This window comes from Cuculus canorus, chromosome 6 (assembly GCF_017976375.1).
Source record: "Cuculus canorus isolate bCucCan1 chromosome 6, bCucCan1.pri, whole genome shotgun sequence".
Classification (NCBI taxonomy): domain Eukaryota; kingdom Metazoa; phylum Chordata; class Aves; order Cuculiformes; family Cuculidae; genus Cuculus; species Cuculus canorus.
Window position 1 is genome coordinate 19,681,239 of NC_071406.1, and position 72,089 is coordinate 19,753,327.

The window sequence follows — 72,089 nt, forward strand, 5'->3', positions numbered from 1 at the left end:
ATAGTCATTTGCTTATGGAATTCAGTTACTATTTATAACATGACACCAGCTGAAATGTAAAATCATGATCAAAGTACAATAAAGCCCATTGAAATCACAGTTCGTGTACAGCTATATAGTCTTCAGCTGAAGAATTTTCTCTTTCTCTCTCTCATACACATACATTTTGCCTTCAACTGCATCTAGAATAAGTACATTTTCCAGGGCTATTTCACTCACAACTTAGCCAGACTACACTAACTGATAGCACTTATTTTCTTGGAAAGCATGTTTTCTGGGCACAGAAGAGCACAATTTTGCTGAGTGCAGTGCCCAGTATCGGTGAAAAAAAAATCAAAATTTGCCACTTATTAAACTAAATGTCCTTGATGCTTTGTGCAGGCAAAAATACTCTCCCCTTGACCCCCCAAGTCCATTAACTTTAGGAGAGCAGTTTTGCAGTTGCTGGTCTCCTATGGTGCCCTTTTCACAGCAACATGATAAGCTCTCAATATACAGTAAGTTGTTCTTTGTAGCATAATGTAGGATATATAGTAGCTTCTTACCTTCCTCCCCCTCTGGGATTCCTGGGATTTGTATGCTGTGTGTCCTCCTTATCTGTTTTTCTAAGAGTTCTACCTAGAATTCAAGAATTTATGAATTTATTATCTTTCCCAGGCTTAGTCAATAGATAAGAATTGCACTTTAACTTCCCTTCACAGTTGTTTTCTTTAATTGTCAAGACAGTTTGAGTTACTTGTTGCTCCAGGCTGCCTGTTAATTTGTTCATTCTTCCAGTGTTGGCATGCTTTACTTATCGATGGGCATAAAGCATACAGTGTTCCTGGTAACAGGAAGCTTTTTAATTTAATCTGTAGAAGTCTGAATTAAGGCAGACAATAGAGCTATGGCTTTACAGAATACATAACCATACTGCCTGCATGGCTCAACAACTTTAAAGGCGACTTTCAAATTGTCCCCAGTCTGTTCTAGTATTAAGGCAAACATTCTTATTGATTTTTGAAAGATACTCTTTTTATTCTTTCCTAATCAGGAACAGAAAGTGGATCCTCCTTAAAGTTTTATAAAGAGGTATTGCTATGGTTTTCACTAGCAACAATCTAGAAATATCAGATACGATAGTGAGGTAAAAGAGTCACTTCACATCATTTTCTCCTGAATGATTCCTCTATAGAGCTGGGATGCCCATCTTTGCAAACCTCTCAATTATTTGTTTACCTTCACCTTTGAAATTCTTTCCTTTCTTCTGCTGAATATTTCTGTGAAATCTTGTCAATTATGTTGTGCCACATACACAAATGACCTGGATTGCACCATTATATATCTTGCTATTTTTTCCATAAGTATAAACACTACAAGTATAAAAGTATATGAGAGACTAGTTAGGTACCATGTCATGGTGTCATGTTCCCCTTTCTGGTCAAGATCCAGAATATATTATTGTATTCTGCTATTTGACATCAATTTGTATGAAATTGCTTGCCGGCAGTTTCAACACTTCTCAAGTTAGGACACATCTAACCATAATTTAACCAGCTTACTCTAGGAAAGCCACATTAAAATGCTGCTTCAATTACTCTGTACAGACTATTTTCCATATGTTCCTTAAATATGACAGTAGGATTGAATTTAAAATGTCAACACATTTCACGTTAATGAAGTTTAAAAAAAGCTTATTCTAGTATGTTTGGATTTGGCTGAACTGAAACTGATTGAGAAATTGAAAAATTGTTGGTGAGAAAAGGGGCTTCAGAATGGATGCCTCTTGGGAAAGTCTGCATCGGAGTGCTTACAGCACTGCCCAGCAGTGAAGGGCTCTCAGCGGTGAGAATGGATGGATGGATGAATGAATGAATGAATGAAACCCTCCTATGCCCCATCAGCAACACCAGCTTTTATTGGTCACTGCTCCCCTTCTCTTCCTGTCCTCCCTCTTCCCTTGGCTAAATCCCAAGGGCAGGGCAGTTGTGGTACTTTTTGAGCTCCTGCCTAGAGCTGCTGCTACAGGAGCCTTCATACTGCTGTGGAAGCCAGGACAGGCCTGGGTGTAAGCCTGGTTCTTTGTTGATATCTTCTTATTCTTGCAAATACATTTCCCAGTTTACTTGGAAATTTACATAACTGTGAAGAGCATGAATGTCTCGCATATATGAGAAGGAAATAGGATACCCTTGAGTAAATATGGCAAAGAAATACATTAATATTTGTAAAAAAATAACAGTTGTGCAGTACCTGATTATATGACAGAGTTGTTTCCTGCTAACAAGAAAGTAACCATGGGCTAAAACAGCTACAAGGAGATGAAGTACCAGAGTTCCACATTAAAAAGGCAGCCTATGTTCCTTTTAGACATCAAGACTCTGTCCTGATAAACATATGGCTGTACATTGCAGAAAAACATACAGTGGCTCACCCTTAACTGGTGCCAGATGACCTAAAATAAGATCTGCCCTACAGACAATTCTTTTTTCAGAATGAGCGGCTTCAGGGTACAGTTACAATTAGTGCCCTCTACTGCCCAAAAAGTCCAGCCTATGACAATAGCTGGGCTTTCATGGCTTCGGGTAGGCAAACAAGGAACTGGCTCAGAAGAGGAGGGCAAAGCCTTCTTTAGGTTAACTGTTAGAGCAAGGAGGTCCCAGCCTTTCCCCCTGCGAGCAACCAGGACAGCCTCATGACTGATTACTGACTTTGGATTTCTCACAAAGCCGAAAATGATCTCAGAAAGCTTTTATAAAAAAGAAAACAGGAAAAGACCCAAAATGCAGGTCCACCGGGCTACACTGTACCCAACAATTTTGAGGACACCAACACAGCGTGCCCTTGTGCGTCATAGTCTAATATGGACACCTGCATGAGCTAAAAGCAACAGCAATGAAACAGTGCGTGTGGTAACCGTGAAATTTCCTCTCTGATACTTTCCAGTACTCCATGTATGAGTGGATCTAGCTTTTAACGTAGTTGTGATGCCACAGCCCCCACCTTGTCCTTTTGGTGGCTCATCCTTAATGAGTTCTCATTATATCTCAGTGTACAGAAGTATCCTGCCCAGACATTGTGTTGCTAAATTCTCTGGGCTTTCAGACAACCTGCGATGAAAGATAATTCAAGGAAGGAGAGTTATTTTAATGTTTGGTATCCCATATATTTAACAGCATTTCACTACACGTTATCACTCAGTTCTAACACTGATTTCTCTGTGAACTCAACAAAAGAGGAAAATAGGCAGAAGAGAAAAAAGAGAGAAGCAGGTTTCTCCTGCTCGTGCGCATAGTAGCAGGAGGCTTCAGTCAGGCTGAAAAGACAATGGCCTAAAGGAGAAGACATGGCTGACTACCAAAGACTGTTGTATACACAGCACAGGCTTTGTACCCTTATTTCAGCTGACAAGTAGAGTGGATGTTCACAAAGACTAGTAGTTCAGGAGAGGCAAAAAAAGTGTATATTAGAAGATCAAACATTTGACAGCCACTCATATTGCTGGGTCACACAGTCCAGCACATACAACCTAGTTGATGACTGGTGACTACAAACATAGTTGGTCTGAGGCTCCTCAAAACACAGTTGAGTAAATACAAACAAATGAAAGGCATATTTGATTCGAGTACCTAAAGTAACAAGCTCCTTCTCCACATAAAAGCACAGTAGATTTGATAAGCAGGGAATGAATCGTGGCAGCTCTGACTCTTGGGTGGTGCCCCTCCAAGTGACGTCACCCACTCAGACATCCCAGCTCTCCACAGTGTATATTAGTTTTCTTCCTTGTCCCAAACTGTCACTTCAGGTTCATTTCACTGCAGATGCCAAGCTATTGCAACAGGGAAAAAGGAAAGAGAAACTATCACAGTGAAGTCTGCATGACAGTCTAAGTCCACTAATCAAATAAATTAGAAATTTTATTTTTAAATCACTTCCTTCACTTTCTTTTCAAGAAAACAAAAAAGAGTTGTAACTTTTAAGCTATTTGAAACAGACTGTCTTACACACATAAGAATTAGCATTTTGAGCAATGCTAATCTCAGCAGTAATTAAATTAGTATCATCTGTAACTGTACAATTCACCCCAGCTTGTTCTACACTGTAATAAGTTACTCAGCTTTCTAAAAGAGAGGGAGAGTGCACCAATGCTCTGGCCATGCCACAGACTCTCACATGGTGTGGTGTAGAGACAGAAGTGGGAATGCGTAAACTGAGCCACAAGTAAGGATTTCTTAACTTCCAGGTACAGCTTCATGGGTGCCAACCAAACTATGAAGAAGGTTGCACAAGGCAGAAAAGGCAGTCAAATGTCTTTGAAAATGGTGACATTTCGCAATTTATACAAGAGGAAGAAAAGATTGGCGTCAGCAATATACATGAGTACTCACAAAGACTTACACGAATCTTATGCAACAGTGTCTGTATTAGTGCAGAATCAAGCTAAAAGAAACATCTTATCGATAACTCCTGATTTGTACATACACATTTCTACTATTTATTTTTTGTATTATCTTCAAGACCTGATACAATTCACTATTTTTCAGTGAACCTCATACAATGTCCTGATATCTTAGTAATAAACAGCTATTCAGTTGATAGTACTGAACTGTCTATTCCCAGCGTCCTGCCCTGCATGTACTCATCTATGTATACACATCTTTATAGGGTACATTTCTGAGGAATAAGTACAGCTCTCCTGCTGAACCTGAGGCTTCTTGTAATCAAAACAGATAATAAATATGCCTGGATTATCGGTCTTTTATGCATAACGTAAGACCATGTATCTGAAACAGCATAAAACAAGTAAACATATGCCTGTTGCATCAACAACTAGGAAGCTGGGCACTTTTGAAGGAAATGGGTGACAAACTGGAAAAATAATACTTGTATACTCCTATGAATATTAGATGTGTCTTTTTCCTGTTCAGTTTTCTATTGCTGCTAACCTGAACGAAATTAATTCAATAAAAGGAAGCTGCAAAGGATTTATTAAAGAACTGGGCAGGAAAGATGAAAGAATAGCCCAGATAAGAAACATTTCTCAGAACACGGGCACGAGGTTTAGAGTGAGAAAGAGGGACTCCTTTTGCCTAAGCCTGCAAAGAGGAAGATCAGAAAACACTGATCTGTTAAAAGATCCTGTCCTACAGACAGGAAAGGGTTTGAAGGTGAAGTAAAAAAGGCTGTCCAGAGCGAGAAAAATCTGTCAGCCTGGAAAATTCTGCATCAGTCAGAACAGGCAGTAAAGCAAAGCAAGTTGTTCCTCCTGGCTCAGATATAAAGAACAAGGTGGTATTGAATAAACTGTGAATAAACAGTGAAAGTTTAGCATGTGGATGTAGACCTTATGCTTTTTACTTTCATATGCTGAAAAGTTGCTTAGAGGTCTTTTTAATGAGGGCTACTGTTCAAGGCTTGGAAAGATAAAGGAGGGCCCATGCCTGGACCTGCAAGAGTAGTCACCAGTTGATACTCATGGGATTGAGTATAGGGCCTGACCGGAGAGCTGGTGGATTAAGGGATTCCACTCCCAGAGAAGTAATGACCCAAGACTGACCAAGGGGGAAGAGAAGAAAGACATACTGTATTTGGTAGATCTCAAGATCTTAAAGAATACAGAAAGGCATGGACTGGAAATGACATTCAAAACCATGTTTCTGGAAAAACTACTACTCTTCTCCATTTCCTGTGAGAAAAAAATAAAAAAGGAATATTATTTACTAGCCTTTCTGAGCAGTGAGGATGGATGTACTGTCTGTATCTCAACTATTGATATTGTATTGACTTTTTCACTTATGTCTTCAGTGGTATATTCCCACACTCTTTACACAGTCACAAGTAATTATTGTTTCGGAGAAGAGAAAATAACATGATAGGGAAATATGGACAATATAATTACAAGAATAAATCTAAAAATCTTTTTTCCTATACTGCAGCTCGTAGGCTGCTGAATTAGAAACTGTGTTAGATTGCTTAGCATTGATTGCAAATAGCTTGCCAATTTTACTGATATGACACTCTAAAGCAAATGCCATTCACCAGTGGTGCAAGAGGCAAACAGCCCTCATGGCAGCCACATGAACATACAGTTGTGCTTACACAGAGTAGAAATCTGCTCAAACCCAAGGAAACTCTGTTCATCAAAGTACATGCAAATTCTCAGACACCTGATTTAATCTTTGTGCCTCCTTTTATTTATGGTATATGCACAGGTGCTCAAGGCCACATCCTTGTTTAAGCAAATGTAAGACCAGTGTAAAAGGATCTTAAAATAAGTGTAAATGTAAAGTCTGCTAATAGCTGAATAGTTAAAGGACATTTATTGGGCCAGCACCTGTATGCATAAGGATCTGGACACAGACGGATTCATTCTCACATTTTGAGAAAAATAAAGGAAAACTCATGATATGAGTAAAGTAACCTATCATGTTGTACTAACAGATTTAGAGACAGTTTATCGTCACAGAGACTAGTTTACAGCTGAACCAAAGGTTTTATGGCAAACCAATGCAAAATATATATGCTCATTAAAAAATCCTTCCAATTTACAAATAAAAATCAAACAAGTGATTTCAGAAACACTTAATGAACAGGAAGTAATGAACACATACCTGAATAATTTGATCAACTCTGTATACACCAGGTGAAAAATGTTGCTACCCCTTTGATGAGACCTTGAATGAGCTGGAATTTTGAGGTGGACTTGCCTCAGCTGATTATTGAAGTCAGCACCCAAAAAAGCACCAGATGTGTGATAAGAGCCCTGGGAGGGGCAGGTTCCCAAGCCTAGGACATGAGATGGCCAGGAATCAATCCTACTGGCTAAGAGAGCCTAAAAGCAACCTCCTCCCCATAGAGAGAATACCTTTGTGTGTATGCCATACTCTTGTGACATGTGGCTTCTCCTCCAGGCTTGGGTCAGGCCAGGAACTTTTCAGCCACAAACTCTACCGAGTCCCCTTTGGGCAGGAAGTCTTCTTTTTGTCAGGCTCTGAGGACTGCCCAGATGTTCACTCTGCAATTCTCAGCAGTTTCCTCTGTTGATCAAGTCCTACTTGCTGGGTTTACCTCTTAGCCTATCCCATCATTACAAAAGTCTCTTTCCCCAGGAAACGCCAGCTGCCCTCTGTGGAGGCACATCTGGTCTCCTGCCAGGAAATACCCTGCCCCCTGAAGCACCCAGGACAGGACAAAGGTAGTGACTTCCTTGCTGCTTCATTGTCATCCCCTTCCAAAAGGATAAAAATGTAGTGACATACAATGGAAAAAGAGGACATCAACTGCATCGTATTTCTAAAATATTTCATCATTAATGGTTATAAGACTAATGAGTATTGCCTTGAAACCAAGAAAGGAGAAATCTAAGGCCAAATAGGAATCAGAAGCAATTACATTTAAGTCAGTGGAGTTATTCTTGACCAGAAGAGTAATCTGCTTTCCTGCCATAGGACTATGAAGGATTTCAGAAAAAAAATAATTTAAGAAGAGGAGATTCTTGTGCTGCCTTTTCTTTGCATATCTTGGGTCTGCTGTATAAAATGGTACCATCTTCTCATACTTGTGCTCTTAAGATCTACATGGTCATGTATTCATTCTTTTTCCTGTACCTAATCAAGTATATTTAGCTTTTCAATTACAATCAGGCATTGTACCCACTTCTAAGTCAACATCCCCATTTTTTTATATTAACGAATTTGTCCAGGTTTATTTGGAAAAATTACCTGAACTGCTATACTTGGCATTTTAAAGATTAAATAGGGAGATGTTTAGATGTTTAGTTTCTCTGAAACTTTACTGGTGAAGCATTTATTGCCATATATTCTTAGGAAAGGTATATCTCCTGGGAAGCAGAGCATTTGTTGCACTGAAAAAATCCATAGTTGTGGGAATTGTATAAAATCCCATGGAAGGGAAAGAGTGCAAGATAAAGCCCCCCTCTATGTCTAGCTCTCATACAAGCATTATTAAAAAATGCTTTCCATTATTTATTTCACACTAATAGAATCAAACACACTGATCCACTTGCAGAAGCAGGCACAAATCCGCTGAAGTATATGACTATGGATCCACATATAACAATGGTGAATTTGGCCCTTACATATACAGTTTTATTTCTCCTCTAAGCTAAAAATACCTCTACATTTTAAGACTACCCTTTATTTGAGTTTACATCCCTTAGGACCAACATACAGCAAAGCAGCGAATAGGCTGGAGGGGCTTTAGTGAACAGAGAACTCACAAAATGTGATCACATCGTGCTTTACAGCATGGGTAAATCCCAAGGGATCTCCCACATACAATTCCTAAACACTGAGAAGAGTTAAAGCTGTCCGACTAATCTATGGAAATGTGAGTTTCAAGCACTGATAAATTGGGACTGCCAAGAATAAACTCACTTTAAAATGCCAGCAATTTTTTTCAGAGAAACAAAAAAATGATGAGAATATCTTTTTCTAAATTTCATACACAGCAATTACTATGTATCCGTTCTTGCTCCCCACACACCCAAATTGCTTGGAATAAGTTGTCAAAGTAAATTAGCTATTCTTTCAACATTGGTAAATTATTCTTCTATTGTGTAGTCCTAGCTTGATAATTTAGGATACAATAATTTTCATTTACTTAGTGTCTTTGACAATTTTGGAACAAACTACTAAGCCATTTCTTTTAGAAACCTATTAGGTAATTATTATTATAAGGAGAATTAGCCTAGTTCGATTTAAGAGGAGAGAATTGATGGTCATAAGATAGAGGTCACAAGGAAAGGAACTATGAAGTAAGATTACTGGGATATGAAAAATATCCAAGTCATAATACACATTACCCATATACTAACTTGATTGTATTCTAACTTCTCTGTAAATCAGTAGCATTTTGTCCAAAACCAGTGTCATTATGCTGGCAGAAAGAAACCAGAATTATACTAACAGGATGGAGCTACTGAGAGGAAAAGGTCTCTTTTGGCCTGTCACGAGCTGATTATTCATCTTGGCTCCCAGTGTTTCTGGACTTGCCAAGGCTCTCAGAGGCCACCCACCCTCACAACACAAGCCCCAGTGCATGGGAACCCTCTGTAATCACCATCATCCTCTGATCTACGCCTTATCCACCAAACTCATGCAAGCACTGAATGCCCATGTCCTTCCAGTGGAGCTCATTCACAGTTTGCTATACTGATATATAATTCCTGAATCTTTAGGAATTACCTTCACAGAAAAGGTAATGTGGCCCTAAATATGTAGTAAAGACTGGATGAATCTCTGTTATTAACAGCTTTCCTGCACCATACTCACTGCTTTCTCCAGCCTGACCAATCTTTCCACCTTTCTGCAGAGGAGGTCTTGGGGCCTGTGGAGCATCCTCTGTAGTATCTAAAAATAGTAGCAAAGAGAAAGCAGTTATCAAAACTGTAAAGCGGACTCTTGGACACAAAAGGGGTAAAAGAAGGACCAGAATTCAAAAAAAAAAGGTGATAATGGGGAAGAAAAGATAGCTCAGTGTAAGGAAAAACTAAGTTGGCAATATAAATATTAAAAAAGCCTCTTCGCACCCTTGAAGAGAATATAATTATTTTCAAAAACAGAAAATCTCTTGACAGTGCAGCTGCTCCCCATATTCATCTTGTGTGTAGTGAGTCCTTCCTCTGTGAAACAGCTCAGCTTCAGGCCCTAAGTATGTTGGAAGCAATTCAGTTGGGTTCTTGTGCAACCTAAAAGAGAGATCACCTCTCTGTATGGGGTAAGAATTTAGATTAAACAGACAGAATGACTTTAAGCAAAGATTATTTCATATCTTCAGAGTATCAAGAAAAGGATTTGCTATTTCAGGTAGAGGTGCCACTATTATGGAGATGGTTGTGCCTCTCCAGGTCAGATTTCTGCAAAAATGATCCAATCACGGCTCTGGTCAAAAGAGCACTTCAGTTTGTTCCAGCACACCATGGCACCCCAGGGAGTCTCAGGTAGTCACCCAGCAGTATATGTATCCCGGCTCACACGTACGTACTAACTGAGAACATTTCTTATACTGCATTAGAACTGCAGCCGCACACAATCAGGTAGGAAATGCATCTATTTTTTGCGCTGGGGACTGACTTATCAGACATGCTTTCTTCTGCCAGCACCTCTAGGTGGACTATTTATTAAAATACACCAACATAATACTCGAATGAGTTTGGTGGTAAAGATTACTGGGTTAACTGCAGGAGTTCAGCAATCACAAAATAAACATTTTCTGAAATTAAAAAAGAAAACAACAGAGGAAGGAGGTCTGGTATCAGGAGAGGTGGCTAGAAATGCTGAGAATTTACAAACATGGTACTTTGCTGAAGAAGGAGAAAACAAGTAACTGCTTCACTACTCATGGTCTTACAGGAAGAGGCAGAAATTCGTGGCCTTGAAATACATACAAATTAATATTTTGGCAAAATAACTTTGGCTTTAAGACTAAAACATAACTGCTAAATGCATGCCTAGGACAGCATACACAGTATGGATAGCCACATCGGTCTTTTTGTGTCCTTTGTTAGATTTCTGATAATGCGACTGAGGCCTGATCTTTGAGGATAAAATTGGCTTAAACCACCTGACATACAACAGAAATAAACCGTCTATTTTAGATCATTCAATGAGATTAAGATTAAAAAGGAATAAAAAAAATTTTCTCTATAAAACCCAACTAATAATGAAGAAACAATCAATTACTATAAACCTTGAAAAAAAGAGAATAATCATTTTAATACACGCCTTTTCTATTTATTTTCTTTATCAAGAAATCCTAAATCTGAAAGTAAATACAGACATTTTCTGAGTTTTGAAGGAAGTGAGGACTGATGTAAATCTCTTGCTGTATTCCTTGGAGCAAGGCCATTGCAATGTTCTTCTTAACATATGAAACAGAGCAGGTTTAACTTGTGTTTAAAATCGTAAGTCCACATAACTTTGCCGAAATTAAGCACAAATGGCACAATTTTGAAAGGGAATGGAGTTCACGAAACATTTTTCAGCTAAAGCCAATAAGAAAGCTCACTTTTATTGTACGCAAGCTGGACCTCATTGAAACGCTTACTTGAGAAGCTGATCTATGAGTTATTTCATTCAGCCAAGAAAGAAATAGCAGCGCAAGCATTTCCTTCACTCCCCTCACCACCCGTAGGCTTTACGCAGGCACCGCGTTGCAGGATGAGGAGGCTTCGTGCCCACTCCTCAGCGCCCGCAGCAGGGAACATCCCTGAGGGGGCAGGAAGCCCACCTGGCAACTGAAGGCAGCAACCCTGCGTGCTTAGTGATGCGAAGGTCAAAACCGTGCTTAGTGATGCGAAGGTCAAAACCACGGAGGGCTGCGTAGCCTGCCCAGCCCCGTGCTTAGGCTCCTCTGCCACGAGGTGACCGAGAAGCTCTGAAAGAGGCTCGGGCTGCGCTTGCCCTGGCACGAGCTGGAAGGCGCAGGCCTGGCCTCCCCTGCAAACCACATGGCAAACACAATTAAATGCCTTGTCAGGTCCCTCTGCCTTGCAGGGAATAACGATACTGATTACAAAGAAACATTTCAGTGTTTCCTTTTATTCCATCATTTGATCTTAGCAGGAATGACTGATAAAACTGATACACAGTATCATTTTTGATAAAATACCTATTGCCTGTGGAATAATGCTGTCCTGGCTGAGGCTCACTCTTGAAAGCCCTTATCCTTTTGTATTTTCCAGCTTTTCAAAACTTTTTTTTTTTCTATTTGTCAGTTCAATTGTGTTAGAAGCTTATCCAGACGCCTCTATACTTGGAATAGAAAAAAAAAAAAAATTACTTTGTTAAGATGTTAGGCAGCACTGAATGTAGTTATCATTATTGTGGCCTTTATATCTACATTACAATTTTGTCACAAGCTAAATGTAATATCTAGAAATTCCCTTAAAATAAAAACTAGCGAGTGTGTTATGAAATTACAGCCAGGACAGATGGCCAGATCCTGTCATTGGAAATAAAAGTAATGTTATAAGTGTATAACTCCATTGGGGAAATTGAGTACCATAATAAAGTAGACTTCCACTTTCTGCAATGAAATTCAATGACTGTTGAGGAGTTTAGGGTTTAGAAAATTGAAAAATGAAACCTTTGGTTTTCCGCTGCTGTTTGATGATGTGTAGCAAGTCCCTTTATGGACTGAGGCTAACATCCAAATAGTAACAAGCTTGCAGTGAATAGAGCCCACAGAGGATCAGCTACTAAATCTTGCAATAAAAGCTGTGTGATTTACAGTAAATTCCAGAGGGCTGACAGCACCACAGCTGAGGGCATAAACACTTCTTTCATGGCTGAAGCTTCAGTCAGCTCTGTCTGCTGTGAAGTACAATCGAGCAGTGAGGCATGCTGCTTACCAGCAATGACTTTGATAAATAACTAGGAAGTCCCACTGTTGGCTTAAAACTAGAAGTTGTTCAGTTGCAATTCTGCATTTGTCCTGCTTTAATGGGTATGGAAGTGGCTTTAGCTGTAATCTGTCAGTGATTGATTAGGCCTTCCTGGATCCTTTCCCCGCTCTGCTCCCAGCTCCCTGCTCTCCACAGTTAAAACTAAATTGGTACATATCTTACTGCCCTCTTATGAGGAAAGTAAACACTCTTAATTCTGCTCAAGTGAGTATAAGTTAAATGCCTACAACTGATAAATTGTGGACAGACAACATGTCTTAACAATGGAGTACCTAAACGAGCAGGTGTTCGTGCAACTTCTTCTCATCATTTAGTTATGCTGGGGTTTAAATGCCTAATCAGCATAATTAATGTCTTTCATGCATAGGTACGAGAGTCGTGGCTGGAGCGAAGCCTTGGTTTCGTAGCCGCAGAAGTATGGATATCCCAAGCCTAACACGGGATCATTCATTAACATGCTGTGTAAATTGGATGTAATGTTAAACACGTGCATGAATGCCACAAAGCTAGTCAGAAAAAGAGCGTAGAAGAAGCTCCAATAATGGTTGAAATAGTTGATAATTCATATTAGATTCAGATGCATCTGTGTAAAATGCAATATATAAATGATCTGCTTTGATTTGGCAAGGTAGGGGAGTATTTTTCTTACAGTAAAGATTCAGATCAGTTCTTTTATTTTCAGTTAGAAAGGGCAAAAAAAACCCCAAACCAAAGTAATACTACATCCAGAAACAAATATCCGTAATAAAAAGGCCACATGAGAAAGTCTTTTTACCTGGCACCAATATAAAATATGAAAATTCAAATTGTACCTTCTGACTTGCATAAAATCTTCACTGGACGATGGACATGATTCTCAATGAATGTAGATAAAACATTACTGCAAGACAGTGTAAGCATAGATCTAGCAAAGAGCAGAGTAGTTCTACATACTGTTTTCCTACAATTTTGTAACTGAGTTACTACAAACAAACCAGAATATATAATATTATGCAGAACTGCTCTATGATCCTTAAGAACAATAAGGGTAAATATTAGGTGGGCATAGCCTTCAATTAGAGCAAACTAGATTCTGCATTCTTGATTCTGCCCCAACTGCCTCTACAACTACTGGGAATGAGGGAAAAGGGTTATATGGACTCACCATTCCTCTGCAGCAAAGTATTCTGCTTTTAATAAAAGATATTGAATCTGGACTCTTGTGTTACTTCAGATTTCCATACCATCTGGATTATTGAGAATTTTATTTATTTATTTTTTAAAAAAAATCCATTTGGTTACTTGTATATGCCACTGTATTTATTTTCCAAAGGTCTGTCTAGGGGATGGCCTTCTGTTTTTGACACAGAGGCATTAGTGATCATGGAAAGCAAACAGAGACATTTTTCTGTTTTATACTTTACTTAACATGGAAAGGAACAGTGACTAGAGAGAGGGTGATCTCACGCTGTAATTTTTGGGGAGTATCTCATAATGCATGCTGAGTATATTTCTTATGTTTTCGTCAAATGAACCACAAGACTATCAAATAAAGCAATGTCACCGAAAGAAAACATCTTCTTGTAGCATTGTACGACTTGATTTTAACGAAGTCATTTTCAATCCTTTTTTAAAAAGCGATTAAGTATGATTTTTCATTTCTGAAACTATCCACTTCCCATTGACTGACCTACATGCACTGAATTATTCCAAAAATATTATAAGGGCAATTATTGTTACCTTGAACTTCTCTTGCCTTGTCAGAGTAACAAGAAATAAGACATGGGAGAAGGTACTGTTTGATTAGCTTGAACGTTTGTGAAAAAGGAATTTTACTCCCCTAAGGATTTAGGAAGTAGCCTACCCATAAGTATACAATCAAGGAGAGATTTGCATACCTGAGAAACAGCAGTTCAAGGAGGAGAATGTGAGGTCAATCATGAGTAACTAGTCAAGAAATTCAATTGGTGGCTATTTTCCCTATGCTTTTTTATACTTGTGATTTAATACTAGTTGATCTGAACTGCCATTAGTAGCTGCTGAGAGAATCAAAAGCTTAGGTCAAATTCACATATTAGACTGTGAAGCCCAGTTACACTCCTTTAAGGTAAGCATTCTACATTTCTTTAAAAGGGACAGAGGTCTTTTTTCCCATTTAGAATGTCAGTCCCACAATAATTGGTTATTATATCTATCAAAGTTCTAGTAACTCTTATAACGTGTTTTTTAGCTATATCACAAGTGCTTTAAAAGCTAATAAAGTTGCAGCAAAGGTGTGAGGATTTTGAATTGTAATGAATTCTAGAAAATCATTTTAGGATTCTGTCCAGAGGAAGAGACACTGCAGAGAGGATATGGATCTCTGAAGTTCTGCCCACTGATTCAGCAAGAGATCAGTGGTTTGCACTATCCAATTTTTCACCAGTTGCAGATTCTAGGTTGGACACAGAAAGCTTATTTACATGAAACTGCTCACTCCTTATTTTTTGTTCACAGTCACCTCTGTGTCTCTTATCCCAGTTCAGCAAAGCCAGTTTTACAAACATGCTCTGCCAATAATTATGCATCTTCAGTTGTTGCTGATTAATGCTAAACTTGAATTTTATTGTAAACCAGCTGATGTGCACAGTTTGTTAGTGTCTTTTGTAAGAATGAAAGCTATCCATGTGAAGCAGTTTTTACTGTTTAGTAACTGAGTTCTATTTTAAATTCCAACATTCAGAAGAGTAAAGTATAGCAAACACCATTTAATAGTGACACGTTTCATTTGGACAGCCACTTAATTGAGATATCTTCCAGGGAAACTGTTTAGTCTACCAACTGTAAATGGCAATGACTACTGCTTATTCAGAACCATTTTAGCATAAATTTTGCTTAATAGGGAAACATTTGCCTGGTGACAAATACTTAAATAGTGTTTAACCAAGTGTTAAATAGTTATAAAATTCTAGACTCTCCTTTTTAATTTTAATAATGAAGTGCCAGATAAAGATTAGAGGGAAAAATACAAGATGAAATGCTGTAAATATCCTGGCTTTTTATTTAGTTTTGGGGTTTTTTGTTCTTGTTGAGCAGAGTATTTTGTCATTGTAAAGCTTTTTCAACTATTTTTAAGACCTCATCTCTTAATAGGGACAAATACTCAGAAAGACAGAACATTCACATATAATCTAATTAACAGATTTGTGCTGTCAACATCAATAATAATAGCGTGATAACATGTATGCGCCCTGCCAAAAGGAGTCTCGAGTCCCTATTACAATCACTCCCAGCAAAAATAGCGCAAAATTCAGTCGTAGTGTCAATAGCTGGAGACCACCTGCTCATCTCCAAGAGCGAGCTACGCACGTGAAAGGACCACTGAGAACAACTTACCTGAATATATTCAATAAACTTACCTAAAATAGCTATGTCTGTATGCAAAAAAAAATTGGGAAAAATGAAAACAATCATTTCAAGGTCCCGTCAGATGAGCCTACACATTGACTCAAGAAAATATAACGGGTAGAAGTCTTTCATATTAACACCCCCTCAATGAAGAGACCTTACTTCCACCAGCCAGTCTGGCATCTCTTAGACAGTATATAAAGATGGTAAGAAGTGTCTTCTACTATCATTTACTGTTTCAGGAGATATGTCATCAGGCAGTCCCTCGGGAGTATTGCTACTATTAATAATTATAGCTTAAGTATCCAATCCTATAAAGGACTAAGCACCTCAGTGAGAAGTCAAGAGGCACAAAGAACTATTGAAAGGCTGAGCACCATCCTGGATCAGGCCCTCCAGTACTTGTAGTAAGCACTTGAGTCACTCTCATGGTACAATGAGCAGCCAGTGCAATGCAGTAAATCATAGGACATGTAAAAGATTTTCTTGAATAAATGGTTGCACTAATAATATCCTATTTAATTAGCCAAAAAACTTATTGAAACATGTCACAGAAAACATGGCAGGGTAATCTCCACAATATACAGCAGCTGACTGGTTAACTGGGTATTATGAAGATGGGTGACTATAACCCAAATATAGAGGTATCCATTCCAATAGGCTGTATGACAAGTAGTCCATTGTTCCATTAATTTCTACTTTTAAAAGTTAATTTCTTCACTTTTTAGTATTAGTCATGTATTATAAGAATTAACATAAAGGTGATGATAATGCATGATCTTTATATGCCATCTTATTAAAATGAAGCTATTTTTAATACTTTTAAGAGGCCTATCAGAAAACACAATTTATATCCTCAAAGTATATTTTGTCAGTTTCAAGTATAATTTTTGCATTCATATTCTTTTATGAATTTTAATGGGACACTTAAATTGTAATTATTCCTCTCAGCTCAAATGCAGGTAACAAATGGAATTCAATCAGTGTTTGCGCATAATGACCATCATTAAGAGAGAAATAATAATGACATTCTCTCTGCATTAAACTTGCAGACTCTTTACACAATGATCTGAATCCCATTATTGATCTCCATGGAGATATGCAATTGTCACCTATTCTGCATAATATCTGAATGTTAAATACATTTGTTTGGAACAAATATTTTAATGAATACAGTCAGTTCCACTTAATTAACTATCTGATAACTGAATATTTTTGCTTAATAATTGAACATGGAACATCAAAATTGTCCTATTTTTTAATCAAATGCACTTGAGATTAGACACAGATATTCATGTAAATGTTTGTAAAATGTACATATAATTTAAAATTCCCATTATATTTCTTTAAAGAATACATATTAAAATACTGGTAAAGTTTTTTAGAAATAACTTTTTTTCCCCTTTATTTTTAATAAGCCTTGCAAAAGCTTTACATTGAAAACTGTTTCCTTCTGAAAATACCCCTTTACTTTTGTCCTAAGACCTCTCATAAATGTGTTTGCTACCAAAAGGTTGCTCATGAAGGTCTGAATACTGGCACTGAGCTTTTCTAATGTCTTATGAGAAACAAGCAGTGAATAATTTGTTTCAAGAACCAGACAGCTACAAGTATCTCGATTTTGTATACATACATAAGAAATGATGAGCTAAGAAGGTAAGTTTTCACATCTTTCAGACCTGCCCACCTTGAAAAAGATGACCACCACTGTTTTTGTTCAGATCAGCATTTTGAAATAAAACAAGAAAATAAACCCAACCTTAAATGTCAAACAAAGAACTGAAGTTCTCATGCAGTTTTTTTACACTGATAAAAATATCTCACTCATTCTTTTTCATTATTTTATGCTGATAAAAATATCTCACTCATTATAAATAAAAAAGTCCAGGGTGGTGAAGGGGGTCTGTGATAAAGATTACTGCATCCAACCCTGCCTGTAAAAATAAAGCACCTGAAATGAAAAAAAAAAAAGCAATCCCAACTGGTATTCAGCGAATCTACCTCTGGATGCAGCCATCTTGTTAAAAAGAGCACTTTTGGTGGCACTGGCAATGGGAGAGGCCAGTAATAGATGCCTTAGAGGAAAGTATGAGAAATCCCAGAGTGGATAATTAAAAAATAACTTGGCCATAGGGGAAGTTTCCTCCCATTCTCAGTAGTTGGCTAGTGCTGCAAAACATGAAGAGCTGTATACTTTATTTAAAGAAACACTGAAACTATAATTTTTTTTAGTTATCCATGTAAATGCCTATTTCTTTCTTAAGATCCTGTAGAGCTCCTGGACTCAATGTCTTACGGCAAAGCATTCTGCCATATCTCTGCATTTTGTAAAAGTGCTCATTTACTTGGAGAAAGGACAAAAAGATAGACTGATTTACATTCTCTGTAACATTCATTATTTTGTTTATCATAATCCTTTGTATGTCTCTCCTCTTCAGAGCTCAGAGTCTCAGAATCCTCAGTCTTTCCGTATATCTACTTCTGTTTTGAGGTCAATAAGAGGGACTGGAACAACTTCCTTTCAAATCCAAGTCCCAAATTAAACTCAGTAGTATGCATGGTAGTCCATGGATGGTGCACAAAGTGGTCACTATACTGCAACTTGGTTGATTAGATTAGATTAGCAGCCACCACGTGCCTGTTCTTCCTCAGCCAGAAACTTCACTGGCAAAAATATTGGAACATTATATTTTCAACCTACTAACCTAAATCAACTCATCCTGATTTCGGTTTCCACTAATATCAGGCAGAATGGAGCTAAATTAATATTGAGAACTTTTACAACTCAGATGCATTGCATTCACTGCGGCCATGGCACGAGACAGAAAGAACAAATAAGAGGACTAGAAGAGTTTAATGGAAGCCTTTTTTTTTTTTTCAAGGCTGAGAGGATTCCTGTTTAGCGATGATAGATTTCTGGAAACGGGCTTCCTCAAACCTTGACAGGTCAACTTTCTGCAAGACCAGTGTAACTGCCTCCAACACAGGTTAAGCTCAGGAACACACTGTCTTTTTATTTAAAGCTCAAATCGGATTCCTATCAAAATCAGTCAATACATTTGTACCAGTTTTGTGAAGTTAGAATAAGCACTAAATCAACGATGTTTCTAATTTATGTTTTAATGTCCCACCCATTCAGCGTGTCTTTTAGAGAGTAAATGGAATTTACCTATCCATTTCTCTTTACCTCTCCCAAAAAGAAATAGTAGATACATACAAAATTAGTGAAAAATAAAGCCTTTAAAATGAGAATATTTTTGCCTAGGAAAAGACATTTTGAGAAACTGTGTGGTTTATGCTTCCCCCCTGTTTGGCAAGCACTATATAGAGGATACCGGAAGATGAGATATAGAATGAAAGACTGGGAAACATTAGGAGAAGTATGGGGGGAAATTTTAAAGCAGGCAAAGTTAGAAAGCTAATTTGCAAATCACCACCAGAAAAAAAAGACATTTAGCAGAATATTCTAGATTAATCCTATACAGAACAGAATAGTATTTGATCCACATTACTGAAAACGTTGCATCAGCAGCTGCACCGTATTCCAGTGTACTTGCAAAAGGGCTACTTAATCAGGATCTGTACATGCCATCTCCAGTCTGGGTGGTACTGGGACTATTTGTATATCTCTATATTTGATCATTCCCTTTATATTACACAGAATGCATGACATCCCATGGATGGATGCAGTATATGTTTACTGTACCACAACTTGATCATTATCTTGGGTGAATGGCCAGAATATGTCAAGTACTTGGTCATTATTATGGGGGCTGCATACCAGTAATTGATCACTCTTCCAATACCGTACAAGAGCTCTTAGGGTGTGTGGAGGTGAAATACATTCTCTATGTAGATTCTACATTTATTTTGGTTTGGACAGTGAAGTATACCAAGAGTGAATTATAAAATGTGTGTGTATTCACTGTTGTTTGTTGGAGGAAAGAACTTTTCTTTTGAGAGACAAAAATAAAGTAAAGCATTCCAGAATACTGAGCTAGGACATGGCAAAAGAGCAAATGCTTGGGAAAACAAAATTAATATTGCTGAAGGAGTACCAGTAATGTATTCTAAAGAGGTAAAACATATCAATACACAGGTTTTTAAAAAATACATAAATAGAAAGGAAAAGAGTGTTACTGCTATGGCTAGAAGCATACAGATGAGATGTATAAAACAAAACAAGAAGATTAGGGTGGATGCCAAAGTGGTGGGATAGTAACATCTTTGCTACACATTTTACATTACAGTCAAAAAGCAAGTCTATTAGATATCACAGATATGCTTGTTGCTCCTTGTTCTGTTGCTGGGTGCCACTGAAAAGAGTCTGGCTCCATCTTCTTGACACCTACCCTGCAGATATTTACAAGCATTGATAAGATCCCCTCTCAGTCTTCTCCTCTCCAGGTCTCTCAGCCTTTACTTATAAGACAGATGCTCCAGTCCCCTAATTATCTTTGTAGCCCTCCACTGGACTCTCTCCAGTAGTTCTTTGTCTTTCTTAAAAAGAGGAGACCACAACTGGGCACAGTACTCCCAATGGGGCCTCACTAGGTCAGAATAGAGGGGGAAGGTATCCTCCCTAAATCTGCTACCCACACTGCTCTTAAAGCAGCCCACAATACCATTCTTGGCCATGAGGACACATTGCTGGCTCATGGTTAACTTATTGTCCACCAGGACTCCCAAGTCCTTCCCCACAGAGCTGCTTTCCAGTGGGTCAACTCCTAACCTGTTTGTTTGACTCCTGACCTCCACGACTCCACCATGTTGCACTGCTGGCTTGTCTTTCCTAAAAAGTACACAGCCATCCACGACAGCATTCCAGTCATGTGAGCTATCCCACATTGTCTCTGTAATTGCAATGAGATCATGGCCCTGCAACCGCACACAGATCTCTAGTTCTTCCTGTTTGCCCCCCCTGCTCTTTGCATTGGCATTTCAAGGAGGTAATTGAGCATGCAGGTATCCCAGGAGGGGTGCAAGAGGGTCCACCATAGCTGTACAAACCCTTGATGTGTTTGACCTTCTGATTCTCATTTTTGGAGGCAGCTAAAGAACATTCATCACTGCTCTGGTTCGCCTGGCTTATTCCCTATGCCTCAGTGATGGCATGAGCTTTGCCATTTCAGTCCCTGCCCCCCTAATCCTTCAGTTTAAAGCCCATCTCATCAAGGTGGACAGCCTTCTGCCAAAGATTCCTTTGCCCCTTCTAGACAAGTGGACCTATCCCTCCTAAACAGGTTATAGTCATCAAAGAATGTCCAGTTGTCACGAAAACCAAATCCCTTGTAATGGCACCAGTCATTAAGCCATTTTTTTTTCCATTTCTGGCTGCTCCCCTTCTGCTGACTGGTAAAATGGAGGAAAAGATAACTTGGACACCAATATTTTTCACTTGCCACTTAACCAGCATATTCCATTTCCTAAGCTCTGCTGAGCATTTCTGATCTTCTTGAGGTAAGCCATGGGGTGAATAGTAGTGTTGCTGTTGATGACAGTGTTCCAAACAAAAATGTATTTCATAAATTGAATTTTCAATGGCATGGAAAAAAGAGTTTGCCATAGGCAATAAGGAGAATGGGTGTAATTTTAGCAGTTTAGCTTGTGTTGCTACATACAAAAGGTAAACTGTAGGATTGTCAATTGACATAGTTAAAAAAAAAAAAAAGAGAAACACAGTACAAGAATTATTATTAGTCAGAGATAAGGCTATTTTATCTCGCTACTCATTTTCACTAGATCTGGTCCTACCATTTATATAGAAAGGGAATGAAACAAGCCAAGAAACTTTATTTACTTGTTCGGTATATTGTTCTATAGGTGATTTATCCCCATTACTGACTTGGCTATTTTTCAGTCTGTGCATTTATTTGTTTTCCAAGTGCAGTGCCAAGATTGGCTAGGATGCTGTCTTTACAGCATGATTTTTTAATTGTTAGCTATCCCAGTATCAGTAATATTGCAATATATTTATAGACAGAGCAAAACAAGAAGCTAAAGTGCATTGAGACATTCTGCTTGCACTATTACACCAAATCAAGGCAGCAAGCGATGACTAAGAACTTGTCAACACTTCACTGGGTCTTCATTTATCATTGCTACTATAACAGAAAATAACAAACAAGTCACTTGCCAGGTTAATTTTTTCCAAGGACAGAACTCCTTCATTAGACCTGTAACTATACTGGCCCAAGAAAAGGGCCAAGTGCCATATTGCATTGCCTAGGGGAAGCACTGCTGAAAACAGTTAAATAGTGAAGTAATTCCACAGTCATCACTTTTCATGTTTGTAAAGGTGAAATACAACTGAGAAAGATATTCCTGTTTGGCATAACTAAGAGGCTAACAGGAAACAAAACTAGACACATTTTTTTTTAAAAAAGAAGTATGTCTAGGTTTTGTACTGAAGCTTGAAAATAGAAGACAGGTAGGATTTTTTTTTGAAGGTGGAAAAAGCCAAAAAAACTATGTCATGCTTAAATGATTCACTAACACTGGTATTAAACATCCTATGTACAGACTGTAAACAGAATGAACACACAGTAAACACAGGATAAGAAAGTGCAGCTCCCTTTTAGCTAAGAGAAAAACTTAAAGACGTGAGTTTTCTACTATGTTTTAAGTAATTAACAGGAAGAAACCCGAATCAAATTTCTGTTGCTGGGCATTGAAGCAGGACATAGATTGCAGAACTACAGCCATAAAAGAAGTGCCCTATGTATGAAGGAACTTGCAAAGAGATAGGCTTGTGAGAAGCAATGCAGAAAGCTTTTGTGCAAAGAAATGCTCAAAAATGGCAATGTACTGTTCCATAGTCAATGGTGTTTGACCACTGCACTTCTTCAAGTGATTCATGTCACTGACTGAACTCAAACACTTGGGAATATGTAGCCAGCAAGGTGCAAGAGTATCTAGAGAAAGAAGATAGGCAAGGAGAGTGGTTAGTTTCTTAGCAGTCAGTAAAGATATGCTTACTTTGTCTATTGCATAGCCAGGAGTAGAACCATTATTTCTAATTTTTAGAACCTTTTTTAACACAATTCGAAGTTTCACAGAGGACTTCAGCAGTTTATTGCTTAAGTATGCATTTGGTAGCTTCTGTAGTGACAGAAGAATATTGGTGAGGTTGAAAAGCAAGTGTGAAAGGAAAAGTGAAGCATCATTTATAAATTAGTAGATGAAAAAATCCAGAAAAAAAGCACCCCAGGACTTTCCACTTGCTTATTCTGAATATCTTAGAGAAATGTAATCTATAGGGATCCTGTGCTGAAATAAGGCTGCGAGTATTAAGTCAAAAGGTTGGCAGAACCAGACTCGGACCAAGGTTTGAACACTTATGACTTCAAACATGAAGCAAGAGCTTAAAACTTAGTTCTGATCCATAACTAACCCACAGTGGTGTACAAGAAAGCAAGCTCCTGACGAAAACTGTTATCCCACAGTTTGCCTGAGAAGGATTCTGTCATGGTAGAGGTATTTTAAAATAGGAGAAGAAAATGAGGAAGGAGTACTAGAAGGAAGAGAAATGTGGAAAATACACTTCTCTAATTTAATATAGATATTGTTTACCTACAAAGAAATAGATATGGACAGGGCATGTACAAAGGATAATCTGCTTGCAAGGTAGATGAAGCAAGTGCAGGTTCCTTTTTTTTGCAATTTCAGCTTAAGGTTCTCACTAAATTCTTCTTTATAATGGAGCAGAAGTGCAAGCTGATTAGCTATCATGTCTCAACCAATGGAAGCAACACTTAAAAACAAGGTGAGGTAACTTATGGGGTGTACGCATGCTCAGAGAGAATTTAATTTTCTGGAAAACAGCTTCAGATTGCAACAACTCCCCAACAAACTGATATTGTGCTTCCAAATATTATGAGAGTAAGCAAAGAAGCTAAACTCATCAGAAAAACTATTCCATAGGAATTACTCACTCAGCTATAATTAGTATAACAAAAAAAAAGCTGCCTTACCATAATCGCCTTTGAAGTACATTGAGGTTCCCTGCGTTATGTTGATTGTGGAGATGGGTCTCCCTTCTAATCATTCTATCTCTCAAAACCAAGTTTTCTAATTAAACTGGTGAGAGGGAGGGCAAAAGGAAAAAAAGTAGGGAATGAAAGGATATCAACTACAAGGGCAGGAGCTGGGAAGCTTGCAAGGAATAACCCAGAAAGCACAATATAGTGGTAAGTTTGTGAATTTGATGCAGACAGACAGGAGAGAACACAAATATCAAAGACTTACCATTTAATTCAGAGCCAGGCCTTAGGAGTATTAGCAGCTCCAAAATGCTTGAGGTCTGCAATCAGATGATACTTCATTATCAAATTTCTGCTGCTTTTTCCTCTGCTGTTTATCTTTCCTGAAACCAAGACTCAAATAAAAATGATGAGTTGGGTGCCTCTTTTCACACTGCAGAATGAGGAGCTTCTCTTGTGGAGGATAAACAGCTGTTGATTACCACTTTCTGGAGAGAGCCAGAAATGCTTTCTTTTTAGGTGCCAAACCCCCATGAGATACAATTGAAGAAATATTTTATTTTTAGTCAAGAGTGCAATTTTGAATCACATCAGTTGACTCACTGACCACATTTTGCATTGCAAAGTGCGCTACCAATTTTTGTTTGGTAGACACCAAACCTGAACATGCCTCACAGGTCCTCAGGCATTGTGTTCCACCTGCTAATGGTATTCAATTCTTGTGACCAGACCAGGGCAAGCACAAAGCAAATACTCTAAAATGCATAGGGTAAACACTGAGTACTCAGTCCCACTGTTTTTCCTTGTAAGCCCTTCCGTATTGCATTTGTTGCTTACATAGATGTAGCCAAAGTCTTTGCTGTACTACTCCTGCTAGAATCCCTTGGATCGACCATATCATATATTACTTTGTCATAACTCTTCACTGTATAGGAATTAAAAATGGATGACTCTTACATGTTACTTCCTTATTTGTGGTAGTACAGTAATTATCCAGATTTTGTAAAGCCACATCCAGCCTGTTTCTTCCAATTTTATTCCAAACACTAAATGCATTAAAGACTCCCAGAGCTGCCACAGAGAGGAAAAATAAACCTAAACTTCTGTGGCTTCTCCATCCATTCATTAAAACAGCAAAAAATCAGTGAATTTTCTCCCTTGTTCAGAGACATTTCCTGTGAGGTTTCAGTTTAAAATACTATTCAGTCTTTCTACTGTATGTTCACTCAGCCCATTCACTTTACTAAACGGCATTTGCATCATGCAGCAAGAAAATTAACACTCTCACATTTAAGGCAAGTTTTACATAATGTCTATACATTTTATATACATATATATAACAAAAACAAATTATTCAAAATGAAGGAATTAATCATTTAAGAATTACAAAGCATAATTATTGCTATTAATACAAGCTATCAAACTTTCAGAGGCAAAATTCTTATTTTTATCAAACATAATGGAAAAATTAAATGCAAAACTTTTAAAGTTTGCTTAGTTCTTGACATAAGCAATTGCCTTGTTCTGCTATGATTTAAGCTGTTTATCAGTAATGCGAGTTGGTATACTGAGTTAAAACTAGTAAGTTTAAATGAACTAGTTAAAGTAGTAAGTTTTAACCCTGGAAAGGATGACAGTAAATGGAAGCCTATTCTAATAGTTTAAAGGACAGATGAACCCTCTCTCCTGCTCTACATTTCTGTCCTATCGAAATCTCCAATACAATCTTTCCAGTCAAGTTTCTTCATGTGGGTGTAGAGGAAGTGGCAAAAGACAGAGAACCACCAACACTCTCCTAAACCATTAGAAAATCCAAAATGAGATACTATTGCAAGCCAGCATCAGTTTATACAAATTTACGTTCATACCGCCAACCCCCCAGGCGAAGAAGTTCCTTCAAAACTGCTTTTCCACACCTTCCCTCCCACAATACATATCCTGAAGGATAAACTACATCACATCATCTGCCGTTTAGCTTTGGCTACCTTAGAGATACATACATTCATCTCAGAAATGCTGCAATGCAAAAGTTTATACCTTAGTTTACCTTACAATAAGTTCTCTAAATATCTAAGTGTAGATATATTGAAAATGAGACTTATTTATTTCATTTGTCTAGTGTTTCCAAATCTGAACAAAGGCAACTCTGGATAAAGAAGAGCTATTGAGGTCAACAGGTCCTGCATTTGTCAGTCAGGAGCCTGAAAAATGGATGTTACAAATCTGATGATAAAAGTTGTCTCACAAATTAACTTTTCTGAATAAGTCAAATAATCAAGTTTCCCAAAGACTTCACAAACCAGCAGTTCAACATCCAGAAGAGACTTTTCAAGCTTTGTATTGATGAGTGCAAGCTCCCACAGCATTTTTCTGACCTAGATGGATCTAAAATTTAGTATCACCACGTTAAGATGTATTCTTGTATTCATTAAAAAAATATATATATATTGAACACCTGCTATAATAGATCTTCATAAGCACAATTCAAAATATAAGCCCGTTCAACATTTCAAGAGTTTTGTAAATACTGGCATTCTTTTTCAAATCTAAGTTCCAGTGCCAATAAATTTTATCTTGATCCACTTAGCATTTTATTCCATCAGGCACTGGAATGTTTATGACAAATGTGAATGAATACAGCTCAGTTGACCATTTATGAATAAAATAAGAAGCAGATAAAGTTTTTCGAGGGAACATACAGGACAGAAAACTGCAAGAAATGATAGTTCGCCAAAGCTGTGATCTCTGGATAAAAGCAGCTCAGATTTTCAAGTGAAGACAGCAACATTCATTAGACCAGAAAGCTCTCTGCCTATGCTGAGGGGAAACAGTAAAATTAAAGTACAATTCAACCTCCATTCTCATGACAGCCAGGTTCTCGTAGAATCTACTGCGGGCTCTGCTGGAGTAAAGTCTGAAAGACCTCTGTGGTCTCCAGAACACAGCAAATGATCTGCAGTAAGTCTTACATAGAGTTTAAAGCAGGTTTCCTTTGAAGAGCATATGAAGATTTAAACTTTGTCAGCTGCACTGACTATTTCACAGTTGTCTATCATAAAGTAACAAATTCAATGCCCAGGGAATTTTAACAACTCTCTGTCTCTCAGTGGGAGCAGAAGCAAAGGTAGGTATGGGGTACTAAAAGAATTTGGGAGGTTTTGGTAAACTAAATTATAGAAGTAGTCTGATAAATTAATTTCTAATGTGCAGTCCGGATTTCCTTTTACTGTCCTCAGAACCTGGGTACTTGGGCCTCAGAGAAGAGAAGTAGCTCCACAGCTAATGAAAAAATGTGGTAAATGAATATTCATGTTTGAAATAAAACATTTAAACCAATTCCTTTCACTTTTCACAGGGCTTTTAAAAAAAACTATGTACATCTTAATTCAAATAACATGCTTAGACCATCCATGGGATTGAAAGCTTTTATCATTTTATCGGTCTTCTTAAACTCTCCTAGAAATATATTTGTATTTGAAACCAGAAAGTTTTCTTATCCTGCAAATGAAAAAAACAGAGGACCAAACAAACCCAGGAATACAAAATCACAGGATCTGGTAATGTAATTAATCTACTACACCTAAATAGTATTTAGAGACAGATTTTCAAATTACACACATATTTTTACTGCAAGTTAAGCCAAAAAGAAATCTGGTTTTGATAGTTCTACATAAAAAAGCCTATGATAGTGTAGCTGTGAGAAAATTAAAAGCACAAACAGCTTTACTAAGATAATATCACAGCCTTGTAAACCTACTGTAAGTGACAGATCAACATTTTCAAGCAGGGACAAAGTGAATCCATTAGATGAAATACTGCTATCATTACCTATTTTTAGCAGTAATAATAAATACAGTCATTATGATGATGAATAACTAATGAAATGGCAGGCCCAGGAAACAGCATTGCAAAGCTTTCAAGAAATTAAAGTCAGATCCCGGAATTGTAGGTATTACCAGTCCATGTGTTATTTACCTACTGACTTCGGCAAGGCTTTTCAAATACTACATATCCTAAAGTTTAGTGTTAAACAAGGTAAAAAAATAGAAGAAAAAACCTGTGTTAGACATCATAGCTGGTTATAATCCAGCATTTGGAACAATTTGTGCTAAGAATTGCCACAGACCCCACTGGTTTACTATTGCACAGAATTAAAATATGTTTCATAATTAAAAACACTTCAAACAATGCTTTAATAGAAGGGAGCCCTGCACCATCCACTCATCCCAAGACTTGCTAAATTCTATTTATATTTCTAATCAGGCATTAGATAGAGATAATAAAATATGATAAATGGAACATACTTTGCACTGATTAAATGATCAACAAAAAGGCATTACTGTGCTTTCATTTACTATGTCAGCACAATGACTAAAAGCATTTTAAATATCTTATCCCTACTCTCAAAAAAACATTTCTAAGTTTTTAAGAATTTTTCAAAAGTCATTGTCCAAAAATACACTCTTCTGGAGACAGAGTGCAAAAGTTTCTGAGATACAAGCATCCACTTGTTTTGTGGTTTTTAGCTTTCTATTTTTCTAGCAAACGTGTCTAAACATCTGAAAGGTACCCGAATGTTGGCCCCCAAAATAGATGCCTGATTTTTAAGAACAAATGAAGTACTGTATCAAGAAAAATCACGTAAATGATCAAAGTTTTAGTAACATGCATCTGTAAACTACTATTTTATAAATTATCTCTTTTCTACAGATCTACTACCAAATCTTTTTTCAACAGGACACATTTCATTATCTAATCAAGTTCAAAGTTAATTTCCAGTTCTAGCACCATTCACTTGCTTCTGACTTTTTTGAACAGCAAGCTTTAGCTTTATTTGCTAGTTGTGTCACCTTATGAGTACATATAATCACAGTTTAAGATTCATTGGATAATAAAATGCTAAAGAAGGTCTGATTATTCTACTGAACATGTAAGATTCTTATTTTAATTTAAATATTTCTGAAAAATATGTATTTTTTAAGATGGAAGACACTATATGAAAGTGATTTTCTGTCTACATTTCAGGTAAATAGAATAAGTTTTGAGAAGCAAATCAATATCTCCCCAATATCAATATAATATTTAGAATATTTAAAGGTACTAATTTTTTTGTTTAATTCTTTATGGGTTAATATATAATGGCTCTATTAATTTTTTGTTTACAGCAACTGTCTAGCCCTTAAATGAAAATGCTCTGTGTAGCACATATTTCAATAAGATAACGTGAAGTGTGAATGAATGTTGTATTGGAGCTAATGCCATTATGTAATGCACTATAGACATTCAGCAAGTTTCAATGATGTCACTGCTTTTTCCCACACGTTAATAATGATGCTAACCTGAATGGCATCTCTACAAACTGTATTTACTTTTAAACAGTCCTATAGTATACATACCTTCAAGCCTGAATCATGTAAACATTAATACTCCCAAGTTTATTTTGCACTTAGGCAGTTCTTGGATAGATGGGAAGGTGGGTAAACCTGGCCATCTCCCAAGAAGTGACATTTTCTTTAGTCAGTTAAATGGAATAGAGATGCCTTCATCTCACTCTAAAATCAAGGTCAAGTAAATTAACAGAGTAATGTGATACCCTTTTGCCAGGAAGGTCTGTATTTTCTGGGTTTCTGATGAGCTTTAAATGGACACTTTGGAGCAGGCAGCCTCAGAATAAACCAGTTTATTAGCCTTTTTGCCTTGTTACATACTCCACACATTTAGTACAGGGTCTAATTCGACATACTGGAAAATTGTGTAGGACTAGATGGCATGTAAGTTTCCCAAGGAACAAAATGTTAATAGGCCATCATAGAAAAAAGGATGTTTTTTAACATATTTTGCTAAAATATAAATATCTTTATAACTATGAAAACATAGCCTGGGAATTTATATCAGAATAGTAACAAAATAATAATGCATTTTTCTCAACATGCACTAAGATAAGACGAATACATCGAGACACTGCATTCACTCTTGTCTGTGCATAAAGGAAGAATTACGTGTCCTGAGGGGACACTGAATGAAGCAATCCCAAATTGCTAAACAACTTTCAAAGAAACAGTTGTTTTGTTCCATCAAAATGTGAATGGAAGTTGCTTGAAGAATGTCACAAAGACAGAAACTAGGGCTAACACAAATCACAATGAAAGTGGACTGAGAGAGAAAATATTTAAAAGCACAGAACGGAGGTTTCCCTTTTGAGTGATTAGATAGGATTTGGGATTTTTTTCATTATTTCTGTAGTATTTTTCTCATTTTTCAATTATAACCATTTAGGACTGTTGGAGATTATTTTTATCCCTTTGTTTGCTTGCTACTTCTCCTACACTGAAATCAGATCTCTAGATGAAAATGCAACAGTATCCCCAGGGTTAAAAAAACAGATTTATTGTCCTCTTTTTTCTTCCCACAGATTATGTCTTCCCCAAGGTGAAGTCTCTCAGAAAGATTCTAATTTGGGGGCTACATAATCTTTGTCCCAAGCATGTGCAATCTTTTATATCCTAAACTCAAATTGTATCAGGCAGAATGAAGTCAATTGGATGTGTAAATTCCTTAAATAATAGTAAATGGAGCAAATTGAATTTCAAAGGGAAAAAAACAGTGAACCTGAAAAGTGGTGTTATGAAGGTCATCATCAGAATTAACAAAAAAGTCTGGCAAAGTTACAGTTAGGCAGTCGGTAATACTCTATTGATCAGACTTTCTCAATCAATTATGCTGTGCCTAGATTATTGATGCAAAGGTATTAAGTAAAATTTTATTTCAGCCAACTTGTTGGCTCAGATGTCAACTGAAAGTCATTTCCCCAGTCAATCAAAGATACGATAAATCTGAGTAGAGTTAGTTGTTCAACACCTTTGTATATATCCTATTTTCCAACTATATAATGAGCTTTGAAATGGCAACATTTAAAAGAGTATCACAACTCAGAAAGGAAAAGCTATAGCATTTCCATAAAAACACAGAGAACCAAAGAACAAACAAAGCAGGAAACAGGAAGATACCTCACATGACAAGGGAAATTGGCAGGATACATCAGAAAATATCAATTTCTAAATCTGTATCTGCAGCTGGCTTATTAAAAAAAATATGATTTCCTCTTAATCTTGACTTGTTCATGTCAGAAAGTCCTCCAATCACACAATGGTCTCTTCTAAAGCAAGACCAAGAGCAAAGCAATTTATTACTGCAGAAGAAAAGAAAGCCCTTCTTCTTGAGGGCACTGGCGGTCTGGACAGTGCCCATCCATCCTGTAATTGTGGGGGTTTTGTTGCTGGTAGTCTCCCCAAAAGCTTGCACTTAAGTTTAATGAAACTTGGTCTACAGTCTGAAAGGGGAAGGCATATACACATGAATGAGTTCATGTAAATGCACATATTCATCAATAATATGTATTCCCAAAAGGTATGATCCTCACAGCAGGGCCAAAATTCAGTGATGATATGTGTGAAAGTTAAATTTCACTGAAGTTTCTTGTTTTAAGATCTTGTGCTCAGTGTGATACTAAAAATGAGTCATTCACACTAAAAATGGTGAATATATATCACTGGGAGATCCAGGAAGAGAGATTGATGTATATATATATGATGCAATAATAGTTGCATCACATGACTTACCTATCAGTCACTATCTACAAAAAACATTAGCTATAGTACGCTAAAAAAAGTACTAAAAAGGCATGTATGTTTATTAAGGAATTATTAGTCTACTAAAAGATGTAATCGACTTCCATAACCTTAAATCAAATTCAATGTAGCATAAGGATGAAAAGAACACTTTTATCAAAGAAAATACAACAAAGTTTTATTTTTTACTCTTTTTTTCTTTCATCATCAAAGCAAACAGATTTGCAGTAGGTAAATTATATTGGACAGAATTCAGAAATCCTGAATTCCAAAGAAAAATTTGCATCCTAAAAAATAAAATTTGTTTGTGAAGGAAAAAAGATAAAAGATTTTGAGACATTAAAAAAAGAAAATAAAAGAAACCATTTGATACTATTTTCTGTCAGCTGAAGAATGAGACATTTCTGCAAGTTTTGTAAGAACTCCAGCCTGCATGGTGAATTCCTAAAGAGCTTTCAGAAAGAAAATATACTTGCATGCATTGAAACTAATTCACGAGGACCTACTTTGATCCTGTTTTATTTGCAATGCTATTCTTTCTTTCTCTCCCATAAACTTACATATAACTTAGATCTAGGAGCAAAAATTTAGCCACAACCATTAAAAAAATTACATCAACCATAATAGATGCTTCATAAATTAATTTAAATTTCATTTAATTCTTTGGGTGGGAAGGAATCTTCTATTTTAAAATAATTGCCTCTGTGTCATCAAGTTATTTTAAATTAAAAATAAACAAAATGAAAGACTGAAAACCATTCAGTTTTCCCGAGTACTATGTCAAGAAAAAATAAAAGCCATGTCAATGTCAACTTTGTAGCCATAACTTAAGCACAGCCTTAAAGTAGAATATTCCTGTACAAAAATATCCATATAGGTCATAACTGATGCAGACAGCTGCAGTAAACGTCTTTTTCTTATCTGGGTATTTCATCACATTAGCCTCCCTTATGAATCCATCCACCAACTCCTACTTCATTACATTCAGTTGTCAGTCTTGAATACCTCGCCTTCATTTCCAAAAGGTCCTGTGATCCATCCACTCCACCTTTCTTTTCTGTAGAAATACAGGCTTCCTCAAATTATCCCATGATTTAAGTCTACACTTCTCAGAGCTTCCTTTTCACCCCCATTACATCTTCCCTTTGGAGCCATCACCAGCAATGATTCCTACAAACACCTTCAACCAGCTCAGCAGCTGTGGATAATAACACCTTTACCAGTCTACCAGTTTTCTCTCAATGTCTTTATTTTGTCTTTTCACTTGAAGCGTACATAGATGGGTCATCTTTTAGCACCTTTGTGCTTTGTTTGTACACCGACTGTAATGAATAATTGGCTTAGGTTCAGACTACCAAAGATAACGATAATACAAATAATAAGAGCATATACAGACTGTTTCTGCATAGACTTGCCTTTTGTGTTAATAAGTTTATTTCACTTTTAATGAAAACTGAGCAGTCACTATTCCCTAACTTTGGATCCAAAGAAAACCCAATTGGATAGCCAGAAACAGCAAAATATCTGCTAAAGACCTCATCAAGATTGTTAATTACAGTCCTAAAGTTCCCATTATTACTTCTATCATTTCTGATCACCACCCAGCCAGTACGACAACTAGTTTTATTTTTCAAAATTAAATACAATTATTATCTCCAATGGTTCTTACCCCCTTCTCTGCTTCTACTGCTACTGGAACAAAATTTTAAGAATCATCATGGCAATTTGATATCCATTTTTTTTAATCTCTTAAAATCATGATTTTAAATCTCTTCCTGCTGCCATCTTATTTTCATCATCATCTTCAAATGTGACAAATGTTTATTTATTTATTATAAATCCTACTTCACTTGCTTTCCTTTGGATTATTGGTTCTTTATGTTATCCCTACTTCTCATTTTTCAGTAAATTTTCTCCCTCTATTATTTGTGATAATAATTTGTGTCGGGTCACTGAAAGTGCAGTTGACTAAACACGAAAAATCAAACAATCCTCTCCCAAAGATTTTTTTTTCATGTTTTATATCTTAGCCTTGATGTCAGACAAATGTCTCACAGGAGAAAATAGGTCTTATTTTTATTCTGCCATGGGATTTTTTTCTTAAATAAGAGGTAAAAATTTGATTCTGTACTTACCAAAACTTATGCAAGTACTTTTTTATGATTAAATTGAATTTAAGCAATGACAGCTTCTCTGCCACTGCTACCAGCAGCATTTTTGCAGTGGTAATTACATTGTTGCTATGTTTTTTCACCTTTACACAGCTGTAAATTTGAAGTAACTTCAGTGAAGCATAGAATGAGAATTGGGAAGAAAAATCTGTGTAGTGTATCTGTTTGCAATTAACCATTGTGTTTCCACATGTTGTATTCCTGCTTGAATTCAAACAGTCTAAGGAAACCTGATCAGCACTGTAATTATGGCCTCCTTGAATCAAGTCAGTCAAATAGTGTCAAAAACAATTATTTTCTTTTCCAAAGGGCACAACAAGTTTGGGAATACACAAGAGAGAATGCATTTCTCAACACGTTAGCAGTTTATGAACCAATCTCAGGACATTCATTCCTTGGTTCTTGTTGAATTAGCAATTATGAGACTTGAAAATTTATTGTGTCATTTTTAGCCTTTTTTTAACACAAAAGCTAGGCTTTTATGATGTCATGTTCTGCTACAGATCACCTTTCTAATTTGGTCCCCTAGTTGGAAGAAAAGTTAAAAATAACAGAAAATGGGTTATATTATTAAAATACTACGGTTTAAAAACAAACACCATAAAAACAAGAATACCAGCCAATGCAGCTGATTTTCAAAGGCATTGAGTTTGATCGGATTTTAAAGTGTTCAGTATTTTTTAAAAAATCAGAATATCCCTGCAGTTTGAACTAAAGGTTACTGTCCAAGAAATGAAACCTGTTTATTTACCTCACTCAGGTGCCAGATGTCAAACAACTAAGTTTGGCTGTTTTGTACAAAGTGCATTTTTTTTCCTTGCCCATCTGTAACAAGATTTTCTGAAGAATTTAGTAGCTTTTCACCTGAGCAAGACTTGTGGAATTGAACCCAAAATAAATTTAAGTATTCATTTAATAAATACTACATAGCTCTACAAAAATCTCCAGAGATTATTTCTTTATGTAGTTCACAAAATTAAACATCGAATAATTTGTTAATATAACATTTTCATGAAGTTCACAATCCCATACTTTTCCTGTTGAAAATTCTTAGATATTCTGAAGATCATTTTCTTGCAAACTTGCATTTTTTAAATTCTTTTTTGCAAAATCATCAATGGTCTTAATAAAGATCCTAATGTGACCTAATGCACAGTGGAAGACTTCAGAAAAATAGAGCTGAAGCTGAAGCGATACTGAAGGCATAGCTAGATAGTGTGTTAATAATGCACCTGAGAGGATAATTCCTGTTTTGTGATGCAAGTTTTTAATAAAATCTTTTGCCTTTTATTAATTCATATTATCATTTATCAAAGTAACTGAAGTAACAAATATCATAGAGAATTTGACAAACAAGAAGTAAATTCAAAACATTTATCTTGGATTTTTGATTCTTTTCATATATAATAAAGTCTTTTGAGAAAAGGGCGATACTGTTGAATGTTGCCATATTTTTCAGTACTTAAAATAAGGGAGGGAAGTAATCTGCTGTTATGTGAGTGATTGAACTCCATCATTGGGGAGAAGGGGAAGAAATATCAGTTTAGGTTACGAAATTGTTTCTTATTCTCACCCTTAAAGCTCAGCACAGATCTAAATGTTACCTCTGTTTTGTCTCTTAATACATCATCTTTGCCTTGATATTTGAAGAATCACACTGATCCTGATTGCTTTTCCCCAAACTATCTTTATTCCTTCTTCGATTACCTCTCACTTAGGTGAAACACTTCAGTCTAAAACCAGAAAAACCCTGTATCTTGACATCATTCAAGAAATGACATCTAAATGCTTCCTACAAATGTTAGCTCATTAGGAGACAAGGTGGGAAGAATTAATATCCTTTATTTTGAAAACTAAATGCAAGATCATATATATGTTATGACTGAATATACTGATTTCATGGCGTAAGTCTTCATATATATATATGTATAAATATATGTGCTTACATAGTCAAGTGCATATTTAAATTATCTTCTGCTTTATTACACTACCATCTTCAGACATATCCTGTCATCTTCGTCTATAAACTCTTTGGAATAGAGAATATCTCCTTATATGCTTATGCATTTCTCTGGACAATTAGACCATGACCCTTTACAGAGAATGGTGAGCATTACTGCAACAGCAAAAAGTATATTTTTGGTATGCTTTATTACCTTAGATCACTCATCTTTTTTTCTAAGAATTTATATGTATTCAATAGTTTCATTCTACACATAAAATTGGATATAAATATTATAAAATGTTTATGAACATTATGAGCTACATACGATTCTCCCAGCACAGAAACATTTGCAGTCTCTAGTACGTCTACATACATACATGACACAAGGCATTATTGTACCTATAAGCTCAGATATTCAAGCTTTCTTGCCATGAAAACTGAGCTTTTAGAGCTAACCATGATGAAAGCATTTGTTTGTATTGAGAAATTCAGCCAAAGGAAAAAATAATGTTTGAAATTTTGTGGATTCTAGAGACAGAGTGAAAGACATTGTAGCATCATATGGCAACCATATGGATCTCATTAAAGCCATCCTCTGACAGGCTTCTGTAATCATGCTCAACCCATTTAAACTCCTTTGTGCAAGATAAATGTCTTATTCTATTACAGAAAGCACTGCTCTGAAAGTTTGGTGACAATAATACTGAAGACCAAAATGGTATGGTACAATACCAGTGGAATGTAAATGGTAGGTAATAGAATCTATGATTAAATAGTCATTTAATTACCTAATTACTTGATTAACGTTTTGACATATTTCTTAGCCTGTAACTTTTGAAAAGAAATAGCTACACATTTGTGATCCTGCAGAAATCTTACAGCAAAGTCACAGACAGAACTATCTGTGGCTGCCTCTTAGCCTGTATTCAAACTGCCATTTCCTAAGGAGAAATTTAGGACAATTTAATTATTTATTTTTAAGTTTCATTACTAACGATGAATGGTCCAAGTAATCACAACGGTTAACTGACAATGATGTATACCACTGTCATTTCAAAAAACTTTTGTATTATTGACCTGGGGATAGCATTGATTCTTAAACAGAAGGTCAGTTTATCTGCATCCTATGAAGCATTGCAAAATGTGATATGAACAATAATATTTGTGTAATGAACAACAACATATAAAACATGAAAAGGAAATAATCTGCCCATTCATTTAATGGTACCTGCATATTATAACAACAGTGGATTGGTCATCTATAGGCATAGACTATTTTTTTCTGTTGTCAGTAGCAAAGAAAATCTAGCCTTCTGGGGAAGACTGTTGAGAATAAGAGTATTCTTTGGGTACAGTTTGCATAAGAAAGAAGTGAGGTGTCCATATTTAAGACATCAACTGTTTTTATGAACTATGTTTAAGTATCTCTGCCAGAAATTTTTAATGAGTTAATCTTAAGAGTGAATCAAGGAAAGAAAAAATTTTTCTAGGTCACTGATAAGTGGGTATATACATCAACAAAAATATCTACACAGAATTCACACGAATAAAAACAAAAAGGTAGAAAGAAAAGGGAAAAAAGAAAGAAAGAAAAGAGCGAAGAAAAAGCCTCCTGAAATGTGCAGTAAGATTCAAGACAGTGCTTTAATTTTTGTTAGAAGCTTTATGGTTAGAGTACACTGATATTAAAAATGCATAGCAATAAAACATAAAACCATTTCCTTATTGCTGGCATTTATGTAAAATCGCTTACAACCATTCAAAATATTAATATCCTTTCTTATGCAGCAATTAATGCTGTGCTAAGGATTCAGTACTCTATACACTAGAAAACAACATTGCCACACTGTGCAGTGACCCACTGTACTTAATTACACAACAAAGTTCTCAACTTTAAGTCACAGAAATGAAAAGTCAGGATTAGATTTCACTATAAAATCATTTCAAAATCCATAAAGAATTTCAAATGCATGTACCACGTACACTAGAGAGCAATTTGGAGAGTCAGAGACACATTTCTTGAAATTATGGTACACCGATTTTTACTACTTATTTTTACTAAGTAGATTATTAGTAGCAAAAATGTTATGCATGTTTGTAAAAATGGACACAATAAGCATGTGTTCTCAATTGTCTGCAAGAAGAAATATGTATATACTCTTTTCATTTCCCTGTGTACTACTTAACTGACCTTTAGGCCTCAGTCCCTCATTTGACTTGCAGAGAGATAGTTTCTTAGGAAGATCAGTGAACATTTATGCTGTCAAAGAATAAGCAAATAAATAGAGTAAATGGCTTCCTATTTAAGCTTTTACACAAAATGGAATCCAAATTTAGTCTCGGCTTTCTTACCAAGCACGCCCAAGAGAACAGTTACATGTAGTGTACAGACCCAGATTCTCCTAAGTTAAAATTTAACTGTGTTTTTTTTCCAGCAGAAACTCAAAGCTTCTGTGTCATATCAGAGTAATGCGTTAAGACGTCATTTGTTATCTCACAGAACACCAGGATGCTGGCTTTACGTGCCAGATTTTTTCTAATTGTTTTTTTTGTGAAAATTTCGATAGTTTGAGTCCAAGTAAACTAAAGAAACCTTTGCCTTTATTTTAACAACAGTTTGACTTATGACCTACAGCCAAATTCTGCCTCCAGATCCATGCGTCCAAGTGTAACTGAATTTGGCTGGATTCAAGGGAGGAATTTGGACCATAAGTATTATGGCAGTTTTTGAAACGTGTTCTTTGCAGATTCACAAGACCCAACCAGTCCACTAGTTTAGTCACTGTACCTGTTCTTCCTGTTTTCTTCCGTGTGCTAAACTCCAGCCCACGATTTACGAGATGTGTTATGTTGTATCACATTGGAAACTTTTTAATGCCAAGTCTACTACAACTGGAAAATAAAGCTCCTTTAAATCTATGCACTTGCAATGTGTGAACCCCACACTTTACAAGGTAAAATCTTTCTTAATTAAGACATTTCAGCTGACTCAATTCCAACTAAATAATGTGATTTGGACTCCATGGATAATGAATGACTGATGTCCACATGGGACAGGACAAGAACAAGAGATCCGGACTTATTCTATGAATATGTCAAATAAGCAATTTAAACTAGTTTTCTTAAAGTTTTGATTACTTTCTTTAGCTTCTTATGGGGACAGTCATGTTGAAGAAGGTAAATTTCTAATACAGTGCTTGGAATTAATCCATTTTAATACGTCTTGAGGATACTAACCAGAAAAATACCCAAGTTTTACTATCAGTCGAAGTTCCTCTTCTTACCTAAACAGCGATGAAAATCAGAAAAATCAGTCTAGCTATTGGTGGCTCAGTTACATCCAAGTGAATGTTAAAAAGGTGAAATTAAATATTACTGATTATTCTGGCTTTGCTAGTTGTAACCCATCTTAACATGACCCTTTTGTTCTAAGAAAGAATTTTGGAATGAGTGAGGTATATCCTGAAATAAAAAGTCTCTGGCCTTGAAATTTACTTCTTACACTATGTAGTGGAAGTAAATTTTGTTGATTTTTGTACCTCATTGCTTTTTTCAGTTCAAGGCAGTAGCTCTCAAAGATGAAAAATCCTAGCTAGTGAAGGAGTGTCTTTGGTTTGGCAACATTGTGCTTTATTTGCTCCTGGACTCCTCAAACATTCATTTAATAATTGACTCTGTGAGCACAGTCAGAATCTCCAGATCCAGAACACAGCCTCTAGCTTGTAAGGCTTTGTGCTTATGCCCAGAAGTATATTTTGGTTTTTACGCTCCATAAATATTTCCATTATGTTTGGTAGAAATTTTTATGAATTTTTGGATTATCCCACCGATACATACACATTCTGCATTCACTATTACAAAACATTATGCTTTGGCACTGCATCAGCTTGTTCCCTAGGAATAGATACGCCCACACTCATTTTTCCAAGTGGACTGGCAGGTACTCATTATTTTTATACTAGATATATCTCTAATGTCTATATTTCAGAAAGTATCAAAAAAAATTACTAATAAAGAACTACTAGTCACTTACAGTATAGAATTATTACTGATAGTATATTTCTATGACTATTGTTTTTATAATGATAGACTTCTGAAGTAGCCACTGATTCTAGCACTGTCCATCCCTGCAGTGGTGCTATGAGTGCTTCAGCAGTGACCAAGTGATTCTCATGTCTTTCTGTAAATAACCTTGCCTGCAGAGATCCTGAAATTACTGTTTGAAGACCCCAAAGCAAACAATTATTCTCAAGAGACAGTTCTGATATAGGATATAATGTTTTAACAGAACCTCTGACAAATGGTTGATGTGAAATAAAGCACATTTTTGAAAGGAAAAGAAAAGCTTTTTCACCTTGGCCATTTGCCGTACTATAGAATTTAAAGCTAGAAATGGAAGATTCCAAAACATTGTTTTCTTATTTTGCTGCCTGTTCTGAAAAACAAATACATTGATGACAATGGCAATAGTATTAAGAAAAATCTTATTGTAATATCTGCCACTAATAACTTCCTAACCTGCTCTTCAGAGAAATGAAAATGAGATTAGAATGACAAAGGTTTTGTACGTCTGGGCACCTCAAAAGTCTCACCATGAGAACTGTGAATTACTTAAAGTGTATTGGTCCCAATCATATACCTGAATTAATGCCAGATTCAAGACTTCAGATCTGCTACTTTCCATCTGCCTTTCCTCTAATTCTGAGCAGCCTGTCTCAACAGAGGAAGGAGAAGAAACACAAAAGAAGTACAAGTTTATGTGTGGTACTGTTACTTGGTTGAAAAAGGTCTGTTGGTGGTCAAACTCCTTGAGAATTTAAAATTGAAGTCTCCAACCACTGATTACAAATGTCAGGTCTACAGTCTGTAATTTTGCTCCTCTGGGGTTCTGAAAAATAGCCCCCACCCCACATTTATTTCCATAAATGGTAGTCTAAAAAGTGATAAAAATAGCAAATTCAGTACACGTGAAAGATCAGCAAGGTAGCAATAACATTCTTAATAAAAAACTTAAAGATCCAGTATCTGACTGATGTAGATGCCCAGCCTCGAGTTAAATCACACTGAGTGAAGAAAACCAAGTAAGTGAGAGCGTAAGACACACATATGAAGAAAATACAATCGAAAGAATAGGTTACAAGGGGAAAAAAATCATGTCAGCATTAAGAAGCAATTTAGGAAGGATACATGAAGACTAAGTGTTGCTGTTTATTCTCACGCAATCAATACTAGTAGCACCACTAGGAAATGGAAGCAAGATTATATATTCTATTCTGAACAAGAAAATAGACTACAGGACTGCAGAAAAACTGAATCTCCTTCTCTAACTCAATAGCAGATTATTCAGCTTGCCAGGACAGTATACTCCAAACAAAATAAACTCTTATGACACTGAAATGAAAATCATACTTAACATTTTATCCCATTGAAAATAAGAGCAGTTGAGAATAGATGTGAAATATTTTTTCATTCATTTTCTTAAATAAATATTGCATTAATTTTGTGGAAGGAGGTGCTGAATTTACAAATGGAAGAGCAACACGTGATACATCTATCACTTTTTAGAATACTATCTTTGGCTAAATCAGGGTATTTCCAACTTCCCAGGAGCTGACACAACCTGTGATACATATGGGATAGAAGCCCTCTATTAGAGCTCTAACTGTTTGAAACCTTATGTAACTTTTACCCTCTTGCCTGATTTACTAAACACCAAAACAGTATTGAATTTTTTTCCTGCCTCTGTCATCTCACAGCTTCGTGAATCTCTCCCTACCTAATTTTTAATATGTTGTGCTAGGATCTATTTATCACCTGAATTTGGAGCAGATATTTTATTTGTTGCTCATTGTTTCTATAGGATCTGTCTTTGAAAGGAATCATCACAGGAGTGGGCTTGCAATTTGCTTATAGTTTCATAATCCTTCCACTGTGGAAAAAAGTTACATAGCAATGAAATTGGGATGCACGTATGAGTCTGTTCATCCAACAAAATCCTTTCCTGGTATTTACTGAACAGAAGGCAATTTTCATACATTGTTAATGTAAAGCCAAGAAATATTTTCCCACAGTTAAATGCTTGATCACTTTCCAATGGTTTCTATTCCTCTTTGATAACTGAGAAGAATACTACAATTTATGATACTCTGGCAATCTCCATCCATCATTTTCTAAGATACCATTGAATAACCAGGGTATGACTCCCTTCTTTGGCAATATATCAGAGTTAAGAAACCCCTGAGAAATTTGTTTAAAATTTCCTTGTTTTCTACAGGGCAAAGCTACACAGGTTCCTTGCAGGTTTCTCCTTTCCAAAGGAAGTTGACATGTGTGAGACTGAAGGGGAAAAACTTGAACAGAATTTTCAATTTAGAATAAACAATAACAACAACCACCAATAAAAAAAAAACAAACTCAAAGAAACAAAAAAAACCCCCAAACCTGAAACCCCCCAACCAACTAGAAAACCCACAATGCCCAGGAGTCACTGAAGAAATACCAGAAGGTCAGGCTGTAAGTACACTGACAACTCTGGATCAGGAAATAGTACAGGGGAGGGGAATGTGAGTATTTCAAATTAATGTGCCAATCTTTAGCTGTGCAATTCCCATAGAGTGTATTTTGCCACCATTACTCATGTCAAGTAATATATTATGCTATGAGGTATTTCCACTGACTTCAATTTCAGTTGATTTCATCCTACGTAGTCATGGATAGGAAATTCTTCAGTATCAGAAAGTTTAACAGATATAGCACCTTGGCTCAACATATCTGTAGTTCCTCAAACCATGACAGAGATATATACGAAACATATATACGAGAGCTGTATTTTTGATTCACTGATTTCGGTGTTATTTTTGGAATATATTTCTCAGCCTAAATAAATCTGGGTTTTAGAGATTAATGGAACATTAAAGCTTAAACTGTGAACTGTTTAACTCCAGCTTATGCTGGAGGTCTCTCATATATACTACCAGGAAAAAAAAAAAAAAAGAAAAGAAGTTATTACCTAGAAAAGAAGGGACAATGCACTGAGATCTCTTTTCAGTGATTCTGAACTTAGCATTGGCTGAAAAGAAAAGGACTGGAGAATATCTAACCTGTCCACACACCTGGATTCTAGCACTTGTATGCATTATTAAAATATGGCTTAATAGTTTTCAAGAGAATTTTACTGAAGTGTTCTTGTTAGATATTTTTCACTTTTTAGAGGTTGAAAGATGTCAATGAGCTTTAGTCATCTTGTATCATTCTGCAGATTTTCCCAGCAGAATTAACATCCATTAACCAGCATTAGCAGTGCCATTTTGGGTTGGATGATGGTTATGCGTGGAAGAAAACCTGGGCTATGAGAAAGAAGCAGCAGAGGCAATATCCAGACATTGGGAGTTCCACTACAGGACAACTGAAATAAATTGTAAAGAAAACCAAATCTTTGGAAGAGATATCCATATGGGAATTGATGTAAAAAAGTCACTGGCTTTTGCAGCCTTGTAGTTCAACGGGCTTACGACGGCAGGAAAAGACATATAAGTTATCATAATTCTCCTGTTTTCTAGTTGGAAGAAGGTGAGTTATTCTTGTTTAAAATCCTTCAGTTTCAAATTAAAAAGAAAAAATCAGTTCAAGATTGTTTCAGAGATTGGAGAGCATTTCTTAACTGCATCTCACACACTCCTAATTTACACATGGAGCTGTTTTACTGTTACAATTTTGTAGTTTTTGAATTACCATAAAGGATTGGAATTATTAAAAGATGGAAGTTTGCATTAGTGCTGGAACCTAATTAAGCTTGCCTAAGCAGTTATGCTCTTGTTTTGTTTTTAGCATGGGAGAAAGAGGATGCTTTGTTGTGCAATTAAGAACAGTAGTCCACTGCACAATGTTGGCAAAGCTATTTTCCATTGTAAGAACGGAAAGCACAATGTCCTCTGCTGCACAGCATTAATTGCTAAATGGGAAAGGAGATTTGTATTTTGAATAGTATAAGTGGTTTTGCATCAATGCTAGCAAACAGAAAATAATTTCATGTCTTATCAGTATACATTTTTAATAATCCTGGGTCTTCTGTCTGCCAAGAAAGTACAATCTGTAATAGCTCTGAAAAACTATCCAGACCCTGCTGGCTGTCTGCACACTAGCTTGTATGCCTTTATTTGGATGTTTTCACCTTCCTGGTAAACAGAGACTCTAAACTGACTTGCCTTTATTCATTCATTACAATTTTATTTTTACAATATTGCCAGGTCTGATACTAAAAAAATTAGAAAATTTGCACAAAATTATACTTTTTCTCTTTTTCTGAATTTTCAGTTATTCTTGTATAATATTTTCAAGCTGTTCTTCACAGCTATGAAAGCTAGAAACTTGCACATTTTTAAATGAAAGGTGAGACTCTCTTGTTATCACTTGTGTCCAGCAGCTGTTGCTTCAAGTACAGCATTAAATACTGCAAGACTTATGATAAAGCAGTAAGAGCTGGCAGGAATGGGTTTATTTGGGAATATGGGTTATTGGTAGAGAATAATGTTCAGCATTGGCTTAAAAGAGAGGTTCGATGTGAGCTGGGATTTGGTTTCTGTGAGTGTTTTCTAAAGCCACTCTAAGGAGCTTGACAATGTCTGTTTCCAAACGATTTTTTTGTGTTGTTAAAGCAAAAAGGCTACATAGAGAGGAAAAACTGACTTCCTTAAAAATGCTGTCAAAGGTGTAGAATCATCATAATAACATACTAGAATGGAAAATATTTCCCTGTTTATCATCAGACATTTGTTAGCTATGTGCACAACAAGAAGTAAAAGTGGTTGGAAAAGACTGTTTCACTTTTTTTCTAAGCCTGAGGAGCAGGAGGCTGGGTTTGCCCACCTATGGGCACTGCAGATTGTGAATTACGGGGGTGCAGGACTGAATCGGTCTGTTCTACAGAGTAACACCAAAACCTAGAGTGAGAGTGGTTCCAGTTACAGTGTGCTGAAAGATACATTTCTAGCAAAATAACCTCAGGCATGAGAGGAGGGAAAGAAAACCTTCCTTGGGCCATGTTCTAACCCTCCTTGTACAGTGTTTACCGGTGAGTGGCTGGGGATTGCATGGGAACTTGTACTAAAATTAACTTGCTTACTAATTTCTGCTATTCTGTTTTCCTGTTCTGGTGTGGGATGCCAATTCAGCAGGATGGGGGTTGGAAGAAACAATGGTTAATCTTCTTTCCAATTGTGTTACTTAAAGAGGTCAAATTTGTCAGTGAAGTTAAACAGTGACCCTGGCTTTTAAGCTATATTCATCCCTCTTCCCACCAATTCCTTTTTCCTTTGACTTCACCTCAAATGTTTTTTACAAGATGTTTTATCAAGTGTCAAAGATAAACTTAAGTGGGTAACACTTGACTACTAGAAGATGATTCTAGGTACATTATTCACTCTTGGACTTCAATAATTATATTTTTTCTTTTGCCTGTTTGTCTCCATTTGTCTCCAGAAATTGCTTATGTTTATAGGTAAATGTAAAGATGCCTATTGTCTCTGAGAAATAAAGAATAATTACTTGGCTGCTTAAAGTTAGCCATGCTCTTAGCATTTTCCTGAACCAGGCTCTAAAATGAATTTGAAAAAAAGCAAAGTTAGATCCAGTGTTCCTCATTTTATGCCTTCTATCATCCGCAAAGAGAAAATTATAGGGTCATTTAAGAGCTGTTTAAATTTCTAGATGGCCGACCTATAAGCATAATTTGGTTTGTTATTTTGGTTTTGTTACTATCAGGATTCAGTCATGGACATCCACTAGGGCCAAGAGTCCTTAAAGCCTGGCCTTTAGTTAGAATAAAAGAACTGTATCTTAATAATCATGGAATGTTTCAACTGACTGCTGCTTAGAAAGGAATGATTTTTTTCCCATCACCAAATAGTATATGTCATATGTGATTAACAGAAATACTAGATTGTCTTTACAATAAATATTATCTTGGATTTGGAAGAGCTCGATTTACAGTTGCTATTGTCAAACGTTTTCACCAACTCCCTTTTATCAACAGGAGTGACTTGTGCTGTACTGTTCTATGAAGTTTACAGATACTATTACATTCCAATCTAGACTGGACAGGATAACTTTGAAGACTGCTAGTTCAAAATCTGCCTCTCTCTCTTTTCCTCTGTATAAATTTTCTTTTTCTCTTTCTTTTGCACACAAAGGGAACTGGCAGCCCTTCATACGTTCATCTGAAAAAACTCATCAATTTTTGTTTTCCTTTAAACCTATCTAGTTTGTTGCCCACATTTTTATTATATACAAACTGTTCCATGCAACTCTCGCCAGGAGCAAAATAGCCCATAGTATAACTCCTCCATAATGGAATCATTTAAAATCATGACTTATTCCAGGTCTAAGGCAACTGTACATTATTTTTACCTGTTTCTGCTATCCTTGACACAGGCATGGGAGTCAGGTACTTAAGCTCCTACACCACAGGATTTCAACTGGGATACTTTACCTATAAGATATCTCTTCCTCTTAAATTTAAGGCTATTTAATTCATGAGCTGGAGTTGTTTATTTCCCCAAAGCCAGGTGGATTACATAATGTCAGAAAGGAGAGCAAATAACAAGCCAGTAATTTAGCCAGTATATCAACAATAAAGTAAAACCTAAAACAAAAATGGAAAGGGTTTAGTTCTAGATAACAAACTTTCTGTCATAGTAAATTTACTGTTCTGAATTTCAAAATATCACAGAACCATAAATAATCTCAAAATAAATACTTCAAATAAGTAAACTTGTAGGCACACGTATATATTGAAATTTCTCTAGTTAGACACTTCTATTTAATCTTCAAAGTCTAACGCTAAATGTAGAAGGAAGCCACTAATGTCTCATCATTTATAAGTGATAACTGCTTCTACATAATGCTTCAAAGCCATTTTTAAGCCATTTAAGCTTTTTCAATTTGCACTAAATATCTACCAAGAGATTATAGTTTAGAACTTACAGCAATATTTAAACTGATATCGTATACTTAAATTTAAATAAATTTATACTTAAAAAAATATAATTTCTGAAGATATATGGCAGATTTCCCTGTTCTGATCACCCAGAGAGCAAACAGAAGCTTTAAAGTTAAGTTCTTTAAAGTTAAGTTCTTCCTAAGCTATTAACTTCCACTGTACTCAGAATACGGATGACCATAGGGGCTGCAACACCAGCTATAGCATGCTGAAGACTGTTTCTTGCTTTTTTATATATAAAAAACAAATTATTTGCAAATTATTATTACAGGAGATTTATTTTTTCAGGTATTTTAAACAAAAAAGGAGCAAAATACTTTATTTTCTTATTTTTGAAGAAACAAGAGAGATGATCTGGGAAAAAAATCCACCATCCCTAAAGTGGTGGGCAGCTGGAAGGAGAAGGTGTTTTTAAAGATATAGGTGCTTCTAGAAATTTTTTATTTGACAATCCTAATGAAGGGTAAATATGAAATAAGTGTTCAGAACCAAATACCACTACAAGCAACATCCCAGTCATCTCTCAGCTACCTCTTATTCTGTGTGCCTTTTCTCACTACCTATACTTTTCAGTCTGAGAACTGACAGATCTCACTTTGAGTTAGAAACTGCCTCATAGAGGTTGCTCTACCTTTTTGGATAAAATGGGTAGATCTTTCCATTGTATTTGTTAATACTCTTGAGCTTTTTAAGCTCTTTTGAGCAGCAACAGTAAGTTTGTGTGTTTGCGCAGAGCCTCTGGCAATTGCTATATTATACTGAATTAAAATGATGAAGAGAGGACTTCTGCTGAAAAACACTGTCTTCACTGCACTGCCTGCTCTGGAATTTTTTCAGTATTTACCACAGTAAAACACCCTTAGCGAGGGCACTGTGTCAGAAGTCAAATGGGTAATGATGATATGCCTATGAACAAGAAGCATTTTGCTGAGAGCCAAACCCCTTTCCAAGCTGGTATTAAGTGAATCTCAAGCAGGAATTCTCATACAATTTTTATGACTGAGATAGAACACTATCCCAATAACTGTTTGCTTTATCATCACAATTTTAAATTTAGCTATTGCCCATTTTAATATACAAAACAGTTTCCATGGAAATCTAAAGTAAAATTCTTTGCCCATTTGAAACAAGCAAATGGTGAATGAAAGAGGAAGGATGGAGGCAGAGGCATCTGTGGAATTTCTCCATTTTTTTGCCAGTTCACCAAGAAAATAGCTAAAGTCAGATTCACCGCTGCAGCCAACTTTTGCATGAATTGCCTAGAAGCACATACAACAATAATACTGTTCTGCTGGCCTGTCTTGTACATATAGTAACGTATTTTCATCTAAACTTTCTAAAACCTTTAAAAATAAGTCATAAGACAGTATATACAGAAAAAGAGGATGTTTTCTCACAGTCTTGTTGCACTGACAGTCAGATGTGTGAGAGTATCTCACAATGAATTATTCGTATATTGAAAGTAACCTCTGCTCGATAAAGTCCCAGTTTCCCCAAATGAGCTATCCTAGAATCACAAAATCATAGCATATGTCAAGTAGGAAGGAACCTGTAAGAATCATCAAGTCCAACTCCCTGATCCTTGCAGGACGATCTAAAACTAAAACATATTACTCAGCGTCATCCAGATGCTCCTTGAACTCTGAGAGGCTTGGTGCCTGACCTGTTCTCTGGGTAGTCTGTTCCAGTGACCGACCACCACCCTCTCAATGAAGAACTTTTTCTTAATGTCCAACTTCCTCTGATGGAGCTGTACTCTATTTCCTTGTGTCCTATCACTGGTCACCAGAGAGAGGAGATCCGCACCTCCCCTTCTGCTGCCCTCCTCGAGGAAGGTGTAGACTGTGATGAGGTCACCCCTCAGCCTTCTCTCCCCCAAACTGAACAAACCAAGTGACCTCAGTTGCTTCTCATAAGTCCTGCCTAAGACCTTTCACAGTTTCTTTGTTGCTGTCCTCTGGACACGTTCTAATAGTTTGACATCCTTATTATTTTGAGGCACCCAAAACTGCACACAGTACACAAGGTAGGGTTGCACCAGTGCAGTGTAGTGCAAGACAATCACCTCCCTCCACCTGTCAGCTATACTGTTCTTGATGCACCCCAGGATGCAGTTGGACCTTTTGGCTGTCAGAGCACGCTGTTGACTCATATTCAGCTTGCCATCAACCCAACCCCCCAGATCTCTTTCCATGGGGTTGCTCTCCAGCCTTTCATTCCCCAATTTGTTTTTATAACCAGGATTGTCCTGTCCCAGGTGGAGAATCCTGTACTTTTCTTCTTAGATTCTGTATTGCTGATGATTACTCGGCCCTCTAGTTTATCCAGACCTCTCTTGTAAGGCCTCTCTATTCTCAAGGGAGTCCACAGCTTCTCCTACTTTAGTAGTATCAGCAAACTATAGTCAATTTATTATACATTCTACTCCTGCATCCAGATCATTTACAAAAAAACTAAAAAGCACTGGCCCTGAAATTGAGCCCTGATATTTTGTCTGGTATCTTAGCAGATCTTTTACCTGTGGTTGTATATATACAATTCAACAAAACCCAGAAAATTAAAATTATATTTTGCCTTTTCCACAACTGGACATACATAAAATCATTTCTCCTATGAATACTTCCGTATGCTTGGAAAGTAATGTTCTGCCACTTTTGAATGAACTCATGACATGTCAGCCAATGTGAGCAAAGGTATATGAACACACCCCACATGATTCAGGACTTGGCCTACAGTGACCAGCATTTATTTTTTTTTTTTGGCCAGAAACCACATTTGCAGTAGGGCTGCCAGAACATCCAATTGTGGTCTCTTCCATCCAAGCCACAATCCTCCTCCCATACTGGAAAAGGGGTGTTCAGTGTCCTAATAGCACAAAAAGATTTAACAATTTCTTTCTTCCAGCTTCTTCACTGGTGACTTTATTTCAGTATTCACTGAAAATAACCACAACAGATCATGAATGTGCCAAGCAAATTAATTTTAAAATCTAATGAAGCCTTGATGTTGTTATCACTATTCAGCATTTATCAACAGTTCTAAGGGTTTGATGGCAATACTAAACTGTTGAGACGAGCCATTATAAACTCAAGCAAGATACATCAACTCAGTTGTGGGGTAGTGAGAGGATATGTAGCTAGAACAAATATAGTAATTGTTAAGTAACAAAAAGATGATATTCATGTGTCTAGATCCAATGGAGGAGTGTAGAAAAAGAAATAAAGCATGGAGGTAGGGTCAAGGCCACCATGCTTTCACAAGAATCTGGGAAAAGCATTGCAAACAAAAGATCCCCAAACACAAATCTTTTTGATTTTGTTCCCTCATCATATTTGCTTTTTGCTACCTGTGACTCTCCGTTGTCTGAATAGTTTTGCAGTATCTAACACGTAAGCGTGTTACCTTCAAGTTTTATTAATGTTTTCCAATCATTTTCCAGTTTTCTGATGAATTAGCCTGTCAAAAACACTTTTTAACTGATAGTATAGTAATTGAGCATTGAACATCTGCTAGAACTTGTTGTGGATAAATACTGAATTGGGTATCCACAAAAATATAATTTATTATTGCTAGCAGATGCTTTTCTGCAGTAAATAATTGCTACCTGGAAAATTAATTTACTTTTTTACTAGTAAAAACTGACAGATAATAATATAAAAAATATGGACTCCTCAATTCTATAAAATCTTTGACATGAAGACAGGGAATACATTTTTTTGGGTTTGCTTATTTTCCTTCACTTGCCACTTTTGAGTGAGATTTTGGGGGATATCCTTCTTATATCAAACTATTTTCAGCCAATATTTTGACAATTTTTCTGCCTTGGATAGATATGTGATTTGCTGTACAAATGCATCTTATTCTTTAAAGAATTAGTCTTTTTTAGGTACACAAATGGAATTATTCCATATATTTCAAATTTAGATTTGATATATGTTTCAAATTTAGATTTGATTATCTGAAGTCACGTTTTCTACAGATTCACTAACTCAGCATTTGCAACATCTCATAATCTAAAAATCATGAATCCCACATTTGGAAATGGCTTACAACTATAGAACAGAAAGTCCTGTATGCTGAATAGCAGCTTCAGATTAATATTAGACATTGTGAAATCTTGTTCAAAATACATGTTAAACAGTAAAGCTAAGAATATTTATCCACAGCAGTTTATATAGGGCTGCTAATCTAAATACAAATACTGTGCCTCAAAAGCTCAGATCAGTTAGAAAAATGTTCTCTCTAAAGAATTTGAAAATTAAAATGTCTGCATGTTGAAACACATCTTAATTTAAAATGCTTAAAAATAAGTAGCAATCATCTTATTTTTCTGTGTGATACAATTGTGCAATAACAAGGATGAACATTTTTGAAGTATATTTAACAAGTAGCTTGTTTCAGGATATTAGCTTGATTTACCATCTGCAGAATTACCAATAACATGATGCATTTATTACCCGTAAAAGCTATTAGCAGGTCATTTTGTTCAGTTCATCATATGTGTCTTGAGACACAATCTGGCGTCTAACAGATTTTCATACATTGATGTCACAGAGAATCAGACTGTTCTTTAATTGATTGTTTCTTGCTAGACTACTTTGATTAAAACAGGTTGTGCTATTTGCTTTTAGCTCTACATTTCTCTACTTTAAATGCATGCCCAGGAAAGGCAGAAATTATTCTCATTTCCCTGGATTTGTCTAATTCAATGTGTATGTGATAATCCTTGTAATCAAGCTGTTTAAAAACCGTTCCAGCTATTCTAAACCCATTACTCCCTTCCCAATTAATACAATCTACACAATGTTTTAAAAGCTATTCATCTTTCCAGGCCAAGTTGTTAGAGGATTGTTAGATCTTAAGCCTTGGAGACATGAGTGCATACAGAGGAATGGCATCTGAAGAAAGTATTTTTTCCTTTAATTTACTGAAGGCAGGCTCATAAACTGGGCGCTAGCAGTAGGAAAAGCAGCAACTGTTCCATATAACAGGAAACAGCAGAATAACCTTGGACACTTTGCTTGGTGCTTCATTTGAAAGTATAGTCTTATCTGGCTCCCAAAGGCCAGTTCTAAGCTTAACGGGGAATCAAACACTGATTATGTAGTATATGCTTTTGTTTCTTCAAAAATCAGCAACTCATAATAAGACTGGATGTAGCAAGGACTTAAAAGTTTAAGAAAATCCTCCACACTATTTTTAAGTTTAGTAGGTGCCGAATTCTACCCAAAACAGTATAGTTAATAGAATTCAAGATACTATTTGAACGGAGTAGAGGCACTTTTTTTTCTTCCTGTTTTTCATTTGATGCTAAGATTCTCAGCTGGTTTAAATTGGTGTAATTACCTTCCAATTAATAGACTTATGTCACCTTACCTTGTCTAAGGATTTCATTTTTTTTAATATTGAAACCTGTTATCTATTTATGCTAATGATATATAAAAAATTCACTCCATGCAAAAACACTATTCACGGTCAAGTTAAGGCTGAAGTAGTGCATAAAACTTCTGCACTGTCCTTTTGACCTAAGATGAAATTTATCCTGCATGACTTTTTTTCATGCCACACCACTTTTGTGTCCTATAATTATTATGCATGTTGGTAGCCAATAAAAATTGCGTAAAATTGCATAAAATTGCAAAGAATACACCTACCTGCAGTGATGTGGATCATCTGTAAAACTAAGCTCCTGAACACAGTGATTTTTCATTCTTGCTTATGACATGTATAGATTCTTTTGAATGTGATGAGTATAGACAAATATGGAGAAACATATGGAAGTTAAAAATAATGAATTTTTTGACATGTTTTTTATAGCTGAAATTATTGACTGTAATGTGAAATAGGAGTTTCTCTGTTCTTTTTGACATGCTACATATAATATATGGGCAAAACTTGCATCCTGATGAGCTGCACTTTCTCCCATCATAGCTATAAGTTCATTACTTTCTTTCACTAAAGCTTCAGCTCCTATTCCTAAGTAAATTTACAATAATACTAAGACAACTCTGTGTGGCTTTTTTATCATGATTGTATGAACACAGAGGTACCGCAAAAGCCTAGTGCAATCTATGCTGCCTGTGCCAGCTAATACATCTACATTTTCATATTTACTGCATCTGCAAATATAAACAGAAGACACCATGGTTGCTGATCAGAGGCCACATTTAAGTTTAGAAGTATCTTAGACCCTAGTTGAAGAGAATGGGAAATTAGCTATATGTGATGGAGAAAAACTCAACTCAGAAAATGTAGACATCTATCAAAGCCCCTTCTCTTCCCAGCATGACACTGGGCAACTGTGTCTGTACCACCAAGCTAGCATCTTAGCTGGCTTTTGAAGAAAAGGTGGGTGCATGCTGTGGTTTTACATGCATATGGTCCTGGCAATGACAGCAGAGTCTAGAGGTCAGCTTTTTCAGGAATTCTTGACTGCCACTTGTAGAATAAATATTCAGACGTCAAACGTAAAACCATATCTAGAACAGCACACAGAGCTCAGTGATGGTCAGTTCCCTGTAAGCAAGCAAAAAGCAGCTCTTCCAGGTATACTCCATTCCATACCAACCTCTTAGAGGCTACTCAAAGGAAAACTTACATAACTCATGTACAATACAGGCACATAACAATAACACTTTTTAGAAAAGGGCTTAGATAATGCCATTGGAATGAGCCAGGGATATTGGGCACAAGTGATTTGCACTGAACAGACAGGGAGTAGTGACAGGGGCACACAAACAAGCAGGGAAAAGAGTGAGAGTGACAAATGTCATAATATCCTTTAGGGAAAGACAAGGAGACAAACTTTCAAATGCAGGATGAGAGTAACAATGAAAGAATATAAAAAGGTCAAAGGGATATATGTATAGGACCCGAAGTCAAAGCACTATATGTAAAAGGACAGGGGTGAAGTAGACAAGCATTCAGCATGGGGCAGTGAAATTCAGTCAAAACTGTCATTGCTTTTCCAAATACTGAAGATCCCTGCTTTGACAAATTCCTAGATGTTTTCTTTCCAGAAGTCCCCCCAGAGTAGTCATCTAAAGGAGAGGAAGTCACCTAGGTCCTCAGTAGTTGCTGGTCTCTGTTTCCAGAAAAATGATTTGCTTCAATAGGTCTTGCTCATTCTCCCACTCCATGTAAAGACCTTTATTTTGACTGTTTGTGTGTCTTCTCCTCATTAGTGGAGAATCTTTACTTCCTCAACTCACTTTCTTGTTTTGTGGCCTAGTCAATGGGGAAAATTAACAGAGGGAGTAAAACAAATACAGCCAAGTTGTTGCATCTTTAAAAATAATTAAAAAAATAATCCACCACTATTCTGATTACCTTTACAAACTGAAAGGTAGGCCTCGTGGAGTGAAATATTCCTGTACATCCCAAAACTTTTTACATCACTGAGCTCTGAATTCTGCAAATGTCTACATTTTCTGCCATGTATAGGAGTGGAGCTTATGTTACTCTAACCTAGAACTGCACTTGTGCAAGAGATGGCATACAGAGTCCATGTCATGCCCTCTTATTGAAAAGCATCTTATTTCTATTTAAAATACGTTAAGAGGTAGCACAATGTTTTTGCACTATTTTTTCCTCCCTCCCTGCCCCCTATTTTTCTTCTCCTTTTCCTGCATCTGGTTTACACTGTAATTTTTCTCCTTGTGAATGTTTCCGAATAAGAATGGCAATGGCAACCCTCTACATCACACAGCAAAGAAAAAAAAATCCAATTATTAATGTATTAATGCATATAGACATACATTTTTCTTCTTAATTTTAGTTGTAATTCCATTTAAATCTCCAAAAGCAGAAAACACTTCTCCTTTGTTACCCCAATTTTAAAAAATAAGAACAGTTAAATAAGTGAAATATTATATTTCTAGGTGGCTCTAATCCCATCAAAAGACTAGAAATATTTTACAGTCTATAAAGGATGAGAAAACATCTTCACTAATTAATGACATGCAACAACCGCTGGTGAAGACCTTGTCAGTCATTCCAAGTGGGCATACCTTACGTCAATCTTTTTTTGTGGGTGGTGATGGGGAATATATGAGCAACAGATCTTCCTGAAACTACAGAGAAAACACAGATACACAGGTTGTAATTAAAATAATATGAAAAATTATAAGGATATAGAAAAGCAATGCCACATCTCTTGCAAAACCTGCTATGAGCCTTCAGCAACTACAAACTGCTGGACCTGACTCTTACTTTTGAGCTAAAACATGAACATTGGGAACAGACTTACTGAGATTTTAGCTTGGCACATACTCAGAGGAAAGAGTGCCACCTACTGAGAGCAGACATTGAAACATGGCTTATTCTTCCTGACTTAGCACACTCTCCCCCTCTTTTCTCCTTAACAGTTAAAAAGTCATGACTATATTTTAATATTCCACTCCGGATGTGTTTGTATGTTTCGTGGAATTTCAAAATTAATTTAAAATAAAATCCCATACAGAGTATGACAAGTTTAGACTCAAAGACCCCAGCAAGCCAATGTGATTTTGCAGAACTGGGTTAATCACAGCAGTGACAATATCATCTGGAGTTTAATCTCTGGGCAGCAGTAGGACAGAAGTAAGAGGCAGTGGATGAGTTAACTAGAACACCAAACTGAAGATGAGGGAAGGAATTACCAACATCTGACATTTCTGAGAAAAGGGGACTAAAACAAGTGGCTAATCTAGCCAACTGTGTATTTCTTCACTATCTGAAGACATTTGTGGTGTGAACAGTGATCTTTCTATCAGAGAGTATGAATAGGTCATCACTGAGCTTGATTTTACAATTATAGTCTGAGTCCACTTTGCCTATTTTTACATATCATTGCATCACCATTGGCAAAACTGATATATAAACAAGATGTTTTGTATGGGATTCAGCTACACAGAAATAATGGTGTAGAGTAGGTGGTCCATACTGCCAATTGCTAGCAGTGTGCTCAACTGCACTGAACAGTACTGTCTGGTTCATGAAAGCACAACAACCACTTCCGACTACTTTTTAAAAATATTATGCTATTGCAAGAAAAAAAAATATTGTTTCAGGCATACAAAATATTTATGGGACAATCCAGCATCAGTGCAAAGAGCAGAACAGGGTAGAAAGGAAAAGCACAGGGGAGAGAACAATTTTGAGAGAAGAATGCACCAGTGATAAGAGGCATAGTGCTGCTTACTTCTGCAAAGCTGCAGCCTTTCTGCGCCCTGCACGCTCGCCGTCAGTGGGTCAAGGGGCAGAGCCTTCACATGCTAACATAAGGAAAATCAATTTCAGTCCTCAGTGGACTCAACTATTGGAACAAAAGGTAACCCAAGCAATTGCTCTATGGCACTTCACATACTTCTGGCATGATGCAGGCAGCCTACTACTCCCAAAGCTTGTGCCAGTTCTAGAGCAGTTTGAGAAAAAATACACACTTCTGTGAAGTTTCTGAGTTCACAGATACGCTCAGATACAACTTCAGATTTGAAGCTGTTCATGAAAAAGTAGAATCAGCTTTTTGAATCTAAACTGATTCATCAGCCAAACACAGCTCTATTTCTTTAAGATAGCCATTAAAACACACAGAGTAAACAAAGGTGGGATTACTAGTTTGCACTAAGTAATGCTAACATAAAACACATGTAAAGCCTAGAATTCATATTGTCATTAAAGAAAAAGCAAGAAACAAACCCAACCTCATTGTTGATTTAACATTTAAGTACATGCTATACAAGACCAATTTTTCTGTGCCTCTGTGTTGTGAAGGGAAAATTCTTATCAGCCCTCCTGATGGCCACAAAAATGGAAAGGACTCCTGCTTTTCAATTATAACTTCTTAAACTTTAGCGATCAAGACAAAAAAAACCCAGAATTTAGAAGGGTGAAAAAATTGGGGCAGGCAGAGGAAGGATAATTCTTGTCTGGAGAATTTATAAGCAGATATGTCTCTGATTTTCTTGCTTTCCTGAAACAATTTTAACTTACCTTGAACTCTAAGATAATTTATTCATGGGTTGTTATGATCGTTGCAGAAAATGTTCTTGGACCTCACCCAATGTTAGACAAACTAGTATTAGATAAATCACTCAGTATAATGCATGTAAATCAACAAAGTTCAACATCCAGTCATGAAACCGAGCAGATTGACTAAGCGGGCAAACTTTTTGAGTCGGTACCAAAGAAACTCTGAACTTGTATGTCATAGACCTGTTTACTTACAATGCATTCCAAGCCAGGAAAAGTAGTGCCATGCTCAGTGCTCTTAATTGGAGCAGCAGCCACATGGTTACAGAGTAAGGATGTCCACTTTTTCCAAGGGTGCAGGGAGTTGACCCCAGTTGGGCTCCACACTGCATCACTGACCCTAGCTGTGATCTGGCTGAGAAAAGGACCTATCCTTCTTCATAATACAAGCTGTGAAATTTGCATGAAATGTAGTACAGCTGTGTTTATGTACATAATGAAACCAGATAACAACTCCCAATGATAACATAGGAATTCTGAATTATTTTGGAGGACCAGTATTAAACGCAAGCTGCTTGTTTACTGTCATAATTTAAAAAAGTATTTGAACACCCAGCAAACACCATGTACTGCTGGAGGTCTATAGATCACCTAGGAAAAAAAATGTCGCACTTGCTTTTCACATTACCAGTTTATGTAGAAGAGGATTTAATCTCTGAAAATTTCAAGCTATCTACTGCAAACCGCCAGGGATTTCTATTTAGTTTTCCTGATGCACAGTGGTCCTACCATCTCCAGTAAGACCTGCCAGATACTATTATACTAGTTCACTAACAAGGCCCTCCACAGGGTAGGAAAGTCTGTGGTGACTCTTGTCAAATCAGGGTGTCAGACTAATCACACTGGGAAAGCCATATAAGAGTGCAGAAATGGGGGGAATATCCCCTGTATGTGTTTTGCCTCCATTACAGCAGTTCAAAGGAAACGCTGTGTCAGTGCTTTTGATGCATCCAGGGACTGAATGTAAACAACATGGTACAACTCTAGAAACTGCCATCATAAAATATTTTAAGAGGCAGAGTAGAGTAAAATAAAATAAAAATGTCTTTTTATGTGATATCTCAGAGTAATTCAGGATTTATGGTACCTTAACCTTTAGAATCCAAAATATTAAGCTATGTTTCTTAGAGATAATAACTCGGTTGTCCCTCACTTATGTGTCTTAGATAAAAGCCTACTGCCACAGAATCCATGAATGCTCAAATACCCTTGCGGGCCTTTAGTAGTAAATCTTATGGAATAGCTTATGGCCAATGTAATGGCCCACAGTAGCCTGCGAATATCATGAATTCTAATAATACTTACATCAGTAGAAACATGAAGTAATGTCTCCATTGTAATTAAATGATGTATTTAGAGCAGTGCACTAAATGGTCCCCTAGTGTGTTGGTGATATATTCTAATAGTCTTCTCTTTACAGCCCCACACAGTAATATTCATGCTTTATTCTGGAGGGCTTTGCTTCTTACTGAACATTTGAATTGCAACATTAAGTGGTAAAGTGGATTACAGCAGAGCTCCATGAATATGGATTCAGATCAAGAATCTAAGTGCTTAAAAAAATAAAATGTTACTATTTAAACAGAATGATTACCAAAACATTTTGATATGAAGGGATGTCATGAGTTCTTTCATTTTTTCCCCCCTATACCCTAGACCCAGCTCAAATTTACTGCAATTAAATACTGAACAGGGGGAAACATCTGAGTTCAATTCACCTAAATAATTTGCACTGCGGTTATGGAATTAAATTTTGGTTGTTTAAAGCATAAATTCATTTTGATAATTATGTTACTACTGTATTTTAAATGTAATCCTGAAAATATTCAGACTACAGTACATTGTCAGCTCATAAGACTGCTGCTGATCGTAAATGTTACATATTTATAAAATGAGTTTCTGCTGCTTCAGAGAGAAAATAATCTCTTTTCTTCTGATTAGGTAGCAACAAAAATGTTCATTTATGTATTTCTACTCTTTATTTTCCCACTAAATCAGCCAATAATATAACAGCTGGAGGTACTAAGGGCCTGAGGCAAAGCTAAGGGCACTTCAATATATACAGGCATGGCCAGAAATTGTGGAATATTAGGAAACATATTGCAGTATATGTAAAACTATGGCTGACACCTCATTATGAAGCAATGTTTCATGATATTTTTAAAGAAAAGCTGATTTTGGCATTTGAAAAAAATGAGAATAAACCCATCTATATCAATAAGAAGTTTTATTAAAAGGTTCCATTCATTCATTATACCTCAGCTTTTCCAATAATTGCTTGTGAAATACTGTTTCCTTGTGGCACTCATACCAAAAAAGCAACATTTTCAGAACACTGCTCAAACTAAATTCTCTGGGAATTCATGCATATGACATATAGATTTTCATATCATTAAGCATTAGTTACCCATGCATAGTGTTGCTTGTCATTATTTAAGGCTGACTATTTTTTGTTGTATAGTGCATTCTGGAATAACCAATACTCATGTAGGAAAACTCCAGAGTTATTTGTTTTGTCTTGGTTTGGGGTTTTTTTTTTTCATTTGTCTACGTTAGGGCAGTAACTAAATCAGCACTATAATTTTCACAGCCCCTAGGTTTTACAAATGAATCTGTTTTGCAGTTAGAAAGACCTACAGAATGTCACATATTTCCATTTAGCCAAAAAAGTCATTCAATTAAAAACATGCCTAGGTTGCCTGGTCATTTGCACAATCTATTTGGCTAGAGTTTTCCTTGGATGGTATATTCATGGGCTTCTTCACTTCAGAGTCTGGAAAGACCAGTTTGACTTTCAACTGCCAGAAATCGACCACCCGAATCCGGACTTAGCCACTGTAGGGCACGCTGCTGAATGAAGCAACTGTTGTACGCCAAAAATACTTTAACCTCTAGAATATAATAGCCTGAGTTTCCAAAGGGCATACATTCAGAAAAGCTCTAATCCTCTGTGCTCTAGCTCTAAATTTTACCTGTTCCTAGAAGTGTTCATTTTAAACGTTTAAAAGTATTATCTTCACATTTCTCTAATTTTCAGGTACCTATGCCTTGGCACTTTCTGCCTAAAGTAGCGGTGCCAAGATAAGGTGTTCTGACAGTATTCCTAGATTACTTCTGAGTTGCTGACAGCAGAAGGCTTTTTTAAAAAAAAATAAAAGTAAATCTTGTGAACATTTTTTTTCTTATGAAGCAGTTAGTTTTGCAGCCATTAAAGGTCTGGATAAGATATAAAATTTATCTTGTTAATGCAGATTATTGTGAATATCTTTAGCTGCGCTTACTCTTCCAGTTTAAGGTCTTTGTCAGTGAGCTGCTGGCACCCACAAAAAGTCAGGCAGCAAAGGAGTAAATTTGATGCAAAGGCAGCCAAAGTAGATGTTGCATGGTGCTCCAAGGAGCCTGCTTAAAGCCTATTTGGATAAAGTGTTTGGGTTTCGGTTTACCAGAGCTCCAGGTACTTCATATCTGTTCACTAGGAAAGTCCCTGGTCAAAAGTGGGAGAATCAGAAAAGAAAGTATTGATTCTGGACATGTTTTACTTTTGTTAGAGTACTCCCAAGAAGGCAGATTAGATAAATATCATTTTGAACAAAGCAGATAGTTGTCTTTTTAGATACTATCCCAAGAAAAGTGACAGTCTGGCTGTAAACTGAACAATGAGTATTATAAAAACCTTTGGCCAAAGAGACTATATAAAGAGATAGAGGACAATTCCTTGGGATGAATTTGAGTCCATGGTTTGAGTAAAACACTTACAGGAAAAGTCTAAATATCACATCAAAAACCTTTCAAGTTCCGCAATCAGGATTCCTGGCAGAAGATGAATCTGACCTTCAGCCAGATTATATTGGGGCAGGAGCCCGGGTTTTCTCTGACTCTTGAGTATTTAGGAAACTAATTCACTATCTAGACATTGAATACCCCCAATGGTATTCTTAGAATATTTGTAATTATGTGCTGCCAAAGGGAAGTTCATCTGTCTAGGAGATAAGGTATTTTATGGGGTTTATCCAAGGCAGTGAAATTACACGTTAAATATATTTTAAAACACCTCATATTTCTTTTACTATCTTCAAAATGAAAAATAGATGTATACCATCAATTTGGTAGAATAATAAAATTTAAATAGTTGAAATTAAAATATAGCAAATGTAAACATAAAAATCCTCACATTCTATTAATTGTTAATTTCTTTTTGAATGAAAGATAAGAAAAGAAGAAGTACCACTATAACTCTTTGCCACAGTAAATAAGGAGCAAATAATCATCCTGCTTTTATTAAAATACAGAAAGTACTAAGACTCATTAGGTGCTTTCCAAGCCCTTTCTGATCAGCCAACCACAGGTGCTGTTTAGGCCTCAGCAACAGAGAAGAAAACAAATGAATTATTGCTTCTTGGTCTTGTCAGTAAGTTAGCACACCAATAAGTTTCTTCCTCGATCTCCATGTAAAATTGAAGACATTCTTTAAAAGCATTTTTCTAGATCATATTCCCACATTTGCACAGTTCACATAGTTCAATTTCCAACACTTCTAAGAAAAATAAAAAGTATTACAAGGCAGAAGACTGTGTACGAGTGTAAAAGCAGGAAAACAAGAAGCAAACCAATCTTGAAGGAGTAGCAAGTTCAGTTAGGAGATGAACTGACATCTTAATACAGAACTACTGTGATAAAATAGTTAGAAAATTACCACCCAAAGCCATAAAAAGTCTCTCTAACTCCAATCTCTGTTTTGAGAAATTTTATAATGTCATTGTCTTTGAGGCACTATATGAGAAACACAGCTGTGCCTTCAAGCATAGGAGCCAACCCTGTGTGTTCACTACAACTGTTACACCCAAAATAAATGCTTCACTTTCTGAAAAACTTCAGAGATACTTTACCAGAACAAGTGACTAATGCATTCTGGCTGTGACTTTTGTTTACTTACTTTTTATATTAATAATACTATTTTCGTCTTTGTTACCAGTGCCACTGATTCTTAGCACAGTGGGGGATGCATGCAAAGCAATAAATGTTACCACACTGCTATTTCTTCCTCAGTTTCTGTTGATACAGTTATTGCAAAGCTGAACCACGCACATTACAAAAGCTGGACCTACTTGATAATCCCAAAGAAGATAGATGGAAGGAGGGACAGTTTAGTAATCAGAGATGAAAAGACAGCAAAGGCCACTGAGATCTCTGTAGTGAGATGGAGAGCACTGAAGCCAATGGTTATGGGAGTGAATCTGAAGCCCACTTTGTGGAAGAGCTGCAGTTCTACTACAGAAAGTAAGAGATCAAAAAGCTTCTAAATTTTTTTTAAAAAACATTTTCAAGATGGAAAAATTCCACCTGTTAAGCTGAAACTGTTTATTTGTCAGATTTCCTAGTCTAAAAATTACAATTTTATATATTTGTATTCTGACAGACACAAAGTATGGGTTCCAAATGACTATTCGTATACATATATATAATCTGAGTATAGATATTAGGCCACACACTGACATGTTTTAGTTTAGAACAGTAAATAATAAGTAGCTAGCCGTTTATGGAAATGTCTGCTTAGCCTTGTGAACCATGTGGCTATTAATATATGAGGATTTAAAGAAGTCAAATTTAAATTGTACTAAGCTTCTTCAAAAACATATTATCATTAGTTAGTTATTATTTTGTAACTAGCTGTGTTCATCACAATACTTCATAGAGTTAGCAAATGATCAGGAAGACCATTCACATGGAAGCAGAATCAATATTTTGTACATCTAAGTATGCTCACTGTGAGTTAATGACACAAGCAGAAATTGATCTCTGGTATCCTGATTCCCATTCGTTCTGCCCTGTCTACATTTATCTGTATCGTGGCTCTCTGTATTTGCATCTTGAGAAAGATTTTGCTGTATGCATTTGTCTAACCACAATTTTAACTTCCTGTTTTCCTCTTTAAGAAGCATTTGTGAATATATGTTAACTAAAGAAAATCCAAAGATAATAACATTGACAGAAACAAAGAGCGAGGAGGAAAAGTAACTTTAGCTGCTGCAGCTTCTGGCCATGGACATTCTGCCTACAAGAACACCTCTGGAGGTACATAAAAGACCGAAAATGATATAAAGGTTTAGAAAAAGGCACTGTCTGTCGCTGTTCAAATATGCACAGAATACAAGTGATGGGTTTTTTTACATTTTTAGGTAAACCCTAGGCACAGCTTAATGGTTATGCTCAGATCCAACATTCATCAGCACTGTGAACATTTGGGATGAGCATTTTTATGAGGCCAGGAAACGTTTTCCAGACAGAGGACCAACTTCCCATCCTGGGTGTGTACATTCCTCCTGACCTGTTTCCCATTTTCATCCTCCATCATGTATAACAATGTGGGGCCTAGGATACAGCAAAATTTGGTAAATGATCAAAGTAGAGAGAGAGAAAATGCTTGTCATGTTGGTATGAAGTAGGCAGTTACAATTTTTCCTGGAACTACTGTTGGGGCAGCCCAACTCTGCAGAAGCCCTCAACAAAGTAAACTGTAATTACATTATCCAGCTTTTTGTTTCTGACCATTATGTGGAATAATGTTTGTGCATACCTCCTCTGCACCATGAAAAGGAGATGTTTTCATTTTTATTTTTACTCATATTCATGGTTTTCATACCTGTTGATTTTTTGAAGCAGGTCTCAAAAATCTTCCGAGCAGAAAAAACAGCAGTAACAGCAAAATTCTTAAACGGAATGAGAAAAGGATAAGAAAGGTTGTTTCCTTATATCACTTTCTCCCACTGTTCTAAAACCACAAAAGCTGTTCTAGATTTTATTTGCAAGGTCTTGTGTACACGCTAATGATAATTAGCCAATTAGTCGCACTGCATTATCTACAGAACAAACAAAAATACAGACTGGAAGGCAAAATTAAGGCCAGATTTTATCCTTATTCTTCGGAAACACTTTATCTCCATAGTCTGATTTCCACCAAGTAAATAGAATTTGGCCATCCAAAGAGTCCTTTCCTATACTGGAAATTATTTACATTTTCATTATTGCTTTTTGAAGCTTAATATAGAGATACTTCATAATACCAAAAGTAAAACTCATTGTAAAATAATGTAAAGCACTATTCAGTGAACTAAGAAAAACTTTCAAATGCAACACAAAAAAAAAATAAATAAAAAAAAGTAGAGGCTCATTGTCAGCAAAGTGACATAGCAAAACAAAGCTTTGAATGAGATTCATAGAATCATAGAATCATAGAATCACCAGGTTGGAAAGGACCCACTGGATCATCGAGTCCAACCATTCCTAACACTCCCTTAAACCATGTCCCTAAGCACTTCATCAACCCGTTCCTTTTAAACACCTCCAGGGAAGGTGACTCGACCACTTCTCTGAGCAGCCTCTGCCAGTGCCTGATGACTCTTTCTGTGAAGAGTTTTTTTCTGATATCCAGCCTGAACCTCACCTGGTGGAGCTTGAGGCCATTCCCCCTTGTCCTGTCCTCAGTCACTTGGGAGAACAGGCCAGCTCCCTCCTCTCCACAACCTCCTTTCAGGTAGTTGTAGAGAGCAATAAGGTGTCCCCTCAGCCTCCTCTTCTCCAGGCTAAACAACCCCAGCTCTCTCAGCCACTCCTCATAAGACTTATTCTCCAGCCCCCTCACCAGCTTCGTTGCTCTTCTCTGGACACGCTCCAGAGCCTCAACATCCTTCTTGTGGTGAGGGGCCCAGAACTGAACACAGTACTCAGGGTGCGGTCTCACCAGTGCCGAGTACAGAGGGAGAATCACCTCCCTGGACCTGCTGGTCACGCCATTTCTGATACAAGTCAAGAGGCCATTGGCCTTCTTGGCCACCTGGGCACACTGCTGGCTCATGTTCAGTCGGCTGTCAACCAGCACCCCCAGGTCCTTCTCCTCCGTGCAGCTCTCCAGGCACTCTTCCCCCAGTCTGTAGCACTGCATAGGGTTGTTGTGCCCCAAGTGCAGGATCCGGCATTTGGCCTTGTTGAACCTCATGCATTGGTCTCAGCCCAGTGGTCCAGCCTGTTCAGATCCCTTTGCAGAGCCTCCCTATCCTCCAGCAGATCCACACTTCCACCCAGCTTAGTGTCATCCACAAACTTGATAAGGGTGCACTCAATGCCTTCATCCAGGTCATTGATAAAGACATTGAACAGGGCTGGACGGAGCACCGAGCCCTGAGGAACCCCACTTGTGACTGGCCTCCAGCTGGAGTTAACTCCATTGACCACCACTCTCTGGGCCTGGCCATCCAACCAGTTTTCCACCCAGGAGAGTGTGCACCTGTCCAGGCCAGAGGCTTACAGTTTCTGAAGCATTCTGCTTTGACACAGAAACTGTGTCGAAGGCCTTACCAAAGTCCAAGAAGACTACATGCACAGCCTTTCCCCCATCCAGTACTCGAGTCACTTTGTCATAGAAGGCGATCAGCTTAGTTTGGCAAGATCTGCCTTTTGTAAACCCATGTTGACTGGGCCTGATCACCCGGTTCTCTTGCACGTGCTTCATGATAGCACTCAAGATTACCTGTTCCATGACTTTCCCCGGCAACGAGGTCAGACTGACAGGCCTGTAGTTCCCTGTATCCTCCCTGCAGCCCTTCTTGTAGATGGGCACAACATCAGCCAGCCTCCGGTCCAGTGGAACTTACCCAGTCAGCCAGGACCGCTGGAAGATGATGGAAAGGGGTTTGGAAAGGACATCCACCAGCTCCTTCAATACTCTTGGGTGGATCCCATCCAGTCCCATAGACTTGTGGGTGTCTAGCTGGGCAAGCAAGTCTCTAACCACCTCCTCTTGGATCATGGGAGCCTCATTCTGCTCCTCTAACTCCTGGGTTTGTACGCAGAGGGAACAACTTTCCTTGCTATTAAAGACTGAGGCAAAGAAGGCATCAAGTACCTCAGCCTTGCCCTTATCCCCTGTCACTGTTGTTCCTTCTGCATCCAATAGGGACTGAATATTCTCCCTAGTCCTCCTTTTCTTGTTAATGTATTTGTAGAAAGATTTTTTTATTATCTTTCGCAGACTTAGCCAGTTTGATTTCTAGTTGGGCATTAGCCCTCCTGATTTTTTCCCTGCACGATCTCACTTCCTCCCTGTAGCCCACCCAAGATGCCTGTCCTTTCCTCCAAAGCTCATAGATCTTCTTCTTTTTGATGCATCCCAAAATCTCTCTGCTCAACCAAGCTGACTTTTTCCCCTGCCGGCTCCTTTTCTGTAACATGGGGATGGCTTGCTCCTGAGCTGCTAGGATTTCATTTTTGAGGAGCACCCAGCCCTCGTGGGCTCCCTTGCCCTGAAGGACTTTGCCAACCAACCTTCTGAACAGTCCAAAGTCTGCCCTCTGGAAGTTTAATGTGACTGTTTTGCTAATCCCCTTCTTTATCCCACCTAGAACTGAAAACCCTATCATCTCATGATCGCTTAGTCCCAGGCGTCCCCCAACCGTCACATCCACCACAAGACCTTCCCTATTCTCAAACAGCAGGTCAAGGAGGGCACCCTCCCTTGTTCAAATGAGTTTTTGTATAAATTCTTACTAAATCACTGCACATATTCTACATTTTTTTTAATCAAAGGCTATCAGAAAAAGATACTGAGGAAGATTTACTAGGCTTACATTATTCTGTTTTTAATATCTAAACTAAGATAAAGGCCCCGACTTAGCTTACAAGTAGAAAAGGAAAATATAAGGTTGTTATCATGTCCTGTAAGCCGTTAGACTTTTGCTGAGAGAAAAACACCACCATTAAGCTTGTCAAAGTATTTTCTTGTGATGTTCCAGACAGGAACACCAGTGGTGTGAAGAGTCAGGGTGGTGATGTATTGATGGAATTCAATGGACAAAATTGGGGTATCTAGTTGTGCTGTGTGTGGTGGCTCTAACCAGACCTGTTAAAGCTTTTCTTTGTTAAACAACACAGTCACATAATATCATGTGTGTCATGTGTGTATCGGTTCTTACATACACGTGTCTTAGAGGTCATATCACAATTTATCAGATGTCATCTCCAGACTCATTGTTTCTTTACAAATATTTACAGTATTAGAGATAGGTTGACCCAGTTCAGAAACATGTGGGCGAGAGGGATACGCACATAATTACTAGTGTGTATTTTGCTATATGCCAGTAATGGGTCAAGTAGTTCAGACATGTGATTATGACTCTGTGCCTCCTGTAAATTTATCCCATGGTTCCTTTGCGCATCTGTTATTTATTTGAGGAGTTTTTTTACTGTTAGCTTTAGAGAAATTTATGCCGGTGAGCATCTTTTCCATTAAAAATCATACAGGGGAAAAATTAATGTAGCAAGAAATACTGGCACATTAGATACTGCAGCAAGGGACTGAAGCACATTTTGTCAAGAGTAAAGTGTTCAACGTTGTACAAGGTATAAAAATAGAATGAGCTGGTGAGTCTAACTTTCTCATACTGTGTATTTCAATAAGCAATTTATATATAGTCCATTAGGATGTAAGAGCCTAACACTGAACTGAAGTAGCTAAGCCAATTAATTTTTTCAATAACAAGGCAATTATTTCATGGCAAATGTCTACAAATTTAAAGCATGAACTGATAGCTCTCTCTCTTTTTCTCTCTCCATACGTATATATATATCTAAATCTAATTGAGGCTAGCTTTACAATGATCTGTTATGATAAAATATTAGGTATATTTGGATGGGCACTGAGTAAGAGGCCAGGCCTCTCAAGTGCAGAGATCTTTGTCTTTGAAGTAAAAAGTTCAGCAATGCATCTAAATACCATTATTGCAAAGCTTCATATACACTTTCAAATTACTTCTGTTTTCATTTTTAAATATCGGTTTTCTAGCTAATTTAATAAAGTAGTTGAAATTTAGGGTATAAAACTCAGCATTGCTTAGTGTAGGATGAGGGGGCAGTTAAAGGTCATTTCATTAGAGGTGAAAGACAGAAAAAAATTGCAGAAAAAGTATGTTGAAAATCTTTTTTCTGCCGTTTCAATTTCAATCTGACAGGGACTTGGCAGCTAACAGCAAAATCTGGGAAAGCCATGAACAAGGTTCAAAGCTGCTTTTTAAACGATAGCAAGCAGAAAAAAGAAATGTGGAAAATAGATTCTTACTCTTCCCCCCACCCCGTACTAGATTAGGACAAACACGGCATACCAGGGAAGGTTTTGAAGACTGAACAGTCCTGCACTGAGCACTGATCAATACTTTTCAAAGTACTGTTTTCCTAAAAGAAACAAGCGGCACTGCTACATATAACCAAATATTGTTTACCTATCGAACAGTGAGAACATGGGATTGTTTTTAAGTGCTTTTGAACTTACAGACACTCACATACAGAGAGATGTGTCACAGAATAGACTGGTGCAGATTAAGCTGATGACTAGCAGAACCATGAATCAACTCATTCCACAGTGGAAAATAAAGAAGTAAATAACAAAACCCAAAATGTGCCACAAGCCCTACTTCAAACCCACTGCTTTGTTCATCAACGGTTCATAACATACTGGAAATGCACTGAAACACATTACTATTTCATTAAATAATTTTCATTTAGTCACAAAAAACCTCTCAATAGCAGACTCTTTAGCTTGAAGAAAGGGAAACCTTAGACATACCAGCAAGTCTCCAGTATTTTCTTGGAAATATTTCACCCTTTATTACTAGAAAAAAAAAATATTTTAAACCTTATGCATTCACACAGTTCTGTCCCTTTTAGATTTGTCTGCAAAGCTGCTATCTGAGTCAGATGTATTTGTATCTCCTTTGAGACTTATTCATATAACAAAGATTACAGCAGCTCCTCAGCTTTAGCATAGCTCTTCACGTTCTATGGCCCTGTCCAGACTGAGCAGATGAATAGAGGAGGCCAAACTGCAGGGTCACTTAAGTGGGTGGTGGAAAAGGACAGTGGTTTGATGGGGCTAAGTACTTGACTGCAGTCATTTTAGACGTTGATCATTAAATAAGTTCCAAATGTGTTTAATTACTCAGCTATTCCTGAGTTTATTTTTTTTACTGTAAAGGAGGATAAGGTCTTCCTACAATGAAAATGATTGAGATCACAACCATATGCTTTATATATGTCACATTTCAGACAATTCAAAATCTGGAAAGACAAAGAAATTCATACAAAAGAAAGATCTAGCAGGACCAAATAGAAAACTAGGTGTTTGTAATCCTAGCTCTGAAAGGAATATTAGCTACTATACATTGGCTATCATAAAAGCATCAGCTGTACTCATCAAGGATAAAAAAACCAGCCTAGAATACACAGCAGATACCTTCCCTATGAAATCAGTTTGTGAGATAAACAAAAATACGGTAGCACTGAAGAATGTATGAAACACCTTCACAAACAGCTAAAACAACTGCTTGCAAGACTTCAGTACTCAAAGGAGTATTCTTGGAGTATTTTGGACAAATAAAACATTTGTCCATAGTTTTGCGACTATTTACAGTGAAGAACAGATTGCTTGCAGTAGTCACCAATAGTTTACATTATTTTGAAATTTATTAATGGTAACTACACAAAAAAATAAAGACTTATTTACTTACTAAGTCATCTGATAATTTTACATTTTACAACTAAACCTCTTAAACCACTTTACAATTAAACCTCTCTCCAAAGACATAAAAACCAGAACTTAAGATACAAACAGGAATATTACTGGGGTTTTTTTTCTGATATTTGACAGAGTGGTTGTATCACAAAGCCATTAGTGTATATCTACTACAGATTCCTACAGTATGACTTATTGAATAAGAAGGTTCCTTTAATACTGATCTGCATTACTTGCTGTAAAGAGTTCTACAAAAATTATCTGGTTTGTGATGGGTAATACCAAAACATTGAAGGAACTTGAATTAATTTTCCAGATGGCTCTTGTTTAGTATATGCCCTTTGAAACTACTTACCAGGCAAGGGCAAAACCAGGCAACTTGAAATTCCTCAAGGAGTTGGTCCAAAACTTTTTGACCAGGATCCATCTGCATTAATGTGTTATTAAAAGGGGAAACCTTGCTATTAAAGCCAATATTTCTATTTTTTTTGTAATTCATTAGAATATTTTGCAAAGTGGATTCTACAGGATCCTGCTTGTCTTCAGACTGTTTATCACTGGCTATTGCTGTTCAGAGGCAATTAGTTGGAGTTGCTGTGAGGTAAATAGGGAGCTAACAGGAAAAGCATTCTGTCCCAACTTTGCATTAACCATCAGATCTTTGCATATTTTCACAGGCTTATTTCACATTCTCTATGTCAGAAGAGACCACTGACATCCTGTATAATACAAGTTATCTAATTCCACCCAGTTATGCCTATACAGTTCTCTATGCAGTGGCAGGCAACAGAAGGGCATCCAGACCTTTGTAAGGCATCAAAGAAGGAGGATCTACCATTTTGCTTTGGAGTTGGTTGCAGTGGTTACGATTATCAGCATTAAAAATGCATGCCTGATTCCCAGTCTAAGTTTATTTGGCTGCTTCTTCTGAACATCAGTTCTTGAGAGGTCTGCTGACAGACTGGTGAGTCCTTTGGCACTTGACATCTCTCATTTTGTAATGCATACACTTTTAACACAGATTCATCTTTTGATAAGTTCAGTGCCTTGCAATATAGGATATTTTCTCCATTTCCCAAATAATTTCTGTGGCTCTTTCTTGAACTTTTTCCCATTTTCAACATCTTTTAAAATAACGAACAGCAAAGGCAGATACAACATTTTGACATACTATTCTCATTTATAATATCAAAACAGTACACTAGCCCTGATTACCACAGTATCTATTGGGATGTCATTTTTAATTGCTTGTCTGTTATGACCTTTAAACACTTTCCCCTCAGCATTTATCAAAACACAGTTCCTCATGCTGTGAGTATGAGTTTGTTTCTAGATATACATGACCATATATTCGGTTTTACTAAACCATACTTTGTTTGAATAGGCAACGGTGACAAAACATAACTATGCACAATTATACTACTCACAACTTTGCAATAGATACACATTTTTATGATATTAATTTTATCTTTATTCCCAGCTCTATACTCTTAACTAACTGCAGAGTAAGGTGTACAAATTCTGAAGAATTCCAACCAAAATAGCAGGATTGTTTGTTGAAATTAATGACTGCTACTACAAGCCTTTAAATCTATGCTATTATGCATATGTTATGTTATCTTTCAGTTGCTCTGGATTTATATAGGTAGATTTATGAATTATATAGGTAGATTTGCAAATTACCTATGCTTGATCATGAAACAGTTAATGCTTTTTTTTTTCAGAAGAATTTCATTGATTAATCAAGAACCTACAATTTTCACAGACAGAACAATCTGATAATCAGCCACAGTTTTATAACTAGCTCATTAAAGGCAAGAATATTTTAAATGGCAAACAACATCCTAATAGAACAAAATGTTCAGCTCTTTATAGGTGCCAGGGTCTTGAGGTAAATTCTAAAGGGCCTCTAATATTTTGCTAGTAGTTTGGCTATTACCATTTCTTTAGGAAAAATGAAATCCTTTCTTTGACAAAGTCATCAAGAAAATGAATATGCATTCACTGATTATAATCAATTCATTTAATGGGAAGATGCCATAAAGATACTAAAGAATATGAGTAAGATGGCAAAATAGATCTTCAGTTTCTGGCACTCACATATAGTCATAGAGGGGATTTGGTATTACCAAAATTTATCTGGGTCTTGATTATACTTTCAGTTTGTTTGATATCACTTATTTTGAACTACCAAGGTCAGAACTGAAAAGAAGTGAGGACAATATAAAAATGTGGCAAAACCCTGTGAATGCCAGATTTGGTATTTTAGAAATAACCTTCACTAAAAAAAAAGGTCATTTGCTTTGCATTTATCTTGTAAAAAATCTTGGGAAAATATTCAGCTATGCTGGAATAGAACGTAATGTTATTGAGAAAAGAATAGAGTGTAAGTGTTGATGTAATTTCTATTGGACAGTGATGGTGAATTAAGAGCAGATATGCAGGGAATTATTAAAAGTACAGAGGCTCAGTGTCTGGGTACTTGATATACTTGAATTTGGATGGAATGCACTGGTATTGTTCACGACTTTGTGTGCACCACCAGCCTTGAAGTTGACTAGTAGCAAGTTTGCTGGACATCATTCAAGGATGACAAAAAGCAAGTATGTCCTTGCAGTGGCAGTGAAATGGCTCTGGAGATCATTGCTGTACAATACTGTTTAAAGCACAGAAACCCATACGCTGTCAACAAGGATGCACAAATAGCTTAAAGATCTGTCCTGCCCAACTAAGAATATGATCCAGAGTTTCTAAGTTTGTAGGTTTTACAAAAAAAGTGTATGAAAATACTCTCAAAGATATTTGTTATAAAACTCACTAAAATCTTCCTAAATTAGTTTTGTAGGCTATGCAGACTAATGCTCTACTCCAATAACGCAGCATTTATTTGGAGTAAACTACATAATTTACTTTCACAAACTCACACTAAGAAACTCTTTACACTATATTAAGATGTTTCCCTCTTATCGTGTACAACCACTGAATGGAGAAATGGAGCTAATGTAGCTGTCAACAGTCAGCAATCTCT